Here is a 72089-nt window from a genome sequence, read left to right on the forward strand (position 1 = left end):
GAATCACAAACAAAAGAAACACATGAAAAGAGAGGATGTATTTCTCAAGGAATTTATCTAAGAGAGGGAGGAGGAAAATAAGAAAATAGCTAAAGAGAATGGTCAAATCAGGTGAAAGGGTTTGGTTTGGTTTTGTTTTTTTAATGATGGGAGGAAAATGAACACATTTGTGATCTGGGGAGAAAGAGGTAGGAAATAGGGAGAGGTTAAAGATTATAGAGAAATGGGAGGATAGAGGAAAATCTGGTGGAGAAGAAAAGAGGGGATTAGATCAAAGGAATATGTAGAGGACTCTACAATTATCCCTTCCACATTGAGACTTTCCCCATCACGGTTATGAAATATCACAGGTCAGCATAAGAAATTAAATGGGAATTTGGGGGGAGTTTTGCAGAAGCTTCAGATGACACCCAAAGGCCAACAGACAACAAAGAAAAAGCTTAGAAACTCAGAAATGCATAAAGTATATGTATAGTATTGTATGACATCAACATATTTTATCTTTATACCACAATAATTCAAACCTCTGGTACAAAAGGAGGGTCAAAATTTTTTACACAGATTTTCCAAATTGCAGGGGGTCCCATGCTCCTAACCCTGCAATGTGGAAGGAATACATTGGCAATTCAGTTTATCTTTTGATGAAAGATGGGGTAAAGGAGAAGATCCCTAGGCCCTTTGAGAAGAGGAAGAGGGTAACGTGGGAGCTCTCAGCAAATGATCTTAATATTTTTGATGGAGTATACATTTAAGTTCTTGGCTGAGAGGGTGGAGGAAGGAAGTGTCAAGGGAGACTTGAGAAGGAATGAATGTGTTTGGAATAGCAGCTGTGGTGAGTGGGATAATAAAATTGCTTAGTGACATATAAAAAGATTGCCTTGCTGCAGTGACGGCCCAGTTGAGATTATATAACATAAATTTGTAGCAGATCCAATTAGCATAGCTTCATGAGTAGCAGAATTTGGAACCCACAGCCAGTGTCTGTCATCTTTGTGGCTAGAGTGTTTAGCCTGTGTAATAGTATATGATGGATTGCAAAAAACTCTGGTGTAGGTACACGTATATCTCCTTTTGACGGCCACAGTGAAAACCAGAGCTGAGATGCATTTCCCTTCCAGGAAGCTGCACCATTACACATAAAATATAAAAGGACTTACTGTAAAAGAAGGCCTCCAAGCACATTGGACAGTGCCTCTATGGACGAATATGGACAAGAATGGTACAGAATGAGAAGGTATGGTAGGCTTACAAAGTGCACTCATGAAGGCAGTGTCCATTTCATGGATCCACTAGAATTTAGGCATAGAAGCTTCCAATCATTTTTAACAACATTTGGCAAATTTCTTCTTTCTTCTCTCCAGGCTTCAACCCAGTATCACTGGCCATTCACTGTTCAGCAATAGGTATTAAGCAACCCACCCCCACTAGCCCTTAGACAATAATAACCTATCCTGTTCCCTCTACCTTCCCTTTCCCCCTCCCTCTCCTTGTACCTCTCCCTCTTCCAAGAGAGGGAGAAAGGGAGATTTCTCTCTCTCTCCCTCTCTTTCTCCCTTTCCTTTACTTCTTTTCCCTTCCCTTCCCTTCCCTTCCCTTTGGGCTTATGCAATGCTACTGATGACTATAAAAAAATGTTATCAGTTTCTCCCCAGGACAAAGGGACACTTTTTGACTGTGGGTTTGAGGAGGGAATTAATATGTGCTTTAAATAGTACCTAATATGTGGATTGCATTGAAAAAGTTGCTTTAAATTATGAATGCTATGATAAGTTACAGCTCACATTTCCCACTTGAAGGCTATCCCCTTCAGGCCTCCTACTTGCTCTCAAACCCCACTGACATATGGCAATGTAGAATACATTGTAGGGAACAATAACAGAACATGATTCTTAACTAGACACCGCCTCGGTGAACATTATTAAAGTTACTTGTTGCATAAATTCAAGGAAATGCCTGTTGAGTAGGCTGAAGTAAGGGTGGAAAGAATGACAATAGACTCTATTGAAGCAAGTCTAGACACAACACAGAGCAAGCATAACACATTCTGTTTGTTAAAACACTTTCAGTGACAGCTTAGGTAGAAGTTCAGGAAAAAAATACTTGCAAGGAGTCAAGAGACCAAGCTTGAGTTCCACAGCTACCATTAACTACCTCTTTGATCTTAGTGCTTCTCTGAGGCTTGGTCTTCTCATGTCTAATGGAAGGTTAGACTAGATCAGTGTTTCCCAAACTGTGGAATGTAGAGTGATTGCAAATTATTGCAAAAATCTATACACAAATCCATAAATTTAATCCAACCACCATTAATATACCTGTGTGTACACACACACACACACACACACACACACACACACACACATATAAATCTACTTAGATGTTTAAGGTACATAGTAAAACTGTAATCTCCATCACGACAATGGTTGCTTAGAACAGTGGCTTTCCCATAATGTAGACATTTAATTAATGGTGGTTAGATTAAATTTATGGATTTGTATATAGATTTTTGCAATAATTTGCAATCACTCTACATTCCACAGTTTTGGAAACACTGATCCATAGTAGAACTATACACACACATATATACATACACACATATGTGTGTAGAAATATGTATGTGTGTAGATAGATGATGGATGGATGGGTATATGATAGACAGATAGATAGATAGATAGATAGATAGATAGATAGATAGATAGATAGATAGATAGATGGATGGATGGATGGATGGATGGATGGATGGATGGATGGATGGATAGATAGATAGATAGACAGACAGACAGACAGACAGACAGACAGACAGACAGACAGACAGACAGACAGACAGATAGATAGATAGATAGATAGATAGATAGATAGATAGATAGATAGATAGAATTGAGGAAGGAGATAACATCAACAATTAAGGGAATCAGGAAAGAATCTTTGTAGGAGATGGCCCAGGAGCTGAGACTCGAAGAAAACAAGAGATTCTAAGAGGTAGAGGTGAAGAGAGAGCACCTTCAGGTCAAGCGGGGCAGGCTATGCCAAGGAAAGGAGGTGACAGATGGAAGGCTGAATTTCAGGACCATTAAGTAGGCCATTTTGGCTGGGATTTAGAGTACACAAAGAGAAGTAATGCAAAATAAGCCTAGAAATGAACACTGGAAACCTAGTGAAGAACCAAACCAAGTTCATGAGATCCCACCTGGAGTATTGTAGTCAGTTCTGGACACAACATTTTAAGAAAGATATTGATAAAACTGGAGAGAGCCCAGAAGTGAGCATCCAGGATGGTGAAAGACTTTAAATTCTTGACATATGATGATTGATTAAAGGAACTGGGCATATTTAGCCTAGAGAAGAGAGGACTTAGGTGGCACATGATAGCTGGCTTCAAGTATCTGAAGTGCAGTCATGGGAAGGCGGGTGGCACTTGGTCTACTGGGCCCCAGGAGGCAGAAGCAGGTCAATAAGTGAGAGTTGCAAGAAGCCCAATTTAGGCTTGACATCAGAAAACATTTTAGATTTATCCAAGTGTGGAAACTTCTGGCTTGAAAGGTAGCGAGTTTCCCTTCCTTGAAAGACTTCATGAAGAGGCCAAATGATCATTTGTCAAGTACAATATAGTGTGGATTCTTTTTGAATATGGGTTGGCCTAGCTGGCTGCTAGAGGTCCCTTCTAACTTAAATTCTGTGAATCTGAGTTTAGATTTCATCCTACAGACAACAGGGGGGCACAAAATATTCATAAGAAGAAAAGTGACATAGTCAGGCTTGTGCTTTAGGAAGATTTCACAGCTGTGTGGAAGATGAATTCGTGAGGAGGAGAGAATCAAAGCTGCAAGTCTGGCCAGGAAGCAATTTCAGAAAGTCCAGGGGAGAGTTGATGAAAGTCCAAACTCAATTCAAGACCAAGAGTAAAGAGGAGTGAGGGGTGAGTCCCATTGTAGAGGCAGGATGAACAAAGTATGGCAATTGATGAATGTAGGGGATGAGGGAGAGGGAAGAGTTGAGTGACAATAAAGCTGTAAACATGGTTGACTTATAAGAACACCAAGAGAAAGGGTAGAAAAAGAGTAGGGAAGATGGCCCAGGACAATCTCAGGGACTGCTCATGGTTAAGAGACAAGAGAAGCATGATAATCCAACAAAAGAGACTCAAAAGATCCAATGACATAGGTAAGAGAACAGTATAATAAAAACCAAGGGAGGAGAGAATATTTCGGAAGAGAGAATATTTTAGAGGAGGAACTCTGATCAACCATCAAATGATGCAAAGAGATCAAAATGAATGGTACCTTAGTGATTATCTAGTGCAGTTCTCTTATTTTATAGGTGATCAAATTGAGAGTCAAAAAAGTTGTCAAATAGCTAAGTGATAGAGCCAGGATTCAAATTCAAGTCTTCTGACTTAGAGCCAATGTTCTTCCTAGAGCCAGAAAGATAGCAAGTCTCAAGAGTTAATTCATCCTACTTACCTTCCACAGATTCTGTAGTGTTCCTACTGGCACTGGACAGATTAATTCCCATTCTTCCATGGGATACACAACTTAGAGAGCAATCGATCCAAATAATTAGTGAATATTATAATGAATCACATATACACAGGGTTTTAAGGTTTACAAAGCACTTTACCCACAAGAACCCCATAAGGTAGACAGTATTAGTCCATTTTCCACGAGAGGAAACTGAGCTTAGAGAGGCTGGTTAAGTGACTAGCCCCTTGTCAAAGGGTTAATCAGCATCAGGGTTCAAGTATTCCTTATTTCAAGTCCCCTGCTTTCCCCCATATTTCTCTCACTAATATAGTTTATTAAAGAGGACCTTAGAAATCTAGTCTCACTCCTTCAGTTTATCAGTGAGGAAACTAGGGTGTTGGAAAATAAAATGACTTGCCCAAGGTCACACTTAATAAATGGGCCAACTATGGGTCTGACTCATGCCCTTTTGAGGCTTTTTCTATAACACCATAACAGAGCTCTACCAGTAAAAACATTTAAATAGAGTTAAAAAGGCCCTTCAAGGACATTTAGTTCAACCTCTTTATTTTTCAAATGATAGATAGTGGGTAACAGTGCTGGGATTCAAACCTAGGTGCCTGCCTCCATATCCTATATCAGTCTCATATTTAATGATCATTTTACAGATAACACAGATAACAAAACACTTCATACCTATAACAGTGCTTCATATAGACTACCACATTTGCTATTCAGAACAACCTACTGTGGTGGGCAAGTCAGATGTTATCGTCCTCATTTTACTGAGGCCCAGAGAGGTGCCGTAACTCATTCAAGGTTGCACAGCCCATCAGAAAAGCTTACAAAGTGATTGGGAAAATGAAACATTGAGACATAAAACATCTTGAGAACAATTAGAAACGTGTGCTTTCCTGAATCAAGTTCCCAGACTCTCAAGGCATCCCTTGAGCTACAAAGAGCTAGCTCTATGCAAACAAATCATCTGTGTCTACACAAGAAATACAGTGGGCTCTTTTCAAAGGGAAGGGGGGGAACAAAATTCCCTTCTCTAGCCCTGCAGATGAAATAGAAATATTGGTGTAAGACTTTTACAGTTCATTAACTGTCTCACAGAGCAAGGAAGATTTGTGGTTTGCTTAAGGGGTTGTTAGGCAGGGGTGTGACAAACATGCCAATAAGTTTAACCCTTTAATGTGCTCTGCTGGCACACAGGGAGGCCACTATGGTCAAAATTAGGGTAACAGGGATGTCAATTTCAGCCAAAATTGATTATTTTGCTTCCCCCTAAAAAAATCCACAGAATAGTTCTGTGCTTATCATGATTTTGCATGCTTTGTTGTCTCCATTTTAAAATCAATATTTATAAGTCACTTCTATAAAACCAATGTTTGTATTAGATTCTATAAACTGGTTATCACAGCTACTATCTCATGATTCCTAATTCTTTAGATTTAAAATCAGTATTGCATGTGTGTTTTGGTGAAGAACCAAACCCAGTCTAAGGCCCACAGCAGGGAAGAACAATTAGCAAGTTTGCTCAAGAGGAAGACAAAACAATAACCGAGAAGACTCAGTCTCCACTTGATTATTTCATATTCAGCACCTGTCAGGGTTTTTTTTTGCAATATAGCTATCTCGAAAGTGACTGGTTTTAACAAAGTTGGTAACAGTACTAAATGGTATCAACAATCACTTTAACTCTTATTGTTGGCCAGTCCCACTACTTAAGACAAAATAGTAGGCAGTTTTCAAAAGGGCATGCCACTGATAAGAAGGGTTACATTTCACACAGTCACTTGTGCGTAGTTTGTTGTTTATAGACTCATAGAATTTGACAGTCCAAACAGACTTCCAAGGGCAACTTGCTGGCCCTGTACTAAATCAGGAATCCTCACACCCATATCCCGAAGTACCCAAATAAGAATCCTTACCCCTGTGCCCGGCCGCACTGCCCCTCCTCCCCCAGCCCAGGAGGCTCTGGACTTCTTTCCCCCCTCTGCTTCCTCCTCATCAATTCCTTTAGCACTCTGAAGAAAGCTCCACTCAAGGGCCTCTTCTATTGCTTGGTGGTTGCCTGCCTAAGACATTAGTTTAGGAAGGCCACTGGCCACACTCCACTTTACTCACAGCTTGACTCTTAAGTCTCTTCCTCTTCCTCCCCTTCATTCCTAACCACCTTCCATAGAGAGTTTTCCCACCTTCTTTTTAGCTCTCCTTTATGTGTTGTCCCCACCCTTTAAAATGTAAGTTCCCTGAAGTCTTTTGCCATCCTTTGTGTCATTGCTGTCTATCATTAAGTGATAACATGTTTGATTTTCCACAGGTATGTTTGAACATTGTAGTCTTCATAGCAGAGGCCCAAATTCAGTCAGTATTTTCACATGCTGACATTTGTAATTAAAGAAATGGTCTCAAGTATGGTAACAGTGATCCTTCTAAATACAAGAATCTATTTTCATTTGTTCCTCTCTACTGCAAAAAGCATCCAGTCTTTCAGTTGTATACCATAGTGAGTGAGTTTGTGAGTATATATATGTGCATAAATGATCAAGAACATGGTAAATCCCCTTTTAATTCTTTGATTGAAGATTTCTACTATTAAGATTAAAAGTAAAATACATTTCAGTGGGAGAAATCACATTAATTCAATTTCCAGGGTTCTTTCATCTAAAATTCAATCTACAGCTAAGATTAATAATGGATTTAATTCTCAGATAAGATTAATGATATGTTTCATATAGGGCATTTATGTCATGTGAATGATATGGTAATAATTATGGTAATTTTTAAAGATCATAAAAGAGTTGTCAATGATTATCACATACTTATTCTTCATCTTTAACCAAAGTTGGAACATGAATGTGTTCTTTTATTTTCTTTTGTTCCCCTTTATTTTCTGTCTTTCTTTTTTTTTTTTTGGTGGGCCAATGAGGGTTAAGTGACTTATCCAGGGTCACACAGCTAGTAAGTGTCAAATGTCTGAGCTCGGATTTGAACTCAAGTCCTCCTGAATCCGGGGCCAGTGCTTTATCCACTGTGCCGCCTAGCTGCCCCTTTTCCCCTTTATTTTCAATGATGCTGCTCTTTGTATGTAACAAACCCCAATTAATCAGGAAACTCAGGTATTAGTTCACTTGGGATTTATCGGGAAAGTCTTTTTCTTTCCATTTTTGTTCAAAATCCCTCAGAAATGACTGTCAGCTTACCTGTAACTACAGGCTGATATTTAGAAGTAAATCAAATTCTGATGACTAATGATCTTAAAGAGTTTTCAGTTATCATTTCCAACAACAGTGAGCCTTGCTTGGGGCAATAGATGGAAAAGTTAAGGAGTTTGGCCTGAACATGGACTGAGCCAAATACTCTATTGATCTTTACTTCACCTGATGTAATATAATAGTGTATTCCTCATGTTTTTAACATATTATAATTTATATTATACTTATTTGAGTATGTATATGTATGGATGCATGGAGAAAGGGATAGAAAGAGAGGGAGAGGGAAGAAGAAAGGGAGAGAGGGAGAGAGGAAGGGAGAGAGAGAGAAAGAGAGAGAAAGGGGGAGGGAGGGAAGAAGGGAGGGAAAGAGGAAAAAAAGAGGGAGGGGGGAGAGGGGGAGAGAGAATCACCTCTATTATGTAGTAAGCATCTGGAGAAAGATATCTTTGTGTCTACTTCTACCCCAATTCCAACTTAGAAAAGTGCCTTGCACATAAGGGAAATTCAACAGATGCTTGTTGATGAAAGGAAGGGGGCAGTTGAAGTTACCTTAGAACTAGTTGCTTCTGAGAATATCTAAAAAATTCATTTCTTGTCTTGTATTTTATCTCTCATTAAAATAAAGGTGTCGGAAAGGAACTTTTAGAAAGAAAAATCTTCTCCTGGGAAGCAATGTGATATAGTGGATAGAGAGTTGCCCTTAGAGTAAGGAAAACCTGAGTTCAAGTATCACCTCTGCATTAACACTGGTTGTGTGACTCTGGGTAAGGCATTTTACTTCTCAGTGACCATAGACAATTCTTAAGGCTATAATTTTCTTTTTCTTTTTCTTTTTTTTTTTTTTTTTGCAGGACAATGAGGGTTTAGTGATTTGCCCAGAGTCACACAGCCAGTAAGTGTCAGAAGCCAGATTTGAACTCAGGTCCTTCTGAATCCAGGGCTGGTGCTCTATGCACTGCACTACCTAGCTGCCCCCAAGGCTATAATTTTCAAGGCAGCTGCAGATCTGTACTGCTAGAGAAAATTTCTTCATGGGGAGTTTTCCATACTAATAAAACCATAGGTTATCCTTCCCACCCACCCCCACCCCCAAAAAAATCTATCTCATCTCTTCTCACTAACTCCTTGGGCCCTGGTAGACTGATTTCTTATCCTACCATTCTTATAAATCTTTCTCAAATGCCATCATTGCTCTCCTAATTGCCAAACCCATTAGTCTTTTCTTAACCCTCATACTTCTTTACTTCTTTTCACTATTTGATACTGTTAATTAGTCCTTCCTCCTTGATGCTCTCTTTGTCTTTGGTAGCCACAGAAGTAGACCTCTTGGTTTTCTGACAATTCCCTGTACCCTTTATGAGATCCTTCCCCTACTTTTTGCCACAAATGTAGTTTTCTCTTTTCTTATGTACATTCATTCTCACTCTTAATAATCTCACTCTTCCCCATGGGCACACCCATCAATGCCTTCCTAATGACTTTCCAAAGTTACCAAAAATCTATTCATTGCCAAATCCAATGGCCTTTTGGCCTTTTTTTCAGTCCTTATTTTTCTTAATCCCTCTTTTGATCACCATTTGATCCGGTTGATCAACTTCTCCTCCTAGGTACTTTCTCTTCTCTAGGTTGGGATGACATTGCTCTCTGCTGGTTCTCCTCCTAAACATCTGAACATGCTTTCCTAGTCTCTTTGCTGTGTCTTTATCTATGTCACACACTCTAAGTGCAGGTGTCCCCCCAGTGTTCTGTCCTGGGCCATCTTATCTTTTCATTCTACAATATATAAATTGGTAATTTATCAATTTTCATAGCTTTGATTTTCATCTCTATATTGATGATCTCCAGAGCTATATATCCAGCCCTAACCTCTCTCGTGAGCTTCAGTCCTACATTACCAAATGTTTTGGGGGCATCTAGAACCATATGCTACACAGGAATCTTAAATTCAACATGTCTTAAATAGAACTCATTATCTTTCCCCTCATACCCAATTTGACCATGTGTTTTATCACTATATAAATATCACTCTCCTGGCTTCTCTCTCCCATCCATTCACTTTCTTCTTCTTGTTCCAGGAACAGTAATAAAGCCTATAGTTGGCTTATTTTAAGTATCAGTTCAAACCCTATCTTCTGCTAGAGTCCTTTCTGTGTCTTCTTCATCTATTGGAGCCTCCCTTCTGGGATCATATTCAATCTATTCTGAAGATATCATATATATGTCTACATATATATATGTGTGTGTGTGTATAAATGTGTGTCTGTGTATATACACACATATATTATCCTCCCTATCAGATTGTAAGCTTCTTGAGAACAGATTTCTTTTTTTTGCTTTTGTCTTCCGTGTGCTTTGTGCCTGCCACATTTAATAATATGAACTTAAAAATACATGTTGACTTTCTGATGACTTGAAAATCTCTACTTCTAGCTTTTGGACAGATAGGTGGTGCAGTGGATAGAATGACAGGCCTGGAGGAAGGAAAATGAGTCTTCCTGAATTCAAATCTGGCCTCAGACAGTTACTAGCTGTGTGAACCTGGTCAAGTCATTTAACCCTGTTTACCTCAGTTTCTTCATGTGTAAAATGAGCTGGAGAAGGAAATGGCAAATCATCCCACTATCTTTGCAAAAAACAAAACAAAACATTTTTTTTTTCTAAAGCAACGAAATGACAACAAAATACTCCAAAAAACTGAACCACTGAACATGGCATGGATTTTTCCACTCAAATGCTACCTTGTCCCTCATCTCTCCAGAAAGAAATCATCTTTTCCTCCTAAAAACTACAAACTTCTTGACATCATGGAGTATACCTTCTTTCAATCCACTTATCTACCGATTATCATAGATTTAGAGTTGGAAGAGACTTTAGATGTAGTCTGGCTCTCTCATTTTACAGAAGAAGAAACTAAAGCCCAAACAAGTTGTGACTTGTTATTATGATCTCCAGGAAAGGAATAGGAATATGAGCACATATTCTAGAATGAATCTATGAACCTTCACTACTTCTTCAACTCTGGTCAAGTCAGGCATATCTAGTCTCCAGTGACTCCTGTTCCAACTTCTTGAGGACTAAAGACCACATCATACATTCTGTTCCATGTCCCATAATGCCTATCACAGAGCTTTCCACATAGAAAAATCTCAATAAATGCTTAATTGGAATTTTCTACCTAATATTTTCCTCCCTATAAGATATCCAGAGAAGGAAGGAAGGCTAAGGTGAATGGTATAAGAAAGCATTTAAGCACTTAGTCTGTGCCAAGCACTGTCAGGGGCCAGAGATACAAATATAGTGTAAAAGTGAGTCCCTGCCCACTAGAAATTAACATTCTAAAAGAGGGAGAACAACACATAGAGGGGAATGGTGATCAAAGAAGAGAATTTGGTTTGAAGAGTCACAGAAATTTTGAGTGGAACCATAGGGTAGGTGATTGTCCTACCCCTTTCACTAGGAATAGTAGTATTGGTTTTATTAAGAGCAAGAGATAGAAAGTGAGTGGGTAGGGAAGGGGACATAGGGGAGAGACAAACATAAAGTGACAGAGCACAGATCAAAATTCCCAGGGTGAAGGGTTGTGAATGAATGTTCACATATGACCAAATTACTCCCGCTGATTACTCTCCTAGAAAGAATATCCATATACATTCCAGTCATAGCTTCTCCTCATGCTATCATTGCACACCTGTAATTCCTCCCTTAGAAAGAAGTACCTCAAATATATTTCTTCTCTAGCCCTTGATTTATGAGACATATATTTTATGTATCTTTTTATCTGAGATTGCTGACCTAAGTCTCTAGGATCCACAAAAATTAACAACAGTACAAGAAAATATACTGTCCATGTATAGATATGGGATGTCAACATAGCCATGAGCCTTCATGAGTCAAGCTATCTGTTAAGGCTAAAATTCTAGCTAAACTATCTAATATATCTAATGAGTGGTCACCAATAAATTATAAGATTTAGCAAGAGTTAGACTTTTAAGCATTTATTAAGGAGAATAAGAATTTGGTAAAGAGAGAGAGAAAGGCCTACATTCATCTATCTATTAAAGGGAGAGCACATTTCTAGCTCCACTCTCCACCGAAGTCCACAGGAAAGAGTCAGAGTCAGAGCGCCCGGCTCCCCCTTCTTCCTCCCACAAGCAAATGTCACTTCCTGAGGCCAAAGAAAAGACGCATGGTCTTGCCCTCAAAGACCTTCACCTCATGGGCAGAGCTCTTCTACAGTAAGTCTCCAGCAGGTGGCATCATTCCAATCATTACACATCCAACTGGGTGGGGATTCAGAGGCTCTGTGCTAGAAGGAGCCATTCTTTGTTGTAAGGAGGGGTGGATTGACAGAGATGTTAGAAGCCAGCCTATGGGGGAGAAGAAAGTGATTAACCCAGTTGACTCTACCTTAAAAAAGGGGGGGGGTCTGAAATTCAAATATAATCCACCTCCAAGGTTAAATAGGGGTATTCATTTTTACCTGTTCAGAGATGTGGAGACCAAGGGAAAGATGAAGAAGGAAGGACATAGCAGAAGATTCACCAGAGCACCTGCATACCCCTAGGCAGAGCATTCATTCTGGTCTTGCTCCTCTCCATGCAATGGGAATTCAGATGTGCTGCCACAGTCCAGTGGGATTGTTGGGCTGGAGTGGCAAGGCTGACCTGACTACAACTGGGCTTCTGAGCTCAATTTTCAAAGCATTCTGTGGAGCAGGCAGTGTCTCTGACAAGCCCCACTATGAGGGAATCAGTGAGACAATATTTATCTTTCTGACAGAAAGGCCCCCTCGGAGGCTGTTTGTTTTCAAGCTCACACTGCAGCAAAGGAAGGAATGACTTACAGCCGCTTTCTGCCTTGGCAGCTTTGGAAATCACCAGATTTTTTTTCCAGTCATATAAAACAAAACACAGCAGATAGCAGGGGACACATGGTGAAAGTCCCACTCTGAGTCCAAAGTCCCCAGGCATGGACCAGCCTTCTTTTTTAAAGTACAATGTAACATTCAAATTGAAGTCTCTACTTTGGGAGCTGGCTGCTACCATTGGCCACTTTCCATTGTTCCTAACCTAATGCTAAGAGAAAAGCAGTTGGCTCAATTCAGCATTAGTGGAGTACATGCTAAACATCAATCAACAATATGGATGGGACCTGTTTTATTTTTCCATTTGTAACCTCCATCCCATAGAACAGAGCCTGACACATAGTAGGCACTTAATACATGTTTGTTGGATTGAATTGAACTGAACAGTAGCCAAAACATCTAATAACAAATTAGGCAACATTAATCAATTGGGCTCCAGTTCATTGGAATGATAGTCTTGTTATATGCTGTACTAATTAGAAAAGAGCGATAAAATATATCAGTCCAGGTCCTAATTGAGTGGAGATAAAACTAAAACCAAAAAAACCACAGCTTCCTAGACACCCCTCCTTTGTTTTTTGTTTCTTTGGTTTTGTTGTTGTTGTTTTGTTTTGATTTGTTTTTTGTCAGGGCAATGAGGGTTAAGTGACTTTCCCAGGGTCACACAGCTAGTCAGTGTCAAGGGTCTGAGGCCTGATTTGAACTCAGGTCCTCCTGAATCCAGGGTGGGTGCTTTATTCACCTAGCTGCCACCACCACCACCACCACCCCTCTTCTTTACATGCTATTTCCTCCATTTTGCATGTAAACTGGAAGGCAGGTCCTTTTTCCCTTTTGTATTTCTATCCCTAATACTTAGCACAATGCTTGACACTTCAAGAGCACTTTAAAAAACTTTTTATTTTCATTCATTATTTCATTCTTGATACTACATTTCAGGAAGGTCATTCACAAGTGGTGATCAAGGTAGTGAGTAAACTAGAGAACATGGCATATGATAATAATAGCTAGCATTTGTACAGTGCTTTAAGGGTTGCAAAGTGCTTTGCAAGTATCTAATTTTATCTTCACAACAACCCTAGGAGGTAGGTGCTATAATTACCCCCATTTACAGATGGGAAAATGGAAGTAGACACAGGTTAAGTGCCTTATCCAGGGGTCACATAGCTATTAAATCTCTGAGGTACCATTTGAACTTGTCTTCCTGACTCTAGATCCAACAATCTCTCCACTATACCACTTGGCTTCTTGAAGAAGCCCAGAAGAAAAGACTTAGGAGATGTATGATAGTCTTCTTCCAGTATGGAAGCACAGAAGAGGGATTCAATTTATTTTACTTGAATCCAGGAAGAAAGACAAGGGTGTATGTGTGTGTGTTGGGGGGTGGGGTTGATTGTGGAGGGACAGATTTCTGCTCAGCATAATAAAACATTTCCAAACAATTAGAACTGTCCAAAAGTGGAATGAGCTAAACTTCAGATTGCTTGTGGTCTTGCAAACCGGTACTGGGGCCCTGAGCTAGATAGGAGCTGTCAAACATAGAAATGACTCATCTTTCTAGTAAAACTTGCCCCTCCCCCTAATTTCTTTCTATGGTTGAAAGAAAGTACTATCCTCAGTCCTCTAGGTTGGAAAGCTCAGCATTGGCTTTGCTCCAATACAATCAGTTGCTAAGCTTATCAGTTCTACTTCTGGAACAGGTCTCACATGCTCCTCTCCTTTGTTTTTCTTTTACACAGTCAACTTTCATTTTGGTCCTCATATCTTCTTTTGCAGACTTGTGGAATAGCCTACTGACACATCCTCTTGCCCCATCTTCAATCCCTGTTTTCATTGGATGATAGCTGAAAGGAACCTTTCCATTTCATAGATGAGGAAACTGAGGCACAGAAAGATTAAGTGACATGCCCAGAATGACACAGCTGCTAAGTGTTTGGGTTTAGAGCTGAACCCAGGTCTTTCCTACTATAAAGTGTTTTATTCACTATGTCAGGCTTCCTTTTATACTACCATCAAGTAATCTCAAAACTTCACTCTGATCATGCCATACCCCTACTCAAGTCCTTTCAGAACCTCCCTGCTGCCTACTGAATAAAATAAATGATTAATCTTGTTTTTCCAGGACCTTCATAATTTGGCCACAACCCACCTTTCCACGGCAGCTAGGTGGCACAGTGGACAGAGCACCAAGTCTAGAGTCAAGAAGACTTGAGTTCAAATCCAGTCTCAAACATTTATTGACTGTGTGACCCTGAGGAAGTCACTGTTTGCCTCAGTTCCTCAACTATAAAAAATGAGCTAAAGAAGGAAATGGCAAACCACTCCAGTATCTTTGCCAAGAAAACCCCAAATGGGGTCATGAAGAGTCAGATACAACTGAACAACAACACCTTTTCTTCCTTAGGTTATACTATTGTGCTTCATAAACTCTACATTCTAGATACACTATTCTCTATTCTCCATTGTTTTTCCCTATCTTTCTGCATTTTTTCATACTTTTCACTTGAATGGAAATCCTTCCCATCCTCAATTCCATCTTCAAAAATACATTCCATTCTTTGAGACCAAGTTTAGATGGCTTCTCCATATAGCCTTCTTGTACACTCTACCCCTCACATCCAGGTCAAAATGATCTCTCCTCATATTTCTCTTGACACTTTGCCTGAGCCTCTCCTATACTTATCGCATACTCCATATAATAATTTGTGCAGGTCTTCTCCTTTCTCCATTAGGTTTTAAGTTCCTTGAGAGCAAAGACTATTGTATCTGTCTCTGCCTATCCAATACCATACATAGTGCCTTGGAAATAATAATTAGTTAATAAATGTTTTTAAAATGAAATAAAAATTACTGTAGCTTTAGAGCTATCAGCAAACTTTCAATAAGCAGTATTCCCTTCCCTCTGAAAGTCAAAACCCAAATTGGCCATTGGTCTTTTAGGAAAAGTTTTAAAAACTCAACTCTAAAATGAGTCACCCCTGGACTGTGTGTCTGAAAAAAAAAAAAACCCAAACAAAGGAAAAATGGGCTAGCCATTGGGAAGCTTAGGCAAAAATTTTCAGGTCATTTCTGGGTTTGAGGTTTATGCATCATCTACCAGAGCCCCTTTATTTTGGTACTTCCCTAAATTTCTACATGTCCCATCTTCAGGAAGCCAGAAAGTTGTTGTAGCACATATCTGTTCATCATACCCAGACAACTTGGAATTGTGAGATTTCAAGTTCCCCCAAATGATTCATTCATTAATATTTAATATCTTCCCCTAGCATCTAATTCAATTCCTGGTACAGTGAAATTTCAAATACTTGGAATGCTGTTGGAGGTATTCTGATTAACTAACTACATTTTCTAAAGAACAAAAGGTTAACCAGAATCTCCTTTTTCAATTTGATTCAATGCAATCACATTCACTGAGTGCCTAACCTTGTGCTCTGTAAAAGTTCTATAAGACAAGGCATATTATTTAGTAGTCAAGAAAGACTCACTCAGGTGAAGAGAGTGCAAGGGAGTGCAAGATGGTATATGGTGAGGTTTCAGGATGAGCTGCCCAAACAGTCACCAGCATAGAAGTTTAGAAGAGGAAGCAATCACTACCTTCCTGACTCCAGGTCTGGAGTTCTATCCACTATGTCACAGGAACACAGTTAGTGAAAAAAACATTTCCTGAGCTCTAATGCCATATCAGAAGCCACTAATTAGCTTTTTCCATAATACTGCTCCTCCAAATAGCCTTATTTCTCTTCTTTTGAGAGAGACAAAATCCTTCCAGGAAATGAAAATATATAACCTGGTATCATCCTTAATTTGTTCTCCTTCCTTACTAGCTATATGACCCTGGACAAGTCACTTAAGCCTGTTTGCCTCAATTTTCCTCTTCTGTAAAATGAACTGGAAAAGGAAATGGTAACACAGGACTGAAATGAAAAGGGTCATATACTGGTGGCCATGCAGAGTTGTCTGTCCTTAACCTGGAGTCAGTAAGCCCAGATAATTAGAGGCTTCTGAGTCCTTGTTTCTGTGTACAACTCAGGACGAAGTGGACATTGGGCCAAGCAATAGTCGCGGTAGCTGAGGGGCACAGTGCTGGCTGGGCCCTTGGTCAGCCAATAGACAGAGATTCCCTACCTTCACCATAGGTCTTTAAGGCAAGGAAATGTGGGCCATTCACATGCTCCTTTGTTGTTTTGATTTTTTTCATGTGTGTATTTTCTATGACCAATAGCTTATTGTGGATTATTTTGGCTCCATGCTTTTGTTTGATTCTTTGTTCTTATCTTAGTTCATATGACAGCTGTTTGTTATATGCTTCTAAAGATGATTTATGAGGAAGGTAGGTTTAGCTGGAAAGTTTTCCCTTTCCATTATTTCCCAAAGTCCCTAACTTACCTTTTCAGGCTTCATATTCTCCTCCCTTTCTTACCCTATGTTCCAACCTTGACCTTGGCATTTTGTCTCTTGTTTCTGCACCCTTGCAGAGGCTGTCCATATCATTCCTAGACTGTACTCCTTCATCCCCTTCCCCTCTTAGCTTCCTCCAAAGCTCAGCTTTGATATTACCTCCTATGAGAAGTCTTTCCTGACATCCAATTATTAATATTCCATCTCTCCTCTAATCATCTTCTAGCTACTTATCTGGGTATGATTATATTCCCCAATAGAATGTAAGCGCATTATCAGCAGGATGGGCTTCTCAGTTTTTTTTCTTTATCTCGCTAGCACTCAGTACAATGTCTTCAAAGGAATTGACACTATGTCTAAATATATGTTCAATAACCAGAAACCTTAGGAGTCAAAGTGATTTCCCAAGTACCATCATCTACTTAACTCTAGTGTATAAATGACTCTACCCTTTCTCCCAACTCTAAATGGATTCTTTCTGACTTACTCCCCAACACCTAGTGTCAAATTATGTTTTATCTACAAATTGTTTTATAATCTGCTAGAAGTAGATAGGGCACAAAACTTAAATCAATTCAAATTCCCTCTTCATGACTTAATAAGTCAACTATAGTAAATATAAATAAATCTTTCTCTGATCATTTGAGAATCTTGTAAGACCACATCATCATCCTTCAGAACAGCAATAATCATTGTAAGAGATTGTAGCTGTAGATATTGTAGAAGATTGGACTGAATATACATTTAGTCAGGAGTTACTTTTCAAATCATGGTGGTCCTGTGGTTTATCAGTGAAAATTAATAAGTCAAGTGACTTTCCTTTTCCCTATGAAGGAACCATTTAGAATATCACTATTATAGTTCAGGTCATTTCAAATGCCTTGAATATGCATAGGCCTCTCTAAGAATTTAATTTATTCCCTAGAAGGAACTGATACAAAAGAATGAAAAGCTGTAGGACTTAGCTCATTATGTCTTCTTTCTCCAAATAGCTTTCTCTATAAGGTGTATGTATTGCATCATCACAGGAGCACTGGATTCAAAATAAAAGGACCTGGGAGCAGCTAGGTGGTGCAGTGGATAAAGCACTGGCCTTGGATTCAGGAGGACCTGAGTTCAAATCCAGCCTCAGACACTTGACACTTACTAGCTGTGTGACCTTGGGCAAGTCACTTAACCTTCATTGCCCTGCAAAAAAATTAAAAATTAAATTAAATTAAAGGACCTGGGGCAGCTAGGTTGCACAGTGGATAGAGCACTGGCCCAGGAGTCAGGAGGACCTGAATTCAAATCCAGCCTCAGACACTTGACACTTACTAGCTGTGTGACCCTGACCAAGTCACTTAAACCCAATTGCCTCACCCCCCCCCAAAAAAATCAATCAATCGATAAATAAAAGGACCTAGATTCACATCCCAAACCTGCTCCTCTGATTGTGTGACCTTAAGCAATTCATTTATCTTGTGTGTGGGTTTCAGTTTCTTCATCTGCAAAATGATGTGGTTCAACCAGGTGAACTCTTATATACCTTTCAGCTTCAACCCTTTGATCACAGCCATAGAACTTAGACCTAGAAAAAAACTTAGCAGTTGCCTAATGCAACTCCATAATTTGATGGATGAGGCAGTCAAGGCCCCGTAAGCTCATAGCATTGAGTGTCTGGACTACCCCAGCTATGCTGAAACTAGACACTGATCACATAACAAGTGAGCACACCATCCCTTTCAGAGGTCTATTTGTTCACAGTTCCTGAACACTAGTGATTTCCCCAACAAAGCAGATCCAGTCTGCTTTTCAGGAATGGATTCTATCCCATTTTATAGGTCCCCAAGATTCTACTGGAGTCTCCAGGGGGTAGAAGAGTGCTGATTTGCACACTGATCTCTCATGATGCCCATGAATAATGCACATTTCAAACATGTACTAAGTAATAGTTTTAAGTAGGAATAGATGACATCGTGTCATGCTTTCTCATTAAAGGGTTTGAAGTGTACAGAAAACAAATTAAACAGCTGAAGAAAGGAAGGCAGATGAGAACCCATTAAAGAAATGACCATGAAGGACAGGACAACATTCACCATGAACAGACTGGAGGTAACTTAAGCTCTGGTTCTACTAATAGATCTGGAAGCATTTGGATATTGTTAGGCAGTGTGGGAGAGAGTGTAGAATAGTAGAAAGAACTTAAATGTAAAGGAAGAGAAACTGGGTTCCATTCATGGCTTAAGACCTTGGGTCTTCCCTTTTCCTCTCAGGGCCTGGATTACTTCATCTGAAATGGGGAGAGTGGACTAGATGTCCTATCAGGTTTCAATAAGAGAGGGTCCTGCCCTCATGAAGCTTGCAATCTAGTGAGTGGACAGGACATAAATACAGATAACTACATTGCTAGGTCTTACACTCTACCTCTTCCTCTAATCTTCCTTTCATGGACTGGAGCTGTTGCTCTAACACCTGAGAAAGGCAGTGGATGAAAAGAAGTATGTCACCTTTGAAATAGCACTAGTAGGATGGACTTCGCCATTCCCAGAATCTCCCATGTGCCCAGAACCATGTTAAATACTATGAACCAAGATCCCTGTCTAAGAATCAAATCTGATTCTCTATAGGGAGAGTTTTGAACCCTAACCCCTAGACTACATCTCTTTGTCACCAAATGCATTAATCCTTGCTTTTATTTCTATCCTTAGTGCTTACCACATAATAAGTGCTTAATAATTTTTAATTCATTCATTCACATGTGGCTACCTCAATCCCAGGTCTAAACTCCTGCTATCATTAACATCCTGAATTGGCCATCAGAGGGTCCATATTGGAAGCCAAGACCTACTACTTATATGACAAGGCTGATTCAATTCAATCATTAAGCATTTATTACTTAAAAAACACATATTCAATGTGCTAAGCACTGGAAATAGGAAGACTAAAACAAAAACAGCCCCTGCCTTCAAGAATCTTGTATTCCACTGGGGAAAACAGCATATATACAGATAAACACAAAATATGTCCTTCATTCTTGCATTTAATTTTAGTTTCCTTTTTTTCTTTTTTTTCTCTCTTTTTTTTTTTTTTTGCAGGGCAATGAAGGTTAAGTGACTTGCCCAGGGTCATACAGCTAGTATGCATCAAGTGTCTGAGGCCAGATTTGAACTCAGGTCCTCCTGAATCCAGTGCCAGTGCTTTACCCACTGTGCCACCTAGCTGCTCCCTAAATACAAAAATATGTACCAAATAAATACAAGTTAATTTGGTAGAAGGAAATGTCATTTCATTTATCTGGGTCTCAGTTTCCTTGTCTGTAAGATTAGGAGGTTGGATAAAATAATCTCTAGAGTCCTTCCTACTTCAAAGTCTATAAAACCTATAAAACTCATATTGTTGTTACCAACAACTAAACAATAACGAAAGCAACAACAACAGCAGCCAGCCTCTAAAGAGACAAGAGACCAATTGAGGATGCATACATTATGGATCTTGGGTCAAAACTACATTTCAAGCTAGTGTGAAGTGTTTTTGGCCTGTGGCCCATTAAAACTTTGCAAGTAGTATCTTTTGTGATAGGTGGATCTTTATGCAGGGCCGGTCTAATGTGGATCTGCATTAGGTGTCTGTAGGCTAGTGGATATGGTTTCCAAGAATCTGGTAAAGCACAGTTCTTTGAAACATCTTTTCCACCAAAAGGTCAAGAATTGAAATTCCCCCTCCCCCCACAAAGGATTAATCTTACAGGTCCCTAAAGAGCTTTATAAGAGTAAAACTCTTAGCTAGCATTAGTTATTTGCATCTCAATGTAAATGATGGATATAAAGGCAGATTTTGATTGAAGGAGATAATCTAAGAATGTAAGCACTTAGGAAAGAAGAGATGGGAAGACCACACTAAAGGGAGACAGGGAATTACAGAAGTGGGTAGCTGAGGCTATGAAGTTACATTTTACAATTCTTTCCCCAGGGATTGCCCTGGATATATAATTCCAAACACTATAAAAATATGCAGCAATTAGTTGCATACATGACACCAAACTAGTGTGACTAATAGTTTCACTAAATTAGCAGATTGAACAATTGTTTTCAAATAATCAGGGTGTGTGATTTTAAAAGTAGAACTGAAACCTCAGTGAAAAATCAATGCAACCTGAAGATTAAACTGTCTTATCTAGTCCATGATCAAGAATGAATTAATAAGCATTACTAAGTTCCTACTTTGTGACTAGACACTGGGCTAAGTACTGGGTATTCAAAGAAAGGCAAAAATACTCTCCTTACCAACAAGGAAATTACTTTTTTTTTTTTTTTTTTTTGCGGGGCAATGGGGGTTAAGTGACTTGCCCAGGGTCACACAGCTAATAAGTGTCAAGTGTCTGAGGCCGGATTTGAACTCAGGAACTCCTGAATCCAGGGCCGGTGCTTTATCCACTGCACCACCTAGCTGCCCCCAGGAAATTACATTTTAATGGAAGAGGGAGAATATGCAAATAACTAGAGAGTTATCTAGATCTCTCTGTATATAGATAGATACATATTGCAAATGAAAGGTAATATCAGAGGGAGGGAAGACTGGGGCAGGGAAGATTTGGGAAAAGCCTCCCATAGGAGGTTTGACTTGAGTTGAGTTTTCAAGGAAGTCCAGAAGGAGAAAGTGAAGACAGCACATTATTCAAATGTTGGACAATTGCCTGATTGGTTTATTAAAAGGAAAATTCTTTGTTTGTGCTTTTCACCCTGATTAAGGAGATAAAACTCAGGACTAAGATAATTAAAAGCATTTTATTATAAGCACAGGCTGATCTCTGAAGAGCAACCAAAGCTTTAAAGTGGAACCAACTTTTATTGAAAACTTTCCTAATGAGATAAAGACAATTCAGGTAGATCAACATCAGCAAAAGAGGTTGGGCCCCTAAAATATTCAGTTTGTCTACCAAGTTATGGGGCTCACTTGAACAACCACAAGAATGTTGACAGATTTCTCCTTTCTGTTTTGCTCAAATTCCATGTCTAAACCCAGCATGGGTAGGATGCCTTGATGCTTTGGAAAGTGCCGCAATATATTTTTGTACCCCCTCACCATTCTCTTTTGTCCAACATGAGCAGGTGACCATCTTATGATTACTTAGTGTGAGAACCAGGCACTACCCCCTGCTGAAAAAGATATGAGGTAATCTTTCAAAGATCAGATTGGCATCCAGAAACTGTTTCTATTCATAGACCACCTTTAAGTTATGTCAATCAATGGACTTGAATGGTACCAGACAATTAGTTTGGAGCTGTGTGTGGGGATTACCCCTCCTCTAGTCCCAAAGGAAGCTTTCACTCCAATAGACTGAGAAACTGTCTCTTGGGTGACTGGAACAAGTTCATGGTGGCAGAAGAAGCAGGCCAGGGTAGACAGGTTTCCTATCTTTCTGAACTTCATGTGTTCTCCTTGGATAGCTAGGTGAAGGCACCTTTTCCTCTCTCTCTTTGCTAACCCCTAATATACTTTAATAAATGCTTAAAAGCCTAAACTGTTGGTGAATTTATCAGTAAATCTTATCTAGTTTCCCCCAAAAAAACTGGGTGGGAGGGGAGGTAGGTAAGGACACACATTACATTTTACTCATCACATTAGTCAGTGGAGATGCTTCATGCTTCAGCCAACCTGGGATTCCCCCACCCCATCCCACTTCCACTGATGTTATTTTGGACCCTCAAGATCAAGGCCTATCAACCAATGAGATTCTACATTTTACCATGCCTCTTTTACATATTTGGGTATCAAACCCTATAAAAACAAGATCTGGGAAGAAAGGGGCATCTGAGATCATAAGGAAGATATGAGGTACACTTTATTAGAGGGGACCATGGACCCTTTAATAAAGTGCCATTGGCTCAGAGCTCTCCCTTGGTGGATTTTCTTTTAGGTTGGACAATTTTATTTATTTATTATTTTTAATTTTATTTAATTTTTTTGTTCTGTCAATGAGGGTTAAGTGACTTGCTCAGGGTCGAACAGCTAGTGTCAAGTGTCTGAGGCAAGATTTGAACTCAGATCCTCCTGAATCCAGGGCCAGTGCTTTATCCACTGCACCACTTAGCTGCCCTCCAGGTTGGGCAATTATAATCCCCACAAACCAGGGCTTAGCCCAGGCACCAACATTTGGAAGGTACAAAAATGTAACATATGCCATTTTCCCAAGTAAAAGGTACTATAGAAACTAATACCCCTTAACAACAATGTGTGGTAAAATAATGGAATTTGGCAGACTCCTAAGAGTCCCACCTGAATGACCTAGTACTGGTTGGGAAACTGACTAGGGATGATTGGATATGGGCCACACCTGGCCTGTCCTAAGTGGCATATGCTGCTAATGTCAGCAGGATAAACACTCAACAATCCAGCTTGAAGGACCTCCCTTTTGGGGGAGGGAGAGTAAAAGTAGAAAAAAGAATGCTTGATGAGGGGAGCTCTCTTTTCCAGTCAGCTTTCCTGTGGGCTTTTCCTGTCAGCACTGGTTGCACAGCTGTCTCCTATCAAAGCTACAGACATCAGGTGGTAAATTAATGAAATGAGTCCGGCTCTTTGAATTAGCTGAGCTGGAAGCAAGTTTGGGGATTGTATAGGCCTTTTCTACAGTTAGGGAGATTATCCATTTTTCTTTTTCTTTATTCCCTTGTCCTTGACTTTATTAATTTCATCTTTGCTGTGTATTTTATTCTCATTAAGAAAACTTGACTTGTTTGTGGAAAAGAGGCTGTTAAGCTCCTTTCTTATTGGCCTGGGAGAAATATCTAAAAAGGCACTTTGGAGGGGAGGGAGCTTTGGACCTAGAGGTGCCTTATTATTTTCTAAACCCCAATATTACATCTAGCCACCTAATTAACTCTCCCCATATTAAATTTGGCCCATACAGTTGACATAATTCACCTCAACTGCCAAAGAATTTAAAGAATTCTATTGGTTTTTGTGATTTAAATCTTCCAAATGATTCATTCAATTTATTTAGCTTCAGTTATGTTGAGTCAAATCGACAAGCATTTTTTAAGCGACAGGCACTTATATTAAGTGCTAAGGATGCAAAAAACAACAACAAAGAAGAAAAAAGAAAAAACATTTCCAAGGATTTCACCAATTAAAGAGGCAAACAATATATAAACAACTAATGTGCAAATAAGACATATAAAGAATAAATGGTGGGGGAAGGGGGGTGCCACTACATGGTACAGTGGAGAAAGTACCAGCTCTGGATTCAGGAGGACCTGAGTTCAAATCAAATCTCAGAAACTTTACATGTACTAGCTCTGTAACCCTGGGCAAGTCACTTAACCCTCATTGCCCTGCCCTCCCCCCCAAAAAAAAGAATAAATGGAAATGATCTCAAAGAGAATTGGGATTGAAACCAGCAATAGTAAAGCCTTCAGCAATATGGGAAATACAAAGAGGTATAGGCAATTCCTTCTTTTTACTGCTTAGCATTTCGCCCATTTGTTCACTGCCTGCTAGGTACTATACTTCATTTCTTTCTACCATCACACATATATCCAGGTAATGCTAAACAAACATACCCCAAGTACATTAGCACATGACTATCACTGAGTGACAAAACCAAGTAACCACAGATACTAGTTATCTTAAAAGGATACAGGAGTGGAAGTGGGAGATTGGAGTATTCTCATAGTTAAGTGGCTTATACTGACTGAAGGTTATAGGGAGGAGGGTGAGAATCAACTCAAGCGTTAGTATGTCAAGTCTGATGGTTTAAAAGAAGCTTTGAACATTATTCTTCTAATTCTTTCCTAAGTCTAGCTTGGGGAAACTATGGGGCAAAACCCCCAAAATTTTTGACTGATTAACTAGAACTAGCTTAACTTGCCTAGAAAAAATAGAAGACTTAAGAAAAGTTAAGTAAGAAAAGTAAGAAACTGTTACTACTAAGAGAAAAGGGGAAGTCAGAATCCATAGAAATAAGGACTAACTAAAATAACAGGATAATAATAAGATGAGGGCCTAACATTCATGCGTGACTGAAGGGGTTGCATCCATGTTGTAACTCAAAGCTGGGACCAGGAAGCTTTTAGGGGCCAGTGGAGGGGCAGTACAGAGGACTGGATGGAATGATGCTTATATATATATCAGAGAGAAGGAAAAATTAGAGAATGATAAATTTTCACTTTTTCTGCGTGGATTTCAGCCTCAGTCATGTAAGGGCTAAAATTCTAGCTATGTTGTCTAAAATATCTAATGAGGGGTCACCAATAAATTATAAGCTTTAGCAAGAGTTAGACTTTTAAGCATTTATTAAGGAGAATAAGAATTTGGTAAAGAGAGAAAGGCCTAGATTCATCTATCTATTAAAGGGAGAGTGCATTTCTAGCTCACTTCTCCACCAGAGTCCTCAGGAAAGAGAGAGTCAGAACGCCAGCCTCCCCCTTCTTCCCACAAGCCAACGTCACTTCCTGATGCCAAAGAAAAGCCACATGGTCCTGCCCTCAGAGTCCCTCTCCTCATGTTGGAGCTTTCCTACAGTAAGTCTCCAGGAGGTGGCATCATTCTAATCATTACAGTCACCAAGATGCTTTCTTGGGCTACACAACCCAGGCCAGTGTTACTTAGTTCCAAACTCTCTGTTCAAGCCTCACAGTCTGACATCCTTGACTCAGTGGCTGTTATGTAATTGATCACATTGCAGTCTGTGGACTATATGACTCACATTTATAAAGCCTTTTGAGGTTCAAAGCCTATTCCTCATCATAGTCCAGTGTGGTAACTGATAAAAAAAAAAATGGTATGTTGGGGGTGGGGGGGCGGGGAGATAATTGTCATCCTCATTTTGAGGAGAAGGAAAGGTTAAATAAGTTGCCCATGGTCATATAGCTAGAAAGTACCTGCACCAACTTTTGAACCAGCCCTTGTGCCTCCAAGTTCCTTAGAGATTATCTAGTGTGATCTCAAAATCTCAGAAACATCAAGGGATCACAAGACAATTCTCATAATGGAAAATGCTCTCCACATCAAGAAAAAGAACTAGGAAGTCTGAATGCAGACTGAAGCATATACTATTTTCCCTTTGTCTGTTTGTTTTTATTTTTGTTTTCTGTGGTTTTCCTTTGTGTTCTATTTCTTTTTCCACAACATGACTAATGTGGAAATATGTTTAACATAATTGTACATGTATAACCTATATCAAATTGCTTGCCATCTTGGGGAGGGAGGAGGGAAGGAAGAGAGAGAGAAAAAATTTCAACTCAAAATCATAAAAAATGAATGTTGAAAACTATCTTTACATGTAATTGGAAAAAAATAAAATACTGTTTACCAAAACAAAGGGGGGGATCGCGGGATAATACCTTTAAAGCCCCTTTTATGGGAGGCTTTTTCCAATCCTTCCCTCCCCCCAACCTCTCCATGCCTTCCGTCCAAGATTACTTTCTGTTTATAATTTCTACTCCCCTAGTTTTGACATTTTTCCTCCTCATTCTTCGGGGATTTGGAGCAATGTGAGCAAATATCTGACAGCCACTGAGTCAAAGATCTCAGAGTGTTTGTAAAAATATAAGGCATCTGGGGACAGCTAGGTGGTGCAGTGGATAAAGTACTGGCCCTGGATTCAGAAGGACCTGAGTTCAAACCTGACCTCAGACCCTTGACATTTACTACCTGTGTGACCCTGGGCAAGTCACTTAACCCTCATTGCACCACCAAAACAAAACAAACAAACAATACAAGGCATCCTAGAGCAAGGCCTGACCTGTATAGAATATGGTCTCTCCCCTCTGGGACCTTGCCATTTAACTTAGCTCTGGAAGCTTGGAGGGGGGGGGGGGGCGGTAAGGAAAGGAGGCAATAAGATTATAGAAGAGAAAGAGCAGGGTGTGATAGGATAGGAATCACAGGAAACTTGGGTTTGAAGAGCAGGCATGTTTTGTATAGTCAGGAGACAGGGAGGATATACCATTGTACCCACCCTAAATCTCCTTTCTTATCCCTCTTTAAAAGATTGGAGCACCCATAGAAGAATTTAAAGTGGACACAGAACAAGGCCGTGTCAGGTTAAAGGCAGAAGAACTCAAAGGAGTCGGAATTCTTAGCTTTCTACTCCATCCGCACTTCAGACCCCTATGGGAGCTGTATTAATCTTATACTGAGCCAAAGCTTCCAAACAGCTGGCCCAGGTGTTTGCCACTCCTCCCCACCCAATCACCAAGGCAAACAATTAGTGGAATGAGGAGGGAGTATTGTTACCAAGCTAGTAAGTCTTGCCTCAGATCTTGGTGGTGCATCTAGAATACCTCTAAAACAAGCCATTTGCATGTCTCTCTTTGTATTTCCAGTCAGCCTTGTTGTTGGCCATCAGAATGAAGCTTTGAAGGCTGCTCTCTGATGTACTGTCTGTTAGTCGGGACCCTGCTGGGCTCTCTGCTCGCTTACAGCCACAGGCAGGCCATGGGGGGTGGGTTGGGGAGACCAAACTGACACGCAGAGTGAAGGCTTTAGGGAAGGAACAGAGTGGAAGCCTGGGAGCCCTGAGGCCAGCCTGGGGGACCAAGGTGTCATTTCCTGGGAAGGATCTGGCAAAATAATTAAAGTCCGCTGAGCAAGCACAGCAGGCTAGAAAGGAAGAGAAGGGGGGAGGGGTACTCCTAGAGCGAGGGGAGAATTGAAAGGAGGGAGCAAGCAGAATCCCATTTAGAAATAAAGAGACTTTGAACTTCCAATTCCCCCCCTTCTCCACTCCCATTGCAGCAAAACCCACTGCCAAAGGAGGCACAGCTGTGCACCACATGGGCCCATAAACAAACTCGAGGGGGATGAGTAAGATGACAGCTACCCATCTTTAATGCATTCACCCCTAGGTGCTCTTGGGCATCTGTTACATAATTAACTGGCCTTTTTCTCCCTCCAAGACCCCCACCCCTTCCCAACCGCAGCTCCAGCCCCTAATCACCCTTTCTCTTTCAATTCCTTCTGTGGCTATTTTATTTTGTTTGTTTTGTTTTGGTTTGGTTTGGTTAGGCAATTGGGGTTAAGTGACTTGCCCAGGGTTACAGAGCTATTGTCAAGTATCTGAGGCCGGATTTGAACTCAGGTCCTCCTGAATCCAGGGCAGGTGCTCTATCCACTGCGCCACTGGTTGTTTTAAACAAATACTTAATTGTTTCTATTATCTTAACAATTGTTCCACAAGCTTCCCCACCCTAAGGAAAGTGTTGCTTGACTCCTATCTGTGACTCCCCTAATGTCACAGCTATTTGTTATACCCTCCCCAACCTCCTTTCTAGGCTGGGCCATGACAGTTTCCTGGTCTAAATGTCTCTTCATCCCCTTCACCAGCTGCCAGTTTCTCCACTACTCTTAGTGCTAACAGTGGCTAAGTTCATGGGTTCCATCCCCAAATTAGTCATTTTCCTTTGCTCCATTCCATGGCCATGAGGGGCATTCCTAACCCCAGATGACCATCTTGCTAACATGTGCCCTCCATCACAAGGGAGACAAAACAGGAGGGTAGATATCTCTGTGAAATGCCATCCTTATTATGGGGGTGAGGACAATTATAATCATCAGAAGTCTTACTGAGAACAAATCAGGATGATCTGCAAATTCAGAGAATAGTAATGACTGTTAACTGTTTTTATAATCGATTTTTGTTATTTTAGACATAGAATGCCAATAACAGTTTCAGAACTATACAAGTTATGACTTGTATGACAGAGAACTTGTATGATATAATTACTGAATGGAAGGACTAGATGTAATCTCGGTGATCATCTGATCCCAATGCCTTCAGAGGGTTTAGAGCTCAAAAGAAATCCTAGAGATCATCGAATCCAAACCCCTCATTTTACAGAGGGGAAAACTGAGGGCCAGAAAAATGTGTTGACTGACTCAGTCACACAGCTGGGATATGAAACCCAAGCATCCACCTTGCAGTATAATGGAAGGAGCACTAGACTAGGAATCAGAAAGTTTGGGAAATGATTCCAACTCTGCTTCAATAAACATTTACTAAGCACTTACTCTGTGGAAGCACTGTTTTAGGGACTAAGGGCATATATAAAACACTTTATATACATTATCATAAGCAAACTTTATAACAACTCTGAGAGGTAGATACTACAAGCAGTTTATTCCTAACAGGACTTTGTTACATGTCAAAGTCACCTAAAGATGAGGTGAGATGAGGTTAGCAAGCCTTCCTCTGCTGGCCCACTATGGGGGTGGTGGTAGTTGGTGGTTGTTGTGCCTGTCCTTCATTCTCAAAGAGGATGATGTCAGAAGGTAATATCTTGACTTGTGGTGAACTGGATTTAAGTGAGGGAGGGCTATGCAAAGACACCAGCCTCACTCTTTCCTCCAGAGCCATCTGGGTCCAGATCTATCTATCTATCTATCTCATGATGACTGGAGATGGCCCTGGATGTTTAAAGCAATTGTGATTAAGTGACTTGCCCAGGGTCACACAGCTAGTAAGTGTCTGAGATCATATTTAAACTCAGATCCTCCTAACTTCAGGGCCAGTGCTCCATCTACTGTACCACCTAACTGCCACTTTGGGGTTAGGTAGTCATATTACCTTATGTATCTTTATTATAGCTCTCATTACTTTTTATTAGACTTCTTTGTATATGTGTCTAGTACTCTTGTTTCATAAGACTCCCTCCCAACATGAAAGGTCTTAGTATATTTTGGGTGCCTCTAAACTTCTCTGGACCATTTGACCCCACCCAATTTGAATGTGGGAACTTCAAAATACAGAATTCCACACAAAGATGGCTCTCAATCTCCTAACAAACATTCAGATTTACAAACGTAAAACAGGTTTGTTTTGGGTTTTGTTTTTAATACCCAAAAAAAAAAAAAAACCCCAGTATACAGAAGAGACTCACACCCTAATTCAAGCTAGTCAAAGGAGGTCCTTACCCTTCTTCCTGTGTCCCCCACAAGCCATATGGCAGGCAGCTTACTCTCCCTCTAATTCACAGCACTTCCATTGTGTATGATATGATTATGGATTTGAGTCAGATTAAACTCTGAGGATGGGGTCTGGAAGGTACCCAGCCCTGACCCAATATAGTTAGTTTAGAAGTTTATTGCTTGTCAAATTCTCACTGTTTCCTTTAAGTTTAATTGCCAATTATTTCTTTGACTTCCCAACATAGCCGAAGATAAATTTTAACCCTGTCATCCTTATCTTTAGAGACAGGGGCCTGGAGAGGGGAGTCAGTGGGAACTGTGAGATTTGAAACATCTGACTCTCACTCCCCTGTTTCCTTTTCCTTTGGTTTGACCTTGTTCCCCCTCCCCTTTTCCCCCTTGCTCCTGGAACACGTATGCATGTCTCCATACATTGATCACGAGCTGAACACGCACCTTGGATGAGACAGGATTGGATGTTAGATTGTAAGCTCATCCACCCTAGGTGTACATGGGGACAGTCCTTTTCAAGATTACTATAAAAACCTAGAGGATTGGGCATATCTTTGCAAGACTTCAATGTGTAATTGGGTTTTGCCCATCCTCATGAGGATGTAATAAATCTGTCTCTGCTTGACTTGGTGGTCTCCTCGAGTTATTTGGGTAAACTGAGGCAGTTTGCTCCATACAATTGGCAGGGCTTCATTGGGGAAAACAGGACTACAATGGGGAGAACAGGCTTCTAAGGAACCGGCTGGGCTGGGCTTCACCTTCTGACATTCACCACAGTAGTTCCAACTCTTGTCTTTTGCCACAATTCCTGCCCTTGGCTCCTTCCCACTGTGTTCCTCCTAGCATTATGAGGCTTCTTCTCTGTTCATAGTCCCCCAAATCCTTGTTCCCCAGAAGTCACTCCTTCTTAAGATTTAGAATCATCTCAAAGAGATGAATCATGGTGTAATTACCTAGAATCCCACCTGATAGTGTTTCAGTTCTTTCTGGAGCCAAAATGCCTCCAGGCTATTTCCTACAACCCTGCTCTGCAAAAGGTCTTTTCTAGTGCTTTGGGAACTCTTCCTACTAGGATTACTTCAACGCAGATCTATTTTCTACTTCAAAGCAGCTCATGGTGAGTCCACAACTATTTACCTCCTCCCTTCTCTAAAAGCCTGGCAGATGAACTCCCTTCCTGCTTCAGTGGGACTCACTGAGCATTCCTGGGCTCCAGGCCATGGAAGCTCTCTTTCCATTTTCCTTTCTACTCCAGTCTTGCTCTGGGGCAGGTGAAACAGACCATTCAAATTAACCATTGGCTGCTTCAGTAAAGCCTTGGATAAATCAGGGAGGAAAGGAAATACTGTCCTTATAGTTGGATTAAGTAAAGTTTCATGTCCCTAGTAAATGGAATTATAGAGGCAGTTAGATGGCCCAGTGGATAGAGCACTGGGACTGGAATCAAGAAGACCTGAATTCAAATTCAAGTCTCAGACACTTTCCTGCTGAGCATCCTTAGGCAAGTCATTTGTCCTCTATCTCAGTTTCCTCAGCTATAAATTGAGGTTAAAAATGAGATGGTGTTTGTAGAGCTCTTAGCATAGTGTGTGTAATAGGTTCTTTTTAAAAAAAATTAATTCATGGAATAAAATATATATTTCCATAACATAGTATAATAAAAAGATGATTGTACATGAAACTGAAAATCTACCATGCAGAACTTGCTATTCCTTTCAAATATACAACAAAATCATCATTTATATATTTTTCTCCCCCCCACCCTAGAGATGACTACCATTAGACACAAATAGGTGTATGTATACTTGTATATGATGTATGCATATATAAATGTGTGTATACATACATTTTAATATATTTATTTTTATGTGTGTATATGTGTATGTGAAAAATTATTCTATACATCCATTTATCAGTTCTTTTCTCTGGATGCAGATAGCATCTTTCTTCATATGCCCTTTATAGTTAATTTGAGTATTTATAATAAACAAAATAACTTATTCACTCAAAGTCATTCTCAAAGCCATATTGCTGTTACTGTATATAAATGTCTCCTTCCTACCACCTCCACTCTCCCTCCCTAGACCAGAAGGACAGGGTCGGCTATCTTGTCTCACTTTTGTCTCTGCTCTAGCACCTCATTCAGTGCTCTGCATATAGATGGTGCTTAATACATGTTTATTGAATTTCATCAAGTTGAACCTCTACTACAGTACAATCCCTTTTATAGAACAAAGTACAATTTCCAGTTTAATAGATCTATTGAGCTGAATGTAGCAGAGCTGTCATCCCTTGGTATTTTTTTTTTAAGTTTTAGTTGTTACTTCAAGAGAGACATCATAACCCTCCCTCCACTGAGTATCAAACTCTCCCTTCTGTGGCCAGGAAAGGTTTGTGACTGGATTATAATATTTTTTACTTTTTTCTGCCTTCCAGTGCTCTGCATGGAAGCTTGCATATACTTATCACCTTGTCCTACTTGCTTGTGCTAGCAGGATTCAGTTATCCCTGCTCGACATTCACCTTGGCAGCCATCAGTGTGTGACATCCTGCAGGTCCTCCTTTCTTCCCATGTTCCTGCTCTGCATGACTTTATTTTCAATTACAACACAAGCAGGATTGTCACTCCTGAAAATCTGTCTGCTTGGTCAGTTTGCAAAATCATTCTGGGACAGAGCATCCTTCACCTCTAGTCACAGCACTGTGAGATCACAATGCTATGAGAAGACCAAAGGCCATCCTTAAGAATATTCTATTGAACACAAAGCCATGGTGGTCAAAAGCCAGGCCTTGGGATCATAGAATTAGAGGGAGAAATGACATCATAGGTCATCTAATTCAATCTCCACATCTCACAGGGGAGAAAATTCAAAACACGAAGTGACAGATCTAAAGTCACACAGATATTAAGTGAAAGAATAGGAATTTGAACTCAGGTCTTCTGATTCTAAATCTAGAATTCTTTCTACTACACCATGCTGTCCTGACCAATATAAGTATAGCATTCATGAAAGTGGGAATAGAATGTACCTATTGGATCTTAGCCTAAAGAATGGAAGGAGCCACATAATTGGAAGAAAATTTTAATTCCACCCAAGTGCAAGTGAGCATCTCCCTAAGTGAAGTAGCAAGATACCCTGACAGGATGAAGAATGTGCCCAGTAAGCTGAACAACCACTAGCACCTTGACCACCATGTCCTGCTGAACTCTAATGAAGACAGCCCAGGACCCAAGAGTCTTGGGAATAGCTGCATCCCCCAAACCACCAGTCCTGCTTCCACTCCAGCCCCCAAAACCATCATTTAGGGGAGAAATCATTATGGAGAAGGGACCCACCTTCTCATCACCTCCAGCAACAACTGCTGACCAATTGCAATGAACAGGCAGATGAACACAAGAGGAGCTCTAGTAGTGGCAACACCCCCTTCTCCAGATGAATGCTCCTGTTCCCAGCCCACCCTTCACAGCCAAATCATTGTGGAGAAGGAGCCAACTATCCTCACCAACTGCTATGCACAAGTCAGGCAAGCCAGCCAAGCCGAAGCATCAAGGCACCCTGAGAGAGAACCAGGAGCAGCAGCATATGCCAGGCAAGTCAAGCCACCACCACCACCTTGAGCTACCATCTCTCCTAAGATCCTTCCTTTTTTCTTTTTTGTGGGTCAATGAGGGTTAAGTGACTTGCCCAGGGTCACACAGCTAGTAAGTGTCAAGTGTCTAAGGCTGAATTTGAACTCAGATCCTCATGACTCCAAGGCCAGTGCTTTATCCACTTTACCACCTAGCGGCATGCTCTTCTAAGATCCTGATGAAGGTATAACCCTGAATCCAAGAGCCTTGGCCATAGTATTGGCTCCAGCCCAATGCCTTCAGCCATCACTGTGGGAGATGCAGTCAGGCAACTGATCCTGAAGTGGTTACATATAGCCACAGCTACTAAAGCCCCAGAAAGGATATTTGTCACCAAAGTCCTTGACACTGACAAATGGTTCAACATTGGAAATTGGTATGATTTTATCAATAGAAAATTAAAGACAAAGCATTAACATCTGTATTGCCACTGCACCCTATGGACCATAACACCTCCATGTGACTTGAAGCTGAAACTTTCCTCAAATGATGTCTCCCCTTTTAGCTTCTTGAAAGGAGGGATTGTTTTCCTATTCTAATAGTATCCCCAGTGCTTAGTACAACTCTTTGCTCGTATTAATTGCTTAATAAATATTTCATTCATTCATTCATTCATTCATTCATTCATTCATTCATTCATTCATTCATCCATGCATCTACCCACCCACCCATCTATCCATCCATCCATCCATTCTCTGTCTTGAGCAGCATCTCATTGTTGAATAGACCCGTCATTTTAATTTGGGCTTGAGATTCATTGCAGTGACTGAGACTCAAACTATAGATCCGTAACCAAATGGCTAGTCCAATTCAGTTCTCTTAGTGACAAAAATAGCCAAATATAGCTCTTTTTAAACTTAAAAACAAATAAAATCTACCATCTAGAGCACTGTTTTTGCTCAACAGTTGTCCTAAACTTCTAAAAATACATTTAATTTGCCATAGCCTGTAGGCTAATTGATCTGAATAACCAGCCTGCCTTAAATTTCCAACAATTAGGTAGAGATTTCATTCAATGAAGTGTCAAATACAGTTACACACATAAACATAAGCACCACATTTTAGTTTGCTTTGATTTTAGAAAAATCCAATCTTATTATTTCCTCTTATTTTTTTTAAATCCAAAATGCCCTATTCAGAAAGTCCCCCCTCCCTCTTGCTGAGTCATTAGGAAATCAGAAGAAACTTTCAGAAGGAGGTAGACTGAGAGCACTGAACAGCTCTAGATAAGTTTAGGAATGGGGACAGGACCCCACCACAACTGCCCCTTCTGTAAGAACTAGAGTAGTCAGTCACTCATTCAAACATGTATTATTGAGTGAAGCACTGTACTAGGTGTTATAGGGATTTTTTTAAAAAATAGATTACCAGTGTAACCTGGGCTTCCAGCCAGTCTCCCAGCTCAAGGATCTCAAACTCTTTGCATCTGGACAGATTGAGCTGTTGGACAGCTCTCCCCTAGAGTACATAATAGTCTCTTGAAACTTTGTTAAAAAGAAAACAAAACCAAATGAAGAACATCTCCATGGGGGGGGGGGACAACAAACATCTGTATGGTAGTATTTTTTTCTTTCATACCCATTTCATCTCCATGTAATCACTACCAACTGCAGAAGTCATTGCATTCCCAGCCAAACTCCACAGCAGTACGTGCACGTGTGCACACCTTTAGACATCATCACCATCATCATCATCAAACAATTATTAAGAACCCACTATGTTCCAGCATCTGTATTAAGTATCAAGGATAAAAAGAAAGGTCCCTGCCCTCAAGGAGCTCATATTCTAATGAGTCACACTGAATTGAAAGAAGAAATAAGCATTTTTTTGCTCCTCACTGTACTTCCAGACCTGTTTTCAGCACCATTAATTCAGCAAACTCTCCTTTGAGTTTCACACTATCTGCTTCTATCACTCTCACCAAATAATTATGTTAGTTAACCAAGAATTTCCAAAGCATTCTCTCTCCCTTGTCAAGGAGTTCAAATCTGGCCTTAGAATATAAGCTCCACCAGGGAAGTGACCATTTCACTCTTGACTTACTAAGGCTAGGGCCTACCATAGTACTTGGCATATAGTGGGTGCTTAATAAAGAAATTTTGATTGAAGAACTTTCTGTTTATCCTTCCTTCCCAAAGAGGACCAAGGCATTGGGGTGATATTATGACTTGCAGTAAATTGGATTTAAGTGAGGGAGGACTATGCCAGTTCACCAACTTCACTGTCTCCTCCAGAGCCACCTGGGGTGAGATATCTGTCAAGACAACTGGCCCTAGATATTTAAAACAATTGGGGTTAAATGACCTGCCCAGGGTCACAAAAGTAGTAATTGTCTGAGCTGAGATTTGAACTCAGGTCCTTCCAATTTCAGAGCCAGTGCTTTATACATTGCTCTAACCACCTAGCTGCCCCCTTGAAGAACTTAAAAGAGACTTCCTCCCCACACCAATCCTCATACTTGGAGACTTGGATATACATATTGATTCCCACTCAAAAAAACTAACCTCCTTATCTTCTTCAACTCATCTGATCTGCCCCTTCACTCCACAACAGCCACACACAAATATGGTACTACCCTTGATAATAATCACCCCAAAGTGCTAGACTCTTAATCATCTTAATCAATCATTCCCTATGCCTCACTTCTCTTGAGTCAAGTCTTTGTCCTCCATTACCTGAGATCTTCTACAATGACTCCATCTACCTCTGTTTTCTGAGGCTCTCAAGCTTTCCCTGGCATCCCTTTACTCCTTTTTCAATATTGACCCTAGAGTTTACCTGCAAAACTATACACTGCTGCTATAGTTCTACAATCTAATCCTTTGTTCTATTGATACTTGTGCCTTTCCAGATCCCAGCCCAAGATTGCTTATACTACCTATGCCTATTTTTCTATATCTATATTATTTCTACCTATTTCTATACTCATACCTATAACTATACCTGTACTATACCTATACCTATACCTTACATACCTGCTACAGAACAGCACTGGATAAAGAAATATAAATACAGTGGGTATATCTACTACAAAGTCATTACCTAATGTCTAGTTAGACCATAGCTGCTACACAGCAAAGTTTTTACTTTTCCCATTTACCACAATGACTACCCATGCTAATCTCCTCCTTTAAATAACTGGAGCACTGATCATCCTTACTATCTAAATGCAACCTGTGGACTCAAATGGAAGCTCTGAGTTTATGTGAACCAGGTTCAAGTTCAATTCCACATTCAAAATGATTCTTCCTTTCTCTACAGTCACCTTTGCTTCAGGGTTCTATACATTCCTCAAAACTTAAAGTATGACCTTAGAGTTGAGGTCTCTCCTTCCCTACAGTGGAAAGGAAAGGAAAGGAAAGGAAAGGAAAGGAAAGGAAAGGAAAGGAAAGGAAAGGAAAGGAAAGGAAAGGAAAGGAAAGGAAAGGAAAGGAAAGGAAAGGAAAGGAAAGGAAAGGAAAGGAAAGGAAAGGAAAGGAAAGGAAAGGAAAGGAAAGGAAAGGAAAGGAAAGGAAAGGAAAGGAAAGGAAAGGAAAGGAAAGGAAAGGAAAGGAAAGGAAAGGAAAGGAAAGGAAAGGAAAGGAAAGGAAAGGAAAGGAAAGGAAAAAGGGAAAGGCAATTGAAGTTTAGAGTTAAGCAACCTGCTTTCTGGTGAGTTCCACCTCCCCCAGGGATCTAGACAGTCTACTAGCCTTAAAATGTCACCCAGGGAATGTAGCTCTCCACAGGGACACTAGGAGTCAACCCCATTTCCCCTGAACCTGAGTATTGCTATGACTATAGGTGAGTACAGTCCATGGTACTAATTGATCCTTTCCAATTTGAGAGATCAATCAATCAGCATTCATATATTAAATATCTACTATCTGCCAGGCACTGTGCTAATAGCTGGATCATAGATTTAGAGTTGAAAAGGATCTTAGAGGTCACCAGGTCTAAGTCCCTTTTTATACAGTTGAAGAAACTTGAAGCTCAGAGGAATTAAATCTGAGGATAAGATAATCTCAGAATTTTAGAGCTGGAAGGAATTTGATCAGACAACTAATCCAACCCATTACTAAAAAGGAATCTTCATTATAACTGCAAGGAGTAATCAGTGTTTGAAGACCTCCAATTAGGAGAAACTCACTATCTCCTAAGGCAATGCATTCAACTTTTGGATAATTCTAATTTTTAGGAAGTTTTCATTTTTTTTCTGACATTAAACCTAAATTTGCTTCCTTTCAACTTCACCCTATTGTTCCTGGTTTTGTCTCCTGAAACTCAAAAGAAAGAATCATGCCATGCTTTTAAATAACTAAGGAAATATATCGTTCCCCTACACATACACTCTGAGTCTTTCCTTTTTCCAGGCGAAATATCCCTAGTTTCTTTAGCCACATATCTTATGACATGATCCTTTTGCCCTCCCTGTTTTCCTTTACTAAGCACTCCTTAGTTTATTAGTGTTCTGCCTAAACTGTAGTACCCAGAAGAGAATACAAATATTCCAGATTTGGTGTGACCAAGGTAGTGTACAACAGGCCTAGCACCTCTTAATCTTGGATGCTGTGCTTCTCCTAAAGTATCCCAAGATCACGTGAGCTTTTTTTCACTGTCATATTGACTCATCTGGTGTCCACCAAAACCCCCAGATCATTTTTTCAAACAAGCTGCCATTTAACCATGCCTTCTTTATCCTATAATTATGAAGTTGATTTTCACTAGCTAAGATTTTACTTCTATCTCTATTGAGTTGATTTTATTAGGGATCTCTCTAGCTCCTGACTCAGTCATTTGGTGATTTGGCTATACCTCACAGCTTGGTGTGATCTGTAAATTGGAGGGGCACACCATCTATGCCTTTATCCAAGTCATTAATAAAAAATAGCAAACCGCTCAGCCCACACACAAATCCCAGGACACTCCTACTGTCAAGGTGACATTGGATCATTAACAACTGCTCTTTGAGTTCAGCCATTCAACTGATTCCAAATACAACTATATTATTGTCTACACACACCTCTATTCCCACAAACCTAGTATGATATACTTTATCAAACACTTTTCAAAAATCTATGTTAACCATATTCAATTTTCCTTTGAAACACCAGTTTAATGTTGCTGTTGTTTTTGAGGGGAGCTAGGTGGAGCAGTGGATAGAATGCTGGACCTGAAGTCAGGAAGACCTGAGATCAAATCCAGCCCCAGACAATTACTAAGTGTGTGACCCTAGGCAAGTCACTTAACCCTGTTTGCCTCAGTTTCCTCATCAGCAAAATGAGCTGGAGAAGGAAAGGGCAAATCATTACAGTAGTTTTGCCAAGAAAATCCCAAATATAAAAAAAAAAGAAAAAGAAAACCCCAAATAAGGTCATGAAGAGTTAGATATGACTGAAAGGACTTGATAACAAATGCTATTTTTCCCTGCTAAAAATATGGATTGTGGGCTCTTCTGCAGTCCCTCTCCCATCCTCCACCATCTTTTAGATATCAGTCTTGGTGACTCAGAAGTCACATCTTTGAGTTCTTTCAATATCTAAGGATGTATTACATCTGCAGCAGATGACTTTAATTCCTTAAGTGCAACTAGGTGATTTCTTACTATCTCCTTACCAATTTTTGTCATCAACTCCCTGTAGGCCATTTTATTTTGATTTCCATGGCAAAGATCATTCTGTTTAGAAAAGAAAAAGACAAAATAATTGAATAGCTCTGATTTCTTTCTGTTATCACAATTATCATTATCCCATCTACTCCCAAATCATTATCTCATTCCTTCTTTGAGAATCCTCTTTCTCCAATGTAGCTTTAAACATAGAATAACTTTTACAATTATTTGCCCAAGATCACACAGTTAATAAGTGGCTGAGCCACTCTGTTCCTCCCACTCTGCATCTAGCACTTTTATGATCTGCATGCTCTATATAACTCATACTGCTAGTGAAGATTTATAGACCAAGTCTATTTATGAAAATTGGAGCTCTACACATGCTGCTCGGCTCTAGCTCCTGCTTGGACCTAGAACTTGGCATTGCCCAGGAATTCTAATTCCTCTCTTAAGGAGGCTTGGCCCAAGAACCCTATCTTGTCCAGGAACTCTCTTGTCATTCTTCCTCAGCATTCTTCCATAATGGTATAGTCTTAGTCCAAAAATGTCTAATTTGATCTAGGAGCTCCACCTCCTGTCAACCAGGGCCACATACCTTCCTTCTCTCCTAGGGTCAGGCAGCTTCCTAATGGATATCACCACCCCCTACCCCCTACCTCCATCCTGACAAGGACCCTGGGGCTCCACAGGCTTTCCTCCAGGAACCATAGTCTATATGTGTCCTATTAACTTCTCTCTGGCTGTAGCTCTCTCTTTTAAAGGCCAAGCCTAAGGGACACAATTCTAGTATATGATTAGGCATGACTCAATCAATCATCTTTAATGTAGTGACAAAGTGCCAGCAAAAAACAAAGACAAGGAGAGCTCACTCTTTATTTATCAAAAACAAAACAAAAGGCTTCACCTGTGTTCATCTTGTTAACAAGGAGTTAACCTTGCCACGTTCCAAGTTTACTTGTAGACTGCTACCTACTGTTCTCTAATTCTTCCCTAGAACTTCACCTTTCCTCCCTGATTCATTTGAAAGCTCTTTGAGGGCAGAGATCTTGTCTTGTACTTATTTGTAATGCCTAGCACTTACCATATCAGTACTGAGCACATAATAGATATTGAATTTTAAAAAAAGATGATTAACTGAAAGACACAAAATCTCTTGAAAGCTTGAAATAATGCACATAAGCTATACGGTGGACAGAGTACTAAATTTGGAGACAGGGAGACCTCAGTTCAAATCCCATCTAAGACACTTAAAGGTGGTATAATCGTGTACTAGTTATTTGATCTTTCTTTGCTTCAGTTTCCTCATCTGTATGTGCTACTGAAGAAGTTCAAGAGAAATAATTTCTAGTTAGTTCTTTTATTCATAATGTCAGATTTTTAACAAAAGGAGGTTTATAGTACTCTCAAATGCCAAAGACAAGCACTGGTAGCAGACTTACAATTTTTATGCCCTTGAGAGAGGGTTTTTTCCAAGGGTGGAAATCAAATCTGATCAGTTAACAATTAATGAAAGAATGAATATTACAATGAGGTGCTGTACCTATTTTAATGAACTTTGTGTAATTTACTTCTACATTAGCCCCAGCATTGGACATTCTATTCAAAGAAATTATCCCCCACCCTAGCCTGGCCAGAAGGGAATTTCACCTTAGTTTAGAAGTCTAATCTATTTGGGTAGAGTAACAGAATGAGGAAAATGTTAATCCTATCTTCCATTAGCCCTGTCCTTGAGAGGTTGGACAAGAAAATAGGACAAGGAAAAAAGCGTGGGCCTCCCAAATTTTAATAATTGGCTATTAATATGAGAACTATTTCTCCCACATAAAATAAGGGTAATAATATCACTTACCTCATAGAGTTATTGTGAGGATAAAATGAGGTATTTGTTGAGTACTATATAAATATTAGCTATTTTGATTAAATTCTTAAAACACATCTTCAGCCATGAAACAATACAAGACTGTATATGAAAAATAGGAAAATGATCCCGACTATGAGTGCTCATGGTTATCTGAGAAGGGAAAGATCTTAGTCTGCTAAAATTAATCTAGGAAGGCTTCATAAAGAAAATGGGGTTTGAACTGGGCTTGGAAATTATGTGTTGAAAAATTAAATGTACTAGGATAGGAACTCATAAACAAATGAAAAATAAATATTAAGTATATTATTTATAAAACACTATGAAATATAAATTATAACCAATTAGGGAAATTTGAAGAAAGGATTCAGACTTATATATAGACTAAATAATAGAATCCTGAGGAATAAGACAGTGAAAGAACAAATCATAGAAATTATATTATTAGACAGTATACCCAAACTTTGAGGATATAGCTAAAAGAACCCTTTGGAAAAATCTATATATTTAAATACTTTAATCAACAAAAGCCAGAAGAAAATGAATTGAACACGCACTGAAAAAACTAGAAAATGAACAAATTTTAAACCTCAAACGAACACAAAAATAGAAATCTTGAAATCAAGGAAGTTGAAAATTTTAAAAGCAAAGTTATTAAGCAAAACTAGGAGCTATTTTTAAAATGAATGAAATACACATTGGCTGATTTGGAAAAAAAAAAGAAAGAAAGAAAGAGGAAAACCAAATAACCAATATCAAAAATAAAAAGCAGAACTCAAATCAGAAAAAAATGGAAAGAAAAGAAGTTGTTAGAAATTACTTTGCCCAGTTATACATACATACATATGTATGTATAAAACAAAGATCTATAAACCTGAAATTTTACAATTAATGGATAAATTGTTTTCAGATTAAAAGAATAAGAAAAAGAAATTATAAACAAGCCAAATCTTAAAAACTTAAATAAGCTATAAATTATTTTATAAAAATATAAAACCTGAGCTCAGCTAGACTGCCAAGTAAATTATTAAACATTCAAAGAATGATTAACTCCGGGAAAGCTCAAATTGCTTACAAAAACAGAAATGGAAGGTATCTTGACAAATTCCTTCTATCAGACAAATATGGTTCTAATAATAAAACCAGAGAAAGATAAAGCAGAAAAATAAATCATGTACTAATTTCACAAATTGCTATTAATTCAAAATTGGGAAAATACTAGCAAAGAAGGCACAGCAACATGAATATAAACAACTATTTATTATAACTAGGTTAAAGATATACCAGAGATGCTTCAACATCTAGAAAACTATATACAGGGTAGGCCCAGTGTCACAAATATTTAATAAATCCTTTATTTTTTGTGTTTAATTTACAATCCCATAGCATCATATGCAGTATATATAGGAAATAAATTTACGTTGCATGTAAAAATCAAATCTCATAAATGGCAAAAATTAATTTTCAAAAAGTTATTAAAGTATCAAACTCCTTTGTAAATTTTGGCCCACCCTGTATATAGAAAACAGTGATGACAAATCACTAAGTATCATATGGCTATAAAAACAGATAAAAAATATTGAAAAATATAAAAAAGTCTTTGATAAAGCACAACATATATACATTTTTTTAAATATTTAAGAGCATATGAATAAATGGACCTTTCCTCAATGTAACAAAGTCTAAAACCATATAGCATAATAATCTTCAAATAGTTATAGATTTAAATGTAAAAGTTCACAGCATAAGAAAGGAAGAATGGAAGGACATACTTTACACAAATATGCTTAGGGGGAGAAATCTAAACAAGGTGTAGATTTAATCAAAGAAGATAAGTGGAACAATTTTAGCTACATAAAATTAAAAGCTTTAGTGTGAGAAAAAAATCAGTGCAACTAGAATTTAAAAAGAAGCATTTGATTCAAGGAAAAGACTTTGAAGCAAATAGCTCTGATAAAGGACTGATATCCCAGATATATGGGGGATTGATACAATTGATAACAGCCATTTTCCAAAATATAAGTGGGCAAATGATATATCAGGCAGTTTTCAAAAAAAAAATAAAGGAAAGCTATTGACAATCTTGAAAGAATGCTACCAATCATTAATAATAAGAGAAATGAAAAGTAAACAAGATTTTACCTTGCACCTATCAGATTGGCAATAAGATAAAAATGGTTAATTTTACAGGTTCTGTTGGAAGAGAGGTATAATGATACACCTTTTGTAGAGCTGTGAATTGGTCTCAGTTTTCTGGGAAACAATTTGGAAATATACAAAAAAGTCACTAAATTATAGACACCTTGGTGATACCACTAAATTGTGTTAATTCTCGTTATGTTGAGACACAAGTAATGCCTTTTTGAGAAAGAGTCCTTGATTCTATTGTTCCAAAAGTCTGAGGGAAAAGAAACAGTATGGAGAGATTTATTGTGGAGAGAAATAGGTTTGGTTAGTTAGTTTGTTTGTTTGTTGTTGTTTGCCCTTCATTCTCTTTTTTTATTGTTTATTTATTTATTTGTTTGTTTGTTTGTTTAAAGTTTGGGGTTCCAGATTCTATCCCTCTCTCATTCCCTCCCTGTTTTTCCAAGGAGATATTTCACATTGCCCTCTATTTTTTTATTCATTTGGATTTGTTTTATTGTGTCTTGATTTTTCATAAAGTCATTAGCTTCAATTTGCTCAATCCTAATTTTTAAGCAATGATTTTCTTCAGAGAGCTTTTGTACCTCCTTTTCCATTTGACCAATTTGGCTTTTCAAGCTGTTGACTTTTTTCTCACATCTTTCCTGCATCACCCTCATTTCTCTTTCCAGTTTTTCCTCTACCTCTCTAACTTTATCTTCAAAGTCCTTTTTTGAGTTCCTCTATGGCCTGAGATCAATTTATATTTTCTTGGAAGCTTTAGATATAAGGACCCTGATGTTGACTTCTTCTTCTAAAGGTACACCTTGATCTTCCTTGTCACTAAAGAAACTTTCTATGGTCCTCACCTTTCTCTGTCTGCTCATCTTTCCTGTTTTTTACTTGACTTTTAACTCTTTAAAGTGGGCCAATGTTTTCAGATTAAACTGTCCCAAGCTTCAGGATGTCCCAGGTGGTATGATTTAAGGAGGGGCAGGTTCTTCACTCACCTGGTCTGTTCCCTGGTCCCTAGATAACCCCAGACCAACTTGCTAATTAACTAGACAGCAAAACTGTGTGCTGTGGTTGTTAGCTCTGATGAGCCTATATCCCTCCCCAACCTAGACCACTGCTACTCAAGCTTACTTCCTGGTTCCCAGCAGCAGTGAAAAATCCAAGCAGTAGCAGAGACCCCTGTAATCTCCCCTCTCACTGGACTGTGAGCTTAGTTTTAGACGACACTGGCACTGCAGCTGATTCAAAGGCTCTGGGGTTCTCTTTCCTGGTTTGGCCTTCCTGAGACTGGATCTGTGTCAGTGTGACTGTGGGGTTTGCCTCCACTCCTGCCTCAGAACAGCAGCCCCCTCCTGCCAACCTTCTAAGCTGTCTTTGGCTGGAAAATTATCTCAGTCGGGTTTTTTGTGGGTTTTGCTGCTCTAGGAATTGTCCTACGGCATTATTTGGAGGGGTTTTTGGAGTTATTTCATGAGTTCTGAGAGCTTACTGCCTTTTCTCTTGCCCTTCATTCTCAAAGAGGATCATGACATCAGGGTGATGTCATGACTTGCAATTAATTTAATTTAAGTGAGGGAAGGCTGTTCAAAGTCACCAGCCTCACTCTCCCCTACAGAGCCATCTGGGTCAAGCTGTAAGACACATATCCAGATGATTGGATATGGCCCCAGATCTTTTAAGGCAATTGGAGTTGTCATTTGCCCAGGATCACACAGCTTCCAAGTGTCTGAGGTGAGATTTGAACTCAGGTCCTCCCAAATTCAGGGACAGTGCTCTATCCACTGTGCCACCTAGGTGCCCCATAGAGAGAAATATATAGAGGCATTCTGGAGGCAGCTCAAATAGAGCCCATTGTCAAATTTCCAATGTGAGCATTTACTCATCAGAACTGGCAATTGCTACAAATTATCTAGACTTAAGAAAGTGCTAATAGTGCAGATTAATCTTAAAAGTGTGTATGAGCATACACCACCCCCAGTTATTAAAAAGTTACCAGAACATTCCTCTATTGCCCTACAATCATTGTTTTTCCTTTTGTTGTTGTTGTTGTTGTTCAGTTGTGTCCAACTCTGTGACCCCTTTTGAGGTTTTCCTTGGCAAAGATACCAGAGTGCTTTGCCATTTGCTTCTTCAGCTCATAAGGAAACTGAGGTAAACAGAGTTAAGTGACTTGTCCAGGGTCACATAGCTAATAAGTGATATCAAATTTGAACTCAGGAAAATGAGTCTTCCAGACTCCAGGACAGACACTCTATCTACTGTGTCACCTAAGTGAAAGCAAGGCAGCAAGGTGACACAGTAGATAGAGTGTTCAATATAAGGTTCACAGAATGATGTCATGACCAGACTAGAGGCTAATCATAACAGCCATTATATCGTTTGAGCCTCACAACACCTCTGCTTATATGCCTAGAAACCCAGGACTGAAGTAGTCAAGCAAAAGTTAGAAAACCAATGTAAGTTCAAATCATAGAATTTCCAAATAGGACAAGAATCTTAAGGATCATCTAATAATCTAGCCACCATTTTTCACATGTGAAAATACTGAGGCTCATCTAGGTTTAGTGACTTGACCAAATCCAGCCTCAGACTAACGATGTGACCCTGGACAAGTCATTTAACCTCCGTTTGGCTTAATCCATGGAAGAAGGAAATAGCAAACTACTCCAGCATCATTGCCAAGAAAACCTATGGGAATGTGGCATGTAAAATTATATATGTGGTCACCTTATTTCTGTCCCAAGTTTGGGGAAAATTAGCTGGGGATTCTAATTATATTTGTTACTTATAAATTAGAAGCTTTAGCATCAGTTTTCCAGCATTAAGCATTTATTAAACCATACCAAGTATTAGTAAAAAGAGAACACCTGGGTCAGAAAGTTAAGAAAATGCCTATCTACCCTAGAGGAGAGAATAGAGCTTGGCCTGGCCTTCTAGCCTAGAGGAGAGAATAGAGCTCAGCCTGGCCTGCCTCTTCCTCCAAGTCCTCTGCCACCATGAGTGTCTCAGAGAGTCTAACTGAGGGTAATTGTGTGTGGAAGCTTTTTATGGGTTCTGGAGGAGAGGTGGTCCTTACATACTGCTTCAGGCTCATTGGCTAGCATCAACTAAATCCATTGGTTCACTGGACTCGAAGGTGGTCCATGTTGATGTCAGAGTTTATACCCTCTGAGAACACACCCTCTTGAGGGCTAGCCAGGTGTGGTTTTAATTGAATTAACTTTAAGTGAGTTAATCAGTGAAATCAGTCCATCCAATAATCTTAATCCAATAAATCCGCTGGAGGGAGGGGGGGACTTTGGGCATCCCCAAAACCCTATTATTTTCTCACAGCCAGTAGGGTCCATGGGGGTCATGAAGAATCAGACACTACTGAATGACTGAACAACAACAGAATGCTGGCATAGGTTTTAGTAAGATACTAGATTATTCTTCTCTATTGGGTCTCTAAAACCATTTGGTTTCAGCATAGCTCTTTGTGGAAGCAGAGAAATTATTTGGATGGCCTTTCTAGTTCTCTCCCATTTTGATAAATCTATGCTTGGCACCAGCAAGGCACCAGGCTAGGATAATGTTAACCTTCTCAATCACTGATTAGGCAAAAGACAACCATGCAAATTAATATGGGCCCACACATCTACTATCTGATAGAAATAAAGCAAGCCATAAGAGGACAGAGGAAAATAGACCAATAATTAATAGAAATTGGAAATGCAATTCAGTCTGGAACTGTGCTTTTCCAAGAACACTATCATAGCAAATCCATATTTAAAAAAAGAGGCAAATAGGCGGTACAGTGGATAGCAAACTGGGCCTGGAGTTAAAAGGACCTGAATTTGGGGCGGCTAGGTGGCGCAGTGGATAGAGCACCAGCCTTGGAGTCAGGAGTACCTGAGTTCAAATCCGGCCTCAGACACTTAACACGTACTAGCTGTGTGACCCTGGGCAAGTCACTTAACCCCAATTGCCTCACTTAAAAAAAAAAAAAGGACCTGAATTTAAAATCTGTCCTCAGATATTTACGGTGTGACTCCGGGAAAAATCACTTAAATTCTGCCTCGGTTTCCTCCACTGAAAAGAATGAGGATAATAGTAGCACTTCACAGCTTGTGAGGTTCAAATAAGAAAATATATGTAAAGTGCTTAGCATAGTACCTGGCACATACTCAGTGACTAATAAATGTTTTTGCTCCCTTCCAAATAAAAAAGCTGTCTCTTTACCTTTCCCTCATGGAAAACCCAGAGAGGGAGGATAAGGAAGCAAATTGAATTACAGGAGAATGGCATCAAAAAAGAAAAGAAAAGCCAGAAAATGGCAACATGAGATAAGCAAATGATGTTCTAACTAAATGCAAAAGTCCAGATTGATGAACAGCTTTCATAAATGATACTTTTTGCAAGTAAAATAAAAAACGAAACTATGGAAGGCACATGTACAAAGTAGAGGGGTGTGTCACCAAGAAATATGATGATAGTCTGATTAAAGTGATGGCCCTTTTAATGATGAAGGAAGGAAGGAAGGAAGAAAAAAGAGGGAGGGATGGAGGAAAGAAGCTTTCCCTGGACCATTTTCTTGTTATCGTTCCTATTACTGCTCTATTCTTCCAATCAGACCACTAAAGACTATGGTCTGATGTACATGGTTTACTCAGCTCTGAAACTCTCACCCAGAGTCCAGGCTATCTCAGTGGGTGAGAGCCCACAAGATCTCCCTGGCCCCAGACCTGACTGTTCTTTGAGTAGATATTCTATGGAGGAATTATGGGAAATTCTGGATGAGAATAACAAAGAACTAGAAGGTACAGAAGGTTCATGATCTGCATCCATGAAAGGAGTGTACCTATTAATTAAATCATAATCATTCTAAAGTATCAAAGTAAATGCAAATACGAAGCTGAAGCCCAGGGAAATACTGTGACCAGCCTTTCCTACCCAACCAGTCAGGTCCTCTTCCATCCCATATCAGGGGACTTCAAGCCCCAGGAAGGCCTCCTCACAAGCCATCAGGCAGGTAGGTTTAAAGGCCAGTGCTTAAGTATCCCAGGTTCACTAAACTGGTTAAGGGAATAATTTGTTCATTCGGCAAATAAGTCGGCTAGCATTTATTATGCACCTAATGTACACCAGACACCATGTGCTAAGCACTAATTCACACAGTTGGAGAGACTGTTCAAGGAAAAGCCTTGGCTAGCAGGGTGCTCTAAAACATTACACTTATTCCTTTCAGCACCTTTTCAGGTCATCTTTGAGGGAAATGACATGATACATTTTATTCCTTTTTTTAAAAATAACTTACATTGATTCAGAGGTTTATAGCTGGGAAACATTTTCATGGGCATTCTCTCAGTTGATCCTCACAATAACCCTGTGAGGCAGGCAGTGGATTACTATGCCCATTTCACAAAAGAGGAATCTGAGGTTCAGAGGGCCAAGATAATTAAATAAATCCTGTATTCAATGGAGCTAGGATTTGAACTCAGTTCTGATAATCCCAAACTCAGTGCTTAATGAGTACTGAGTGAGAAATTGCCGGGTCACCTTGGCTAAAAATCCAGGACTCTTACTGCACAGTTTTGGCATTTAGGCATGTGTTTTTTAATTTAATCTAGCTGTGGCATTTTAAAAAGCTGGGGATGATTTGGCTACGATTGGGTTTACAGATTTGGAGCTTGGCATCAACACCAAATTGGGGAATTGCTGGACGAGGCATGACTGCAGCAAGCCAGCGGCAGAGGGAGAGTGGGAAGGACAAGGTTTGACTTTCAGAGGATCAGCTTCAGCTGTTACAACCAAGCAGATCTATCAGTAGCATATTCATAGCCAGAAATGAAATGGAACTTATGGAAATGACAAGCTAAATGTTCTGTCAAGCCAGTGGAGTGACTCAGAGTAGATTCTCCCCACAACTTGGCCTGGCAGTCTGATAGCAGACCTAAGAACTGGTAACATGAAGTCTGTCATCTCCCTTCATGCCCACATGCTGTCTGAGCTTAGCAGCCCATTAGAAGCATAACTACCTATTGGCAGAGGGGCTGATGGGAATTATAGTTTATTCACTTATTTACTTTTTACCCATCTGAAAGAAAGGACTAAATAATCTTCTACTTCCTTCTTTGAGCAATAGTTTTAGGGAAAACTATACTTCCCATGAGACTCCCTACTAATAATGGGTCACAATAGTAAGGCCAATATTATGTCAATGATTCTGTCGATCAATATCATGCCAATATCAAACACAGTCCTGGGGCCAGATGTATTCTATGCCTTTTTATATAAGACCACACTTCAGTGATTTTTGATGGTGTGAAGATCTCACAGAACTCTGACCAATTCTCTTCTCTGGATTAAATACCACCATGTCAAAAGGAGCACAATCAATGTGAGGCAGTGATCATGGGATCTAGAGTCAGAAAACATGGGTTCAAATCTCATACCTGTAGGTTTTGTGTTGTGTTTTTTCTTAATATGGAAAGCACCATTTTCTGTGGAAAAGGTAAAGATGGGACTTGAGCAAGTCACAACATTCTTCGGCTTGGGTTTTCTCATCCATGAAATAGGAAAGTTGGATTATGTCTCAGGTCCCTCTCTATTCTAAATCTATGGTAATGTATATAACCTGCAATGTACTACACTCTCTATGTACCTGTTTCTTATTTCCAATCACCTTCCTACTGAGAAAGCTCTTCCCAACGTGATAGAAGGGCAACTGACTCTGCATTAGTTAGGCAAGAACAAATATGAGAAATGGTTACTCTATGACTTTCTCTCTCCAGGGATCGGCGTTCTCATCTATGGAATCAGAATAACAGGACCTCCATGCCCCTTTGGGAGGGCACTAGCCCTTTATCCTTTTTTAAGTTATACTATACAGCACATTTAACTTTCCAAAAATAAAGCCTGAAAGTCAGGAAGACCTGAGTTTAAATCCGGACTGAGATGCTTACTAGCTGTGTCACCCCAGGCAATTCACTTAACCCTGTTTGCCTCAGTTTTGTCATCTGTAAAATGAGCTAGCGAAGGAAATGACAAATCACTGCAGTATCTCTGCCCAAAAACAAACCCCAAAAGAGGTCACATAGAGTTGGACATTACTGAAAAATGACTGAATGACAACAAAAGCTTTCCAAAAGTCATGCAATGCTCATAACCTTATTTCAATTGTGATCAAACTTCTTTCAGGGTTAGAGCCTTTCATTATTATGGAAATCTTAGCATGATGCTCAATATAAACTATTTTAAAAGATATATTTATTATATGTACTGTACTATTAATGGTACAAAATAACATTAAATTCAATTAAAATAAGTCAAGATGTCTATTGCACTTAACAGTTTACAGAGTTTGCATACATGATCTCCTTTGATCCTGACAACAGCTCTATGAGATTGGTACTATAGATTTTCAGGAATTATTGTTTCCACTTTATTTATGAGGAAAATGAAGCTCAAACAGATTAAGTGACTAGCCCTCAGTCACATAGGTAGTAAATAGGAGAAGCAGGATGTAAGCCAAGATATTTCCTGAGTATAGTATTCTTTTAACCTTCTACAGTCCCCAGGAGGTCTGGAAAGGACCTTATTTTCCAGATGAACAAAGTCTAAGAAGTTTAGAAATGCCCAGATTTGTGAGAGGCTGCACGATAGATACCATGGAGAAAGAGTTTGTGTAGATCAGAAAACCTGAGTCCAGGGTCTACTTCAGAAGCTTATGGGCTGTGACCCTGAGCTAGTTATTCAAGTTCTTGCTTTGGCATGCTAACAGCCCTCTAAAGGCTGCAGAGTTTGTCCTGATCAAGATTGATAGGAGTCCTCTTATCAGGTATTCTTATACTCATGACATTCTCCATCCCCAACAATAATAGAAAACATTTATATAGTTCTTTGTGGCAGCTAGGTGGCGCCATAGTGCTCAGAGTGCTAGGGCTAGAGTCAGGAAAACTTATCTTTCCTGAATTCAAATCTGGTTCCATACACTTAGTAGCTATGTGACCCTGGTTTGGGCAAATCACTTAATCCTGTTTACCTCAGTTTCCTCATCTGTAAAATGATCTGAAGAAGGACATGACAAATCGCTCCAGTATCTATGCCAAGAAAACCCCAAAAGGGGCCATGAAGAGTTGTACACAACTAAAAATGACTGAATAACATAGAGCTTTAAAGTTTGCAAAGTGGTTTACAAATATGTCACTTTATCCTCACAACATCTCTGTGTGGCAGATATTATTATTCCACTTTTACAGATGAGAAAGCTGAGGCAAGCAGAGGTTAAATGACTTGCCAAGGCTCAAACGGTTAATAATTGTCAGAGGCAGGATCTGAACCCAGGTCTTTCTGACTCTTTTTTTTTTTTTAATTTTATATATTTTTTTTGTGTGGGGCAATGGGGTTAAGTGACTTGCCCAGGGTCACACAGCTGGTAAGTGTCAAGTGTCTGAGGCCGGATTTGAACTCAGGTACTCCTGAATCCAGGGCCAGTGCTTTATCCACTGCACCACCTAGACCTGACTCTTAACTCATTGTTTTTTCACACTGTGCCACCTAGAACCTCTAACAATAACAATGAACTTGTTTGTTATTAACAGATACCTTATAACAGGGAATAGTGTTGAATGTATGTAAGATATTTCATGGTGCTGTAGAAATGTCAGATACAACTTGATATAGTACAGTATATTATTTGAGCCTCACAATAACACTGTCAAGTAAATACTGACAGTATTATTTTCCCCATTTTACACATTTAAAAAAAACTATGGCCTGGAAAGGTTAGATGACTTATTCACAATCACACATCTCGTAGGTATCAGAGGCAGGATTCAATACAGGTCTTCCTAGTTCCAAGGCCATCGCTCTAGGCCCTATGCCACACTGCCCCATAAAGTGCTTCACTAAGATTTTCTTTTCTCATTTTACTTTCCTTATGAAGTATGTGGGTGGGATTCAATCCTGCATATTTACACTTCTAATATTTGGGTTTTGCTTAGAAATTATTTATTTTGTTTATAAACACCATTGTAACTTTGTCAGGACCATTTGTTTTTGTTCTGTTTTGTTTTGCTTTTTGCAGGGCAATGAAGTTTAAGTGACTTGCCCAGGGTCACACAACTAGTAAGTGTCAAGTGTCTGAGGCCATATTTGAACTCAGGTCCTCCTGAATCCAGGGCTGGTGCTTTATCCACAGGACCATTTTTTAAAATTTGATACACTGTAAATCAGGATCACGAAAAGGAAATACAAATTGGGGGCAAATATTATATATGTGCTTCTTCTGTATTTGAGGCTTGCTACTTTTAGGTTTGTGGATGTTCCTTTCTTTCTTTCTTTCTTTTGATGCGGGTGTTTCTTTCTTTGCTAGTCTTGGTTACTTGCACTTTTTCTTTTCAAATCTTTTCAAAATTTCCCTAATTGTTGCAATTATACATAATGAGCTTTTGTCTGAATCATTTATACATCTATACACATACAGATACATACACATGCATATATATACATGCATATATGCATACACCTATACATATATTGAGTTCTGAAAGTCTTAGTGAAGTTTTAAGCTCTTATTATTATAAATAATTTAATTATATCTAATAGTTATATAGAGCTTACTATGTGCTAGCTATGTTAAGTGCTTATTTTATACCTATATACATATAGTCTTAATTTTGAAGCTATTATTAATAATATTAATATTTATGATATGACAGTTATAATTTGTTATGATTTATAATTAATAATGTTTAGATTTACTATGTACCACCTAAGCATGTTATAATTATTATCTCATTCAATCCTCACAACCACCCTGGAAGGTAAGTGCTATTATTATCCTCACTTTACAGATGAAAAAACCAGGATAGGCAGCAGTTAGGTGACTTGTCCGGGGTTACATAGCCAGTATCTGAGGTTGGATTTTAACTCAGGTCTTCCTGCCTCTAGGACCAGAGCTCTGTGCACATGGTGCCAACTAATTGCATAGGTTAGGTGTATGCATACATAGTGATACTGATTAGTTAGACCAGTCCTTTTCCCTCCAAGGAAGAAAAAGGACAAATGCAGGGAGAAAGACTGGTAAATCCATCACGGTAGGACTTGCACCAAAGGATTTCTCCCAAACATGATCATCCTTATTGATACTTTCTTCAAAGCTCTGCTCAGATGCCACCTCTACCACAAAGTCTTCTCTGATCCTCCCAGTTGAATGCTCTCACTGCTCTCTGAATTTACTTTGTATGTTCTTTGAAGTTAGTCATCCAAGAATATTTTGTTACACCAAGTAGAATATAATCTTCTTGAGGACCTCAACTATTTTATTCTTGTCCTCTGTACTTACTTCAGTGCCATGGCTGATGCTTTAAAAAAAATGATGCCTTTCATTGCATTACCATGGTATAGTTAAGGGAGCATAAGGCTGCTTAACCTAGAATAAAACATTTTCAAAAGACCCTGCCTATTTGGAACTATGCCTAAATGGCTATGGAACTGGGCATATCCTTTGATCCAGCAATATCACTGCTAGGTTTATATACCAAAGACATCCCCAAAAAGGGAAAAAGACCTATTCATACGAAAATATTTGTAGCAACTCTTTTTTGTGGTGGCTAAGAATTGGAAATCAAAGGAATGCCCATCAATCAGGAATGGTTAAACAAGTTGTAGTATATGATAGTGATGAAATATTATTGTGATATAAAAAATGATAAGCAGGATGACTTCAGAAAGGCCTAGAAAAACTTGTTTGAACTGGTGTATAGTGAAGTGAGAAGAACCAAGAGAACACTGTGCACAGAGACAGCAATATTGTTTGATGAAAAACTGTGAATGACTTAACTATTCTCAGCAATACAATGATCTAAGAAAATACAAAAGGATTATTGATGAAACGTACTAACCACATCCAAAGAAAGAACTGATATTTATGGAACACAGACTGAAGCATGCTATTTTTCACTTTCTTTCATTTTTTCTTTTTCATGCTTTCTTGTACAAAATGACTAATATGGTAACATTTTATGGAATTGCACATGTATAAGCTCATTTGATTGCTTACCACCTCAGGGAGGGGCCAGGAGACAGAGAAAAAGAGATTGGATATTTGGAACTCAATACTTTACAAATGTTTATTATTTTTTTTAAAGATCTTTCCTGCCTTTGTTGACCTAACTATAAGACTTCATGGTCCCTAACAGACAATGACTTTGGGGAATCTATGTTTAGCTAAAGAAGATTTCCTTGGAGCCATTACATATGGGGTTCCATTTCCCAAAGCCAGGCCAAGATTGGATCCAAGAGTTATGGTAAGGAGAATTCCTATGACTGTTCTTATGTAGCCTTTTGGCATGATTAGTGTGCCCTCAGTAAACTATATAGTTAGCTACAGAGGTGACACAGCAGATAGACCACTGGGCCTGGAGTCAAGGAAGACTTCTATTAGAATCCAGGCTCAGATACTTACTAGTTGTATGAACCTGAGCAAATCACTTAACCTAGCTACCTTAGTTTCTTCAACTGCAAAAGTGGGATAATAACAGCACCTACTTCATGGGGTTGTTATGAGAAACAAATGAAATAATACTTCTGAATTGTCTAGCAGAAGGTTTATATCCCAAAGACATCCAAAAGAGGGGAAAGGACCTATTTGTACAAAAATATTTATAGCAGCTCTTTTTGTGGTGGCTAAGAATTAGAAATCAAGGGAATGCCCATCAATTGGGGAATGGCTAAATAAGCTGTGGTATATGTGATGGAATATTATTGTGCTATAAAAAATGATAAACAGAATGACTTCAAAAAGGCCTGAAAAGACTTGCATAAACTGATGTATAGTGAAATGAGCAGAACCAGGAAAACATCGTAAACAGTATCAACAACATTGTGTGATGATCAACTGTGATAGACTTAGCTCTTCTTAATAATACAACAATCCAAGACAATCCCAAAGCATTAATGATGAAGCATGCTATCCACTTCCAAAGGAAAAGACCACTATTGATTGAGTACAGACTGAAGCATGCTATTTTTCACCTTTTCTTCTTTTATTTGAGTCTTTTTATAAAAATGACTAATATGGAAATGTTTTACATAATTTTACATGTATTACCTATATCTGCTTACTGCCTCAGGAAGGGGGGAAGGAAGGGAGAGAGGGATATAATTTGGAATTCAAAACTTTAAATAAAAATGCTTTTTTAAATTAATAGTAAAATAAAAAATTAAGTGCCTAGCAGAGTTCTTTGTATATAATAGGTGCTTGATAAATGCTTATTTCCTTCTTTCTTTCCTACAGGTAAGCATACCTGTAACTATTTCTTGAAATAATCTAATTTATTGACAGAAAAAAGCATCCAAGAATGCAAATGGATCTGATTGTTTTACATGAACTCTTCCAAGACCTACTGAAAATCAACTGGCTACATATTGTATAAAACTGGATGAATTAAGTGATCGATCCTATCTAGACCAATTAGAATCTGTGGGAGAGAAAAACAAAACAGAAGTTGGAGACAAGAAATCCCAGGTAGAACCTTGCCCAGGAGGCTGCCCTCAGATGTTTCTGCCTATAAATGGACTATAGATAGATACCGGAGTCTGAGACTCCCAGCCCCCTACCCAGAGCTATTATAGCCAATCACTTAAAGGAAGAGAAAAGCATGAACAGAGCAGACTACTTTGAGTTAACTTGCTAATGTATTAATTTTACAGTCAACAGAGAGATTGAGTGTGAGGCTAGGATGAGGGTAGGAACTAAGGGATGCTTGCAGCTACCTTGGCTAGCCCACAGTGGGAATGGGCAGAGCACCTTATTTATGTCCTCTGAGGACACTGCCTTTGAAAGGGCAGTCAGGAAAGTCATAGGGTGTCTGTTCCTGAAATACCATTATGTAAATGTTGTTTGTGCATCATACCAGAGCTGGGCAAACTTTCACCAGTGTTTCATTGAGATCAAAGACATTCTCAGGTTCAGCAGAAGATATATCTCTGACTTCCATTGGGACTCAGCTCAAATTCCATCTTCTGCAGGAGGCCTTCTCCTTTCATCTATTCTGTTTATATTTTATAGCTAGTACTTAGTTATTTGCATGTTGTCTCCCCCATTAGAAGGTATGCTCTTTAGGGGCAGGAATTGTTTTTTCAAGTCAAGAAACATTTATTAAATGTGTTAATTTAATAACTCCAGGCACTGTATTGTTCTGGGAATACAAATACAAGCAGAAGGAAAGCCTGTACCTACCTACAAAAAGCTTATATTCTAATGGGAGAAGACAATACATAAAAAGAACCTGAAAAGTTGGGGGAAGAGGAGGACACAGAGAAGTACCTGGAGTTAGGGTAGAGTAAATCTGGAGAATTAGTTCAACTTGGAAAGGAATGACGACTGCTGGCTTGGGCATCCTTCAATGGAGATTCTGAGAAAAAACAACCAATCGCTGGAAGAGGCCTCGGGGGCAGAGGGTACTTCCAGTGTGGGAAGTCCAAGGGCAAAGTGAACCTTAAGAATGAAGAGGTTTCTGTGGGATAGTCGAGAAAGTCTAGAGTCAGAAATGTTTTTGTTGTTGTTGATCTTTCATTCTCAAAGAAGAACATGACATTGGGGTGATGTGATAACATGCACTGAATTGGATTTAAGTGAGGGAGGGCTGTGCAAGGTCACAAACTTCACTCTTTCCTCCAGAGCCATCTGGGTCCAGTGGCAAGATATATATCAGGATGACTGGAAAGGAGGGACAGCTAGGTGGCACAGTGGATAAAGCATCAGCTCTGGAGTCAGGAGGACCTGAGTTCAAATCCGACCCCAGACACTTGACACTTAACTAGCTGTGTGACCCTGGGCAAATCACTCAACCCTCGTTGCCCTGAAAACAAAAAAAGAAAGAAAAAAAAAGGATGACTGGAAAGGGTCCCAGATTTTTTGAGACAATTGAAGTTAAATGACTTGACCCAGGTCACAAGCCATTAAGTATCTGAGGTGAAATTTGAACTCAGATCCTCTTGACTCCTTGGCCAACGCTCTATCCACTCTGCCACCTAGCCACCCCTAAATCAGAAATGTAGACTTTTTTTGTATCCCTAGCACTTAAGCCAAAGCCTATCAAATAACAAGTACTTAATAAATGCTTATGGACTGACTAAACTTCTTTTTGTTTTTGTTTTCTGTTTGTTTTTTGTTTGTTCATTTTGTTTGTTTTTTGCAGGGCAATGGGGGTTAAATGACTTGCCCAGGGTCACACAGCTAGTAAGTGTCAAATGTCTGAGCCCGGATTTGAACCCAGGTACTCCTGAATCCAGGGCCAGTACTTTATTCACTGTGCCACCCAGCTGCCCCCTCTTTTTGTTGTTGTTGTTGTTGTTGTTGTTGTTGTTGTTGTTGTTGTTGTTGTTGTTGGACAATGACGGTTAAGTGATTTGCCCAGGGTCACACAGCTAGTAAGTATCAAGTGTCTGAGGTCCTCCTGAATCCAGGGCCAGTGCTTTATCCACTGAGCCACCTAGCTGCCCCAGAGCTGCCATTTTAAGCAACTCTTCTTTTTTTTTTTTTTTTTGTAAGGCAATTGGAGTTAAGTGACTTGCCCAAGGTCACACAGCTAATAATTGTTAAGTGTCTGAGGTCAGATTTGAACTCAGGTCCTTCTGAATCCAGGGCCAGTTCTCTATCCACTACACCACCTAGCTGCCCCTTAATAGAAATTTTTTTTTTTTGGTGAGGCAATTAAGGTTAAGTGACTTGCCTAGGGTCACACAGCTAGTAAGTGTTAAGTGTCTGAGGCCAGATTTGAACTCAGGTCCTCCTGAATCCAGGGCTGGTGGTCTATCTGCTATGCCACCTAGCTGCCCCAGTCTGACTAAACTTCTAACCCATAAGGGTAGGCCCATGCCAGAAATTATGAGACCCTAGCAGTCAGAGATCATACGACTGACAATTTCCAGCAATCTCATAGAGTTGTCTCTCCCCACCTCCTACTCCAGATAGTTTAGTAGAGATGGGTTAAAGACATGGGGAGCAATCATAACAGTTATAGGCATGACTGCAAGAAATCCCTGTTTATGCATCACCATTGTATTGATGCTTCTTACTGGAGTTTGTGATTCTGTCTCCTTCTTGCAAACATCCCTATATACATAATTTCAGTCTCATAAGATCATACATTTAGAGCTGAAAGGGGTCCTAGAAGTCATCACTTACCCCGTCCTTCCAGTTTACAGATGAAGAAACAGAACTATGTGCAGTGATTTACACGAGGTCATGATGTCATCAGTAGAGCTTGATTTTGAGTAGAAATTTACAGATACCAAATACGCTGTTCCTTCTACTCTAAAATACTCAAGGCTCTTATTCAAAAGTCCCTTGTCCATTAATTCCCTTGTCTGTTTGGCATATTTGAGACTTCCTACTCTGTTTCTTTTCTATAGCTTCTATAGCTTCAAAAAGATCTAGAGAAGTACCTCTGGACTTAATATAACATAGTAAGCTATTAAATGCCTGTTGATTCATTAAAGTCTTAGGCTCACTGTACATATCATCATAGAGAAGCCATGTATCTATTCAAGGACCAAGACTCATAAAAGACAGATGAGAGTAATAGCCTGGTGCATTCTGGGACATCCTGAAATATTAAGTACAAACTAATCTTGAATGGTATTTTTGGGCCTATTGAAGCTAGAAACCCTATTGAGAATCAACAATTCATAAATGTGCCTGTGTGCTTGTATAGCCAGGATCCCTAAACTTTTAAGGTGAGTAGTTGCAGTCTCATACAATACTGAAGTTCCAACATGGTAAAGTAAATAGCCTGAAGTCATGCAGCTAATTAATAGTGAGTCATGACTATAACCAAGGATAACTCATTCCCCAATCTTATCCTCTTTTCACTAGACTCCACTGTTTCCTTGGCCTCTGTCCTAGTGTCTCAATTTCCTTTTCCCAAGTGTGGAAATAACCTATTCCCATAAGACACTTGGAATCAGAGAATCTGAGACAGAAGGGACCTCAGAAATTGTCATCTAATGGAACACGGAAGCAAACACGAATTCCCTCAACATTTTACTCAACAAGTAGTTTTCCTGCCTTTATATGTTATGTTCTCACATCAAAATATAAGCTCCATGAGAGCAAGGGCTGTCTTTCTTTTTGCTTATATTTGTATTTTAAGCACTTAGTATAGTGTCTGTCACAGTTACCCCTTAATAAATGATCTATCTATCATCTATCTATGTATCTATCTCTCTATCTATATGTCTATATGTCTATCTATATGTCTTTATCTTTCTCTCTTTCTCTTTGTTATCTATCATCCATTCATCACCTAGCTATCTATCCATCTATCTATCCATCATCTATCCATCATCTATCTGTCTGTAATCTACCTGTATATCCATCTATTATCTATCTAGCTATCCATCTATCATTTATCATTCAATCTTTCTATTTATCTACCATCTATCTGTCTATTATCTATCATCTATCTCTTTATTATCTATCATTCATACATCATCTGTCTACCTATTATCTATCATCTATCTATTATCTAAATATCATCTGTCTATCATCTGTCTATCCATCTATCCATCTATTTATCCATCTATCATTTATCATTCAATCTATCTTTCTATCTATTTAGCTATCTATCTACCATCTATCATTTATCTATTATCTATCTATTCGTCTATCTTCCATCTATCTATCTATTATCTATCTATCCATTTATCTGTCATCTATTATCTATTTATCCATCTATCTAACCATCTATCATCTATCATCCATCATTTATCATCTATCTATCTATCTACCTATCTATCATCTATCTATCTTTGCTTAAGAGGAAAAGCATTGGAAACATTATATCCTGAGGTGGTCCATTAATAATAAAAATAGTAACCACAATAATAATAGCTAAAATGCATATTGCACTTACTACTATGTGCTAAGCACCATATTAAGTACTTTACAATTATCATATTTGATCTTCATAACAAAGCTGGAAGGAAGGTGCTATTCTTACCCTCATTTTATAGATGAGGAAGCTGAGACAGAAAGTGATTAAGTGACTTGCCCAGGATTACACAAGTGTCTGAGGCTGGAATTTGAACTGAGGTTTTCCTGAATCCAGGGTTGGGGCTCTACCTTCTTCACCAACCAGCTGCCCCACTGTAAGGAATCTATTTCTTACATTAAGACTTAATCTTGGGCAGCTAGGTGGCACAGTGGATAGAGCACTGGCGCTGGATTCAGGAGGACCTGAGTTCAAATCCAGCATCAGACACTTGACACTAGCTGTGTGACCCTGGGTAAGTCACTTAACTCCAATTGCCTCACTAAAAAAAAAAAAAAAAAAAGACTTAATCTTACCCTCTACGATTTGTTCCCATTGTTTATACTTTTACCTTTGGGGAGCAGGCAGAGCCTTCATCTACTTGTACATCCTCATGACATGCCACTCCAACTCTGGATTGACATGACCCATGTTTACACTTGAAGGTTCCTCCAGGAAATTATAACTCTTTGGCTTGTTTTGTCCCCAGGCAAGGTTTCATCTGAAAAACATCAGAATATAGTTTCTAGATCTCCACAAATATAGGTAAAGGGACTCTAAGATTACCTTCAAGCCCTCAAAGTAACAATGCATTTATTGAGTATACTGAGTCTTTATTCTACTCATATGTTCAGGGAGGACTAGCACCTGGTTTGAGGACTGGCCAAGCCTTTTCCAAGCTGATCATCCACCTTTGGTGTCCACCTCTTACTCAGCTCTCACCTGTGGCTCCAAAAAGCTATAGCATGTGCAGTGGCCACACATCAGTAAAAACTGTCTCAGCAAACCAGCTAAACCAGGTTGAAGATAATCTACAGGCCTCACCTGTCAGTAAGTTAGGGAGAAGTCTACCCTAAGCATGTGAAGACTTCCTCTGGTGGAATAGGCAAATGAGAACAATTTGTTCCAATGGCCACAAAGGTGGCTAAAGCAGGCATTGTGGAGCTTCGTGAGACAATTACAGACTCTAGGATCATCTACTGAATTCCATGTCATTACCAGTTGTTCTGACCAGTTGTCTTGCCACTGGACTTCAATGACTCTGGATGAGAGAGTAAGGCAGATGACTGTGCAATTCTGCCTCACTTATATCCAGTTCACTCACAAGTCAAGACATCACCCTTGTGATGTCATTGGTCTTCTTTGAAAACAAAGAATGAACAACATTCCATCCCTAGGAAAAGGAAGAAAGCATATACAAGATTCACTGTCATCCATAAATACTCAGTACATTTCTCCTCACCCCTTATTCCCAGGGTTTTAGACAATCTATAAGACTCGTGGTATTATCTCATGGTTTGTACTCCCTTTGGAAGGAGAACAAACTTGGAATTTCTCTCTTGCTAGAAAACCAATCCCCCTGACATTTCAATAGTTCCACTTTCTCCATGGGGATGCAAAAAAACCCTCCAGACTTATGATATACCCTAAGACCTTGCACTCTCTCAGAAAGAAGATTAATTTGTTGTTGCTGGAGAGATGACCCCAACCCACTGGATCTGTACTGCATTAATAACAGCATTAGAAAAGGGCAAAGTCAAGGTCTTTTGCTCTCCTATTTCATGGCCTAGTGCCTCAAGCTTCAGTAGCCATGTATATAATCTTCTCAAGAGGCTGGAATCCCCACCTCCAACCCCCAAAATTCCCCATCTCTCTACAAGAAGCTAGATTTTTGATCTCTCAGATGTGAGAGTGTTAGAGAAGCAGCCTAGAGGCTGACAGGACCAAGAGACTTCTCCTCACCTTAAGAAAATGGATTCTGCAATGCTCTTCTCTCCACACCCTTCTCCCTCTAAAAAGCTTTATGCCAGACCTTTCTGTCTAAGAACTCACCTTTCAGATCATATCATTGAGGGCACACACAACTCTTATGAACTACCTTTGCTCTGAGGCAGCCATTAGTGGCTCCTGATAGGAGCTGGTAATGAAAGAGAAGAGGGAAAGCTGTGAGCATACACTAGATTCCCCACCCCACCCCACCCCTGCCAAAGAACTCATTGGAATTCATGCTTTTTAGTATGGCCTCTGGAGAGAAAGAAGGGACAAAAATTGTCGCCATTTCAACCCTTTGTTATAGGCCAGCATGAGATAGCTTTGGCCCACAAGTCTAGGTCAACCAATCCATCCCAATCTACCCCCAATTAATAAAACACCACCAGTGTCAAACAAAGGTTCATCAGCCTGTAAAGTCATTAAATTGATCAGGGAAGATCCTAGCTTAACTCTGTTCTTCAAAACAGTTCTGAACATCCTACTAAGCATTCTTCTCCAGGTTAAATACCCCAACTTGCTTGCTATCTATGGCAAGATCTTGAGGCATTGGGGTATTTCACTATCCTAGTTGCACTTCTCTGGATGCTCTCAAACTTATCAGTGTCCTTGATAATATGTAGGAGCAAGAACAGAACACAATATTTTAGATGTGTTCTCATTAGGGTGCTATATAGTGGGGCAATCATGACCCTTCTTCTGAGCATTATTCCTCTCCTAATTCACCCTAAGATTATATTAGCATTTTTTTCTCGTGCCATATTGTACTAATGATTCATGTGGAACTTGAAATCCACTAAAGCCCATAATTATTTCCCTAGGAATAGCTAATAATACTACTCCTTTTTGCATTAATAAATTTGATTTTTTTGGCCCCAAACTTAGAAATTTACATTTATCACAGGAAATAGTATGATATAGTGAAAATAGAAGCAGACTTGAAATTAGAGAATTTGAGGTTCTGGTTTTTTTCCTTTGCTACCTGCTAGTTATGTTATCTTTAAAAACCCTATCCCAGGTCTCATTTTTATAATCTGTAAAATGAGATAGTTAGATGAGGTGTCCCCTAAAGTTCCACCAAGATCTAAATCTTTAATGATAATTTCCTCCTTAATATTTGGCCTAGCATTCTAGCCTGTCAAAATCTTTTAGGATACTGACTGTCATTTAAAGTGTTTGGTAGTCCTCCCTCCTTTTAATAATCCATAAATTTGACAACCATGTCAATTAAGGCTTCATCCAAGACATTGATAAAAAATATTAAATAGCACAAGTCACTTAGCTATATAGATCTTCTTCAAAGGTGACAGAATGACTAGTGATTGCCACTCTATATCCAATTATTGAACAGATCTGAATTTAGCTAATTATGCAATTCTCTAGCCTTCATCTCTTCATTTTGTCCAAAATTACTTCATAAGAAACTTTGGCAAATGCTTTGCTGAATTCTTCGTAAACTATATCTACAGAATTCCCCCTCATTGACCAATCCAGAAGCACTATCAAAAAAAGGATAATGAGGTTAGTTTGATATAACCTGTTCTTGATGAAGCCAGACTGTCTTTTCGTGATGACCATTTCCATTTCTAGGTGTTTCCTAACCATCTTTTTAATGGGTTCTAGAATCTTGAAAGAAGTTAAAGTTCAGTTCACCAGCCTCTAATTTGCAGGCTTCATTCTCTTCCCTTCTTTGGAAATTGGTTTCCTTTCGTCCTCCATATGTTTTGTCCACATATGTTCAAAGACCATTGGCAACAGTTTAAGAATCACATCCTCCTTTAGGATGTGTGAATAAGTCCCTTTATCCATTTAATGGAATGATAAGATGGTTAGCCATTGTTGGAATGAAGGACCAGAAACCCCTGGTAACTTTTAAAAAGCCATCCAGTTCTGTGGATAATAAATGCATTCTATAAGTCAGGTGTTCTTAACCTTTTTTGTGTCATGAATATTTTTCAAAATCTGTTTAAGCCTACAGAGCCTTTCTCATAACATTTTTATATTAATAATATAGAACACCTAGGATTTCAAAGGAAATCAATTAAATGGAAATAAAGATTAATTTTCTCCCATCCAAATTCATGGATACCTCCCAAAAATCTCTCTGCTCTTAGGAGTGAATCAAAACATGAGGAGCACTGCCACTCTCTCTAAGGAGCCTTTTCTGCCTATGGAAAATAGAGTCAGATATGGAGAAAGAACTCAGCTCTTAAAAGAAAATCACTCTTTACCTGCTCCCTTGTGTGTCTTTCAGAGTGCAGCAAGGGGCATGGAGAAGGGAATTCATTCTCCCACATTCACCATTAAAAATGGTGTCTGGTAGTTGAACAATTCACCCAATAGAAAACACCACAAAAAGCAGAGAGAACAGTCAAGAGAGTTAACTTTGTCATTTAGGAGTCAAGATGAGTAAAGAAATAGACCCAGTGATCCCAGTGGGGCAACCAGCAAATATAATGTGCCCAATGGGAAATTTCATGAGGGCAATAAGAAAAGAAAGAAGACATCTAGGAAACTATGATGTTGGGGATGTGAGTTGCCTTGGCCATACATATTCCTTATGGATCAGACACTACAAATGGAATATTGTTCCCCTTTCCTCCCTCATTAATCTTCGCCCTTCATCTTCCTGAGACAAATAAGTCAGTGCCCTTTTTGCCTCTTTGGATCATTTTTCTTCTTTATTTTTAGTTCGAGGCCCTCCTTTGCCCTTTTTTAAGGAGCCCTTCATTTACTATGGCATCATAGAGAGTGGAGAAGCTCTTCTTTAAAGAAGATGCCCTGAAGCTTTTATAGTTTAACTCTAGGAAACACTGGGCCTTCTCCGCATTGCTAAATAGAAGTATTTCCATGACATTCTCCTCCAAGATGGTCTCCCTGCCTCTAACATTTCCTCATATCTAATCCAAGCCACTTCATAGAATCAGAATTGTTTTCATTAAGCATTGTTTTATGCCTATACAGAAATCTATGTGCTTTGCACAGGAAGCCCATAGACTGACAGCCTCATAGCATATTAGAGGAAGCAAAGTCCTTCCATTTCACAGATGAAAAAACAGAGGTCCAGAGAAAAGGAGACTTTCATGTTTGCTACCTTCTTCCATTGCCCTTTGCTCCTGATCTAATCACAATCATATCTCCCTGCATCATAGTTCAGATACTCCAGCATAGTAAATCCTAAATTAGAATGAACATTTTAAAACTTCAGAATCAGCAAGACATCAAGAGCTTTCCCTCCCAAAAAGGGGCTTTTCACACATGTCCATCACCATTAACATCAGCAGCAGCATCATCATCATCAGCCTCATTGCCGTGACCAGACAGTATCCATTAAGCTCTTCTTTTTTCCAGGTCTAGGAATGTGGAGGCAACTCTCAATCCATTGGCGTTGAAGGGTCCAAAGCAGCTGAACTGGCTTCAGCAATAGCAGCAGGATGTCTGTTATACATCTCTTCAGGAAAACATTTTTGGCAAGAATATATAGATACTATCTCTGATAGGATTTGCTCTAGCAAAAATTGCCATCTGCAGAATGCTCACAATTTTAATTTTACCTCCTCATTTACCAGAGTTAAATACTCTGTCTGAAGGAGAGAAACAACACTAGGAGAGGGCATGTGTAAGAGCATTTGGCTTGTAGAAGTGGGACTTTAATATTAGCTGTGAGAAAACTTACACTGCATGTGGCTTCTCATTGAGCACCATTCTCAGGAACAGCTCCCTCCCCAGAACCCCATTGGCACAGCATCTCCTGGGTTCTAATTAATCCATGACCTGCTGTTTCCATTTCCTCTAGAGGTGCAAGAGGCTAGAAAGCAGCAGAAATTATTATTTGCTGTTAGGAGAAGCGGGTAATGATAATAAAGTCCTTGATGGAAAATAAAGGCCCAGATGAAATTGTCTCCATCCAGGGATCATCTTGATAAAAAAAAAATTGCCTTGGAAATTACATATTCCAAATGTAGTATTTCAAATGCCTGATTGCCCCAGTTAGTTCAGTGATAATAGTGGGGATCCTTCAAGTGGCTGAAAATGCTGGCTTTTGGAGAAATGATGGCTTCTTTTCTAGGAATAATCAGGTTCACTGTGCATTCCTTTTCAAGAGAAGGTTCATTACTGGGCCTATGGTAATACTTAAGTTTGTCTCCATTTATTTCCCCAAATGCAAAGCATTCCTTTTATATCAGATAACAGTTCTTATAAAAGGGGAAATATTTAAATTTATTCCCTTTTTTACACTCTCTCTCTCTCTCTCTCTCTCTCTCTCTCACACACACACACACACACACACACACACACACATGCATACACACTATCCTGAAAATAAAGGTATCTGTCCACGAATCTACCCCTGCATCCATATCTCTGACATGGCTTGAACATTCATCTACCTGAAGACAAGGAACTACATAAGATGTTCTGTTACAGGTCCAGCATTAGGATTATATGATGCCTGAGGTTGGATTGATGAGGAGGAGGAGAATTTATTGGTGATGATGATAAAACATATGGTACTTACTTTGCTTGGCTATTGTGAAGAAAATTCTTTGTCAGGTATAAGGTATCATATAAATGTTATCTATTACTGTTGTTGCAAGAATCAACCTCGTGGATTTATTGTGAGGAAATCTCTCTTTAAAGTACTATATAAATTGAGTTTACTATGAAAAAAATGATGATCAGGATGCTATCAGAAAAACACAGAAAGACCTACATGAGCTGATGCAATGTGAAATGTACTGTATACAAAATAACAGAAATACTGTAAGATGATCTGCTGTGAAAGTCTTGCTTATTTTCAGCAATGCATTGATCCAATACAACTCTGAAGGTCCTATGAAGAATGTAGTCCATCTACAGAGAAAGAACTGATGGTGTCTGAATGTAGATTGAAGCATAAATTTTTTTGTTTGTTAGTTCTTTATCTGAAGTTTTGTTTTTGTCCATTTTCTTTCACAACCTGGCTAATGTAGAAATGTTTTGCATGACTGTTCCTGTATAGCTTATATTGAATTTCTTGAGTTCTGGGTTGGGGAGGGAGGGAGGAATAGAATTTGGAACATGAAGTTTTAAAAAATTTGATGTCAAAATTTGTATTTACATGTAATTTGGGAAAATAAAACTTAATGGGAGAAAAAATGGATTATATGGTGCCTCTCAAGGAGTACCATCATCTGCTTTTATCACATTGATAGAAAGTATGGGGATTATGGTGCTAATTTTCATAATGGTAAAGATAATGGTGTTGTTTGTTGAGAATGACAAAGTCGTCTCCTATGGGCACTAAGATGATCTCTGGTCTTCCTTGATGATAGTTACACATGAAGAGTAGTAACCCACAGCAGATCCACAAAAGGGACAGAGCTGGGAAAAGTACAATTTCTTGCTAAGTATCTGTTTCCACCTCAGTCAAAGAAGTGAAGACTAAAACCTGTAATTATAGGAGGAAGAGGAGAGATCAGGAACTACCATGAAGAGCAAAGGGATAGGGGCAGCTAGATGGCGCAGTGGATAGAGCACCGGCCCTGGATTCAGGAGTACCTGAGTTCAAATCTGACCTCAGACACTTGACACTTACTAGCTGTGTGACCATGGGCAAGTCACTTAACCCCAATTGCCTCACTAAAAAAAAAAAAAAAAAGCAAAGGGATAATGAAAAGCAGGAGAATGGACTTGCTTCTTGTAAACTGTGGAGCTTTTTTTTTTCTTTTTAAGCTTGTGCTAGATAAGCCCTAAAGGTCTGATTGGTATGGATATCCCACAACCAGCTATGCACAAGACCTATAGGCAGCTTCAAAAGGATGAATATCATACATGGGACCGTACAGATTCTTATATTATGTCCTGATAAGTGCCTCAAATTTTCTTTCTTTTTTTGTGGGGCAATGAGGGTTAAGTGACTTTCCCAGGGTCTCACAACTAGTAAGTATCAAGTGTCTGAGGCCAGGTCCTCCTAAATCCAGTGTCAGTGCTTCATCCACTGTGCCACCTAGATGCCCCCTCATATTTTCAAATATTCAAAGCCAGACAACTGAAGTCACAGGGTAGGCAGGCATCAATATAGATAGAGCAATGCAAAAAGCAGGAATAAATAATTAAAATTTACCCAAAAGAAATAATTGCTAAGCTATGTCCAAGGGAAATTTTCTCAGCCATCTGTTGTTATTAGTATTTTATATCTCCATCTTCTCCTGCTCACTTCCAGGGGACTCAAACAGCTAAATTGGTCCTACTGCAAAGTGGGCACTGAACATGAAAACTGAACAGCTGGGAGCAAAGATAAAAGACAGGCTTCCTTCTTCAATATGGAGCCACGCTGCCATCTTACTTCCACAGTACCCCTGAAACCACATGAGTCACTGCTAGAGCTTTTGTATGGAGTCTGGATGTGTTTGAGTGGTCTAGCTATTGGGCAAGGAAAAGCCAAAGAAGGTAGAAATCTGAGCAAGATTTCACTCAAGGGTGGTTTGGCAGACAAGAACAACATTAATCCAGGGATTTGGAACCCCTTTAATGTGTAAAATATTATAATGACTGTCATGGGGAATGTAGATGTATGTTCATTGATTTAGTAGGTGGTACCATAGTTAGATTTCTGGGTGTGGAATCGGGAAGATCAGTGTTTAAATTCAGCCTCAAACACTTACTGGTTGTGTGACCCTGGGCAAACCACTTAACCTCACTTTGCCTTAGTTTCCTCATCTGTGAAATGAGGATAATAGCTGCTACCTCCTACAAACCGTACAAAGCGTTGTTGTGAGGATCAAATGAGATAATGATTGTAAATCCCTTAGCATAGTGCCTGGCACATAGTAAGTACTTTGTCAATGTTAAGTACTACTACTGTTGGTGTTGGTGGTAGTGGTGTTCCTATTGATAACCTTCAAGTTTACCAGTAGCATTTTGTAATGGAAAGAACACTGGACCTAGAGTCAAAAGACCAGGGCTACAGTCTTAAGTCCAACACTTCCTAGCCCTACAACTCCAAGTATGTCAGTTAAACCTCTCTAGATGTAGATGTAGATGTGTGTATATATGTATGTGTATGTGTGTGTCTACATATGTATATATAAAATATTTGCTCTCACTACTTCTAAAATTTGTTTAGGAATACAGTATAAATCACAAAGAATTACAGAAATGTGGATAGATACTGTGTGAGCAAGTTGGGAAGGAAAGACTTGCAAACATGAAACAGCAAGAAAGTAGATATTATCGGCCAAAATACATAGCATTAGGGGCAGCTAAGTGACACAGTGGATAAAGCACTGGCCCTGGATTCAGGAGGAACTGAGTTCAAATCTGGCCTCAGACATTTAACACTTACTAGCTGTGTGACCCTGGGAAGTCACTTAACCCCCATTGCCCCACAAAAGAACAAAACAAAAAACAAAACAAAAAAAGGGGTATGCAGAATATATAGCATTAAATCCTGAGTACTGATGGGAGGTCAAGAAGAAAAGAATGTTAAGAGCCAGAGTAGCTGGGGAGATATCATTGGATAACTCTGGACTAGAGTTCAGACTGGAAACATGGGTAAGACCTCTGCCTCCTGGATTCCTTTGAGTCTCAACTAAAATCCCAACCTCTAAAGGAAACTTTTTTCAGCCCCCTCTTAATTCTGTCTTCCCTCTATTATTTCCTATTTGTCCTATATTTAGTTTATATGTACATGTGAGTTTGATTTCTGTCTCCTCCATTAGATTGTTAGCTCTCTTAGGGTAGCTACTGTCTTTTGCCTCTTTTGGTACCTCCAGCACTTAGCACAGTACTTGGAATACATAGGCACTTAGTAACTGTTTATTAAACTGCCTGAAATTACCAGGATAGATAAATGCCCTGAGGCCTCAATCTCTTAGTACATCTCTTCAGAGATGTATTGTTTTTGTTGGTGGTGATGGTGATAGTGGTGGTGATTGCTGTTGAGCTAATATTGTTTGTGGCGTGGATACCTTGAGGCAATGGATTATATGCCTGTTTTCTTCAGGAGGCTTCCTAGTAGCTGGGAAAAAGGGTTGGACAAATGAACCTTTGGTGAATGTGAAGGAAGAAGGCATAGATTTGTTATGGGAAGAGAGAAGCAAAACCAGATCCCAAAGTGCTCTTCAATAAATTTTAGGTTGGCCAAGGGGGAGGGAGGGAGCAGGAGAGGGAGGAACAGAAAAGAAAGGGAATCAATGTTATAGTGTGAAAAGAAAATGGATTTGGACCACTGTTGCTAGAGTTCTGAACCAATTCAACCATTCTGTGGATGGTTGCCCAAAGAGCTATAAAACTGTATATACCCTCTGATCCAGCAATACTACTTCTTAAGTTTATATCCCAAAGACATCCCAAAAAAGAGATGACCTATTTGTACAAAAATATTTATGACAGTTCTTTTTGGTGGTGGTTATTAGAAATCAAAGGAATACCCATCAAGTGGGGAATGTCTAAACAAGCGGTGGTATATGATTGTGATGGAATATTATTATGCTATAAGAAATTTAACAAGCAGGATAATTTTGGAAAGTCCTGTAAAGACTTATATGAACTGATGTATGGTGAAATGAGCAGAACCAGGAGAATGTTGTTCACAGTGACAGCAATATTGTTGGACGAAGAACTGTGAATGACAACTATTTTCAGCAATACAATGATCCAAAACAATCCCAAAAGACTAATAATGAAGTGTATTATCCACCTCCAAAGAAAGAACTGATGTTGATTGAACACAGACTGAAGCATTCTAGTTTTCACTTTCTTTCATTTTTTTCTTTTGAGTTTTCTTGTACAAAATGACTAATATGGTAATGTTTGACATAGTTGTACATGTATAACCTATATCTGATTACTTACCACCTCAGAAAGGAGGCAGAGGAGAGAGGGAAGGAGGGATAAAATTTGGAACTCCAGACTTCAAATAAAAATGTTTATTATTTTTTAAAAAAAGAAAATGAATTTTAAGTCTGAAGACTCAAGTTTAGTTATGATTCTGCAATTTACTGTCTGTATTACTTTGGACAAGTCACCTCACCTTTCTGAACTCCAGTCACTTCTACAATATGCAGAATTCAAACTAGGTGATCTCAAACATCCCATCTATTGCTATAGCCCATGATCCTATGAAATTACCCAAATTAAAGATGGTGGGAGCAAAAAGTTAAGTTTATAGATGCAAGATTAGGGGAAACAAGAAAACTTCTTAACTTAGATGAAAAACATAGATTCGTAGATTTAGAGCTGGAAGGAATTTTAGAAATCATCCTGGCCCAACCCTCCTCATTCTACAGAGATGGAAATGAGACCCAGAAAGGTGGTCAAACGACTTGCCAAAGATCACCGAGGTGGTAGAAAGCTCAGCCAGATGCCTCTCAAGCTAAATCCATGCCTCTTCCCACCATGCCACAGACCAAGCAGGAGAGGGAAACAGCTCTAAGAATGTGAAACCGAAAGGATCACTTCCTAGGTAGCAGACTTTGAAATTATGATCGATTTTTTGAGAAAAGGTGGTGAGGCAGAAAGGGGTAAGTCATAATGGTCATCCACGTAGCTACACTGACTGCATCTTTCCCATACCCAAGATTGTTGAAGGTAAGTGATTTATATTTTGCCAGGCTCAGGAGAGATCTCTTCTTATTCAATGAGAAGCTCCCCCAAAGTTTTCATGGGATCATAGACCCAGAGGAGAAAGTGGCCACAGAGACCATCTAGTCTAACCCTGTTATTTCACAGATGAGGAAACAGAGGCCTAGGGAAGTTACGTTTCTGGTTCAAGGTCAGTAATTATCAAAAGTAGGATTTAAACCCAAGTCCTCTGACTCCAAAGCCAGTGCTCTTTCTATTATGCCCTATGGCATTAACTAGGACATAATGGCTCCTGGGCATCTTACTCTGAAAGAATTAATGTTATATCATAGTCATATACCACAACTATTGTGCTGCAAGAAATGAAGAAATAAATCACCTCAAAAAGACATGGGGGCGGGGCAGCTAGATGGTGCAGTGGATAGAACACTGGCCCTGGAGTCAGGAGGACCTGAGTTCAAATCCAGTCTCAGACACTTAACACTTACTAGCTGTGTAACCCTGGGCAAGTCACTTAACCCCAACTGCCTCACCAAAAAACCCCCACAAAACAACAACAACAACAACAACAAAAAGACATGGCAGGGGGGCAGCTAGATGGTGCAGTGGATAGAGCACTGGCCCTGGATTCAGGAGGACCTGAGTTCAAATCTAGCCTCAGATACATAACAAT

The sequence above is a fragment of the Dromiciops gliroides genome, chromosome 1 (genome assembly GCF_019393635.1).
Source record: "Dromiciops gliroides isolate mDroGli1 chromosome 1, mDroGli1.pri, whole genome shotgun sequence".
NCBI lineage: Eukaryota > Metazoa > Chordata > Mammalia > Microbiotheria > Microbiotheriidae > Dromiciops > Dromiciops gliroides.